The sequence below is a fragment of the Salvelinus fontinalis genome, chromosome 26 (assembly GCF_029448725.1).
Source record: "Salvelinus fontinalis isolate EN_2023a chromosome 26, ASM2944872v1, whole genome shotgun sequence".
NCBI classification, from domain to species: Eukaryota; Metazoa; Chordata; class Actinopteri; order Salmoniformes; family Salmonidae; genus Salvelinus; species Salvelinus fontinalis.
This window is the reverse complement of record NC_074690.1, coordinates 5,861,178-5,931,751: the sequence shown is the minus strand read 5'-3', so window position 1 is coordinate 5,931,751 and position 70,574 is coordinate 5,861,178.

Below are 70,574 nucleotides of genomic sequence, written 5' to 3'. Positions count from 1 at the left end.
TAATCTGATAGTGGTAGTGGGGTGGTAGATGTCTAGTCTCCCTTAAGGCTCTAATTTGATAGTGGTAGTGGGGTGGTAGATGTCTAGTCTCCCTTATGGCTCTAATCTGATAGTGGTAGTGGGGTGGTAGATGTCTAGTCTCCCTCATGGCTCTAATCTGATAGTGGGGTGGTAGATGTCTAGTCTCCCTTATGGCTCTAATCTGGTAGTCGTAGATGTCTAGTCTCCCTTATGGCTCTAATCTGGTAGTGGTTGTGAGGTGGTAGATGTCTAGTCTCCCTTATGGCTCTAATCTGATAGTGGTAGTGGGGTGGTAGATGTCTAGTCTCACTTATGGCTCTAATCTGATAGTTGGGTGGTAGATGTTTAGACTCCCTTATGGCTCTAATCTGATAGTGGTAGTGGGGTGGTAGATGTCTAGTCTCCCTTATGGCTCTAATCTGATGGTGGTAGATATCTAGTCTCCCTTATGACTCTAATTTGATAGTGGTAGTGGGGTGGTAGATGTCTAGTCTCCCTTATGGCTCTAATCTGGTAGTGGTTGTGGGGTGGTAGATGTCTAGTCTCCCTTATGGCTCTAATCTGATAGTGGTAGTGGGGTGGTAGATGTCTAGTCTCCCTTATGGCTATAATCTGGTAGTGGTAGTGGGGTGGTAGATGTCTAGTCTCCCTTATGACTCAAATCTGATAGTGGTAGTGGGGTGGTAGATGTCTAGTCTCCCTTATGGCTCTAATATGATAGTGGTAGTGGGGTGGTAGATGTCTAGCCTCCCTTATGGCTCTAATCTGATAGTGGTTGTGGGGTGGTAGATGTCTAGTCTCCCTTATGGCTCTAATCTGATAGTGGTAGTGGGGTGGTAGATGTCTAGACTCCCTTATGGCTCTAATCTGATGGTGGTAGATATCTAGTCTCCCTTATGGCTCTAATTTGATAGTGGTAGTGGGGTGGTAGATGTCTAGTCTCACTTATGGCTCTAATCTGGTAGTGGTAGTGGGGTGGTTGATGTCTAGTCTCCCTTATGGCTCTAATCTGGTAGTGGTAGTGGGGTGGTAGATGTCTAGTCTCCCTTATGGCTCTAATCTGATAGTGGTAGTGGGGTGGTAGATGTCTAGTCTCCCTTATGGCTATAATCTGGTAGTGGTAGTGGGGTGGTAGATGTCTAGTCTCCCATATGACTCTAATCTGATAGTGGTAGTGGGGTGGTAGATGTCTAGGCTCCCTTATGGCTCCAATCTGATAGTGGTAGTGGGGTGGTAGAAGTCAAGACTCCCTTATGGCTCTAATTTGGTAGTGGGGTGGTAGATGTCTAGTCTCCCTTATGGCTCTAATCTGATAGTGATAGTGGTGTGGTAGATGTCTAGTCTCCCTTATGGCTCTAATTTGATAGTGGTAGTGGGGTGGTAGATGTCTAGTCTCCCTCATGGCTCTAATCTGATAGTGGGGTGGTAGATGTCTAGTCTCCCTTATTGCTCTAATCTGATAGAGGTAGTGGGGTGGTACATGTCTAGTCTCCCTTATGGCTCTAATCTGATAGTGGTAGTGGGGTGGTAGATGTCTAGTCTCCCTTATGGCTCTAATCTGATAGTGGTAGTGGGGTGGTAGATGTCTAGACTCCCTTATGGCTATAATTTGGTAGTGGGGTGGTAGATGTCTAGTCTCACTTATGGCTCTAATCTGATAGTGGGGTGGTAGCTGTCTAGTCTCCCTTATGGCTCTAATCTGATAGTGGTAGTGGGGTGGTAGATGTCTAGTCTCCCTTATGGCTCTAATCTGATGGTGGTAGATATCTAGTCTCACTTATGGCTCTAATCTGATAGTTGGGTGGTAGATGTTTAGACTCCCTTATGGCTCTAATCTGATAGTGGTAGTGGGGTGGTAGATGTCTAGTCTCCCTTATGGCTCTAATCTGATGGTGGTAGATATCTAGTCTCCCTTATGACTCTAATTTGATAGTGGTAGTGGGGTGGTAGATGTCTAGTCTCCCTTATGGCTCTAATCTGGTAGTGGTTGTGGGGTGGTAGATGTCTAGTCTCCCTTATGGCTCTAATCTGATAGTGGTAGTGGGGTGGTAGATGTCTAGTCTCCCTTATGGCTATAATCTGGTAGTGGTAGTGGGGTGGTAGATGTCTAGTCTCCCTTATGACTCAAATCTGATAGTGGTAGTGGGGTGGTAGATGTCTAGTCTCCCTTATGGCTCTAATATGATAGTGGTAGTGGGGTGGTAGATGTCTAGCCTCCCTTATGGCTCTAATCTGATAGTGGTTGTGGGGTGGTAGATGTCTAGTCTCCCTTATGGCTCTAATCTGATAGTGGTAGTGGGGTGGTAGATGTCTAGACTCCCTTATGGCTCTAATCTGATGGTGGTAGATATCTAGTCTCCCTTATGGCTCTAATTTGATAGTGGTAGTGGGGTGGTAGATGTCTAGTCTCACTTATGGCTCTAATCTGGTAGTGGTAGTGGGGTGGTTGATGTCTAGTCTCCCTTATGGCTCTAATCTGGTAGTGGTAGTGGGGTGGTAGATGTCTAGTCTCCCTTATGGCTCTAATCTGATAGTGGTAGTGGGGTGGTAGATGTCTAGTCTCCCTTATGGCTATAATCTGGTAGTGGTAGTGGGGTGGTAGATGTCTAGTCTCCCATATGACTCTAATCTGATAGTGGTAGTGGGGTGGTAGATGTCTAGGCTCCCTTATGGCTCCAATCTGATAGTGGTAGTGGGGTGGTAGAAGTCAAGACTCCCTTATGGCTCTAATTTGGTAGTGGGGTGGTAGATGTCTAGTCTCCCTTATGGCTCTAATCTGATAGTGATAGTGGTGTGGTAGATGTCTAGTCTCCCTTATGGCTCTAATTTGATAGTGGTAGTGGGGTGGTAGATGTCTAGTCTCCCTCATGGCTCTAATCTGATAGTGGGGTGGTAGATGTCTAGTCTCCCTTATTGCTCTAATCTGATAGAGGTAGTGGGGTGGTACATGTCTAGTCTCCCTTATGGCTCTAATCTGATAGTGGTAGTGGGGTGGTAGATGTCTAGTCTCCCTTATGGCTCTAATCTGATAGTGGTAGTGGGGTGGTAGATGTCTAGACTCCCTTATGGCTATAATTTGGTAGTGGGGTGGTAGATGTCTAGTCTCACTTATGGCTCTAATCTGATAGTGGGGTGGTAGCTGTCTAGTCTCCCTTATGGCTCTAATCTGATAGTGGTAGTGGGGTGGTAGATGTCTAGTCTCCCTTATGGCTCTAATCTGATGGTGGTAGATATCTAGTCTCCCTTATGACTCTAATTTGATATTGGTAGTGGGGTGGTAGATGTCTAGTCTCCCTTATGGCTCTAATCTGGTAGTGGTAGTGGGGTGGTAGATGTCTAGTCTCCCTTAAGGCTCTAATCTGATAGTGGTAGTGGGATGGTAGATGTCTAGTCTCCCTTAATGCTCTAATCTGATAGTGGTAGTGGGGTGGTAGATGTCTAGTCTCCCTTATGGCTCTAATCTGATAGTGGTAGTGGGGTGGTAGCTGTCTAGTCTCCCTTATGGCTCTAATCTGATAGTGGTAGTGGGGTGGTAGATGTCTAGGCTCCCTTATGGCTCTAATCTGATGGTGGTAGATATCTAGTCTCCCTTATGGCTCTAATTTGATAGTGGTAGTGGGGTGGTAGATGTCTAGTCTCCCTTATGGCTCTAATCTTGTAGTGTTAGTGGGGTGGTAGATGTCTAGTCTCCCTTATGGCTCTAATCTGGTAGTGGTAGTGGGGTGGTAGATGTCTAGTCTCCCTTATGGCTATAATCTGATAGTGGTAGTGGGGTGGTAGATGTCTAGTCTCCCTTATGGCTATAATCTGGTAGTGGTAGTGGGGTGGTAGATGTCTAGGCTCCCTTATGGCTCTAATCTGATAGTGGGGTGGTAGATGTCTAGTCTTACTTATGGCTCTAATCTGATAGTGGGGTGGTAGATGTCTAGTCTCCCTTATGGCTCTAATCTGATAGTGGTAGTGGGGTGGTAGATGTCTAGTCTCCCTTAAGGATCTAATTTGATAGTGGTAGTGGGGTGGTAGATGTCTAGTCTCCCTCATGGCTCTAATCTGATAGTGGGGTGGTAGATGTCTAGTCTCCCTTATGGCTCTAATCTGGTAGTGGTAGATGTCTAGTCTCCCTTATGGCTCTAATCTGTTAGTGGTAGTTGGGTGGTATATGTCTAGTCTCCCTTATGGCTCTAATTTAATAGTGGTAGTGGGGTGATGGATGTCTAGTCTCCCTCATGGCTCTAATCTGATAGTGGTAGTGGGGTGGTAGATGTCTAGTATCTCTTATGGCTCTAATCTGATAGTGGTAGTGGGGTGGTAGATGTCTAGTCTCCCTTATGGCTCTAATCTGATAGTGGTAGTGGGGTGGTAGATGTCTAGTCTCCCTTATGGCTATAATCTGATAGTGGTAGTGGGGTGGTAGATGTCTAGTCTCCCTTATGGCTCTAATCTGATAGTGGTAGTGGGGTGGTAGATGTCTAGCCTCCCTTAGTGCTCTAATGTGATAGTGGTAGTGTGGTGGTAGATGTCTAGTCTCCCTTATGGCTCTAATCTGATAGTGGTAGTGGGGTGGTAGATGTCTAGTCTCCCTTATGGCTCTAATCTGATAGTGGTAGTGGGGTGGTAGATGTCTAGTCTCCCTTATTGCTCTAATCTGATAGTGGTAGTGGGGTGGTAGATGTCTAGTCTCCCTTATGGCTCTAATCTGATAGTGGGGTGGTAGCTGTCTAGTCTCCCTTATGGCTCTAATCTGATAGTGGTAGTGGGGTGGTAGATGTCTAGTCTCCCTTATGGCTCTAATCTGATGGTGGTAGATATCTAGTCTCCCTTATGACTCTAATTTGATATTGGTAGTGGGGTGGTAGATGTCTAGTCTCCCTTATGGCTCTAATCTGGTAGTGGTAGTGGGGTGGTAGATGTCTAGTCTCCCTTAAGGCTCTAATCTGATAGTGGTAGTGGGATGGTAGATGTCTAGTCTCCCTTAATGCTCTAATCTGATAGTGGTAGTGGGGTGGTAGATGTCTAGTCTCCCTTATGGCTCTAATCTGATAGTGGTAGTGGGGTGGTAGCTGTCTAGTCTCCCTTATGGCTCTAATCTGATAGTGGTAGTGGGGTGGTAGATGTCTAGGCTCCCTTATGGCTCTAATCTGATGGTGGTAGATATCTAGTCTCCCTTATGGCTCTAATTTGATAGTGGTAGTGGGGTGGTAGATGTCTAGTCTCCCTTATGGCTCTAATCTTGTAGTGTTAGTGGGGTGGTAGATGTCTAGTCTCCCTTATGGCTCTAATCTGGTAGTGGTAGTGGGGTGGTAGATGTCTAGTCTCCCTTATGGCTATAATCTGATAGTGGTAGTGGGGTGGTAGATGTCTAGTCTCCCTTATGGCTATAATCTGGTAGTGGTAGTGGGGTGGTAGATGTCTAGGCTCCCTTATGGCTCTAATCTGATAGTGGGGTGGTAGATGTCTAGTCTTACTTATGGCTCTAATCTGATAGTGGGGTGGTAGATGTCTAGTCTCCCTTATGGCTCTAATCTGATAGTGGTAGTGGGGTGGTAGATGTCTAGTCTCCCTTAAGGATCTAATTTGATAGTGGTAGTGGGGTGGTAGATGTCTAGTCTCCCTCATGGCTCTAATCTGATAGTGGGGTGGTAGATGTCTAGTCTCCCTTATGGCTCTAATCTGGTAGTGGTAGATGTCTAGTCTCCCTTATGGCTCTAATCTGTTAGTGGTAGTTGGGTGGTATATGTCTAGTCTCCCTTATGGCTCTAATTTAATAGTGGTAGTGGGGTGATGGATGTCTAGTCTCCCTCATGGCTCTAATCTGATAGTGGTAGTGGGGTGGTAGATGTCTAGTATCTCTTATGGCTCTAATCTGATAGTGGTAGTGGGGTGGTAGATGTCTAGTCTCCCTTATGGCTCTAATCTGATAGTGGTAGTGGGGTGGTAGATGTCTAGTCTCCCTTATGGCTATAATCTGATAGTGGTAGTGGGGTGGTAGATGTCTAGTCTCCCTTATGGCTCTAATCTGATAGTGGTAGTGGGGTGGTAGATGTCTAGCCTCCCTTAGTGCTCTAATGTGATAGTGGTAGTGTGGTGGTAGATGTCTAGTCTCCCTTATGGCTCTAATCTGATAGTGGTAGTGGGGTGGTAGATGTCTAGTCTCCCTTATGGCTCTAATCTGATAGTGGTAGTGGGGTGGTAGATGTCTAGTCTCCCTTATTGCTCTAATCTGATAGTGGTAGTGGGGTGGTAGATGTCTAGTCTCCCTTATGGCTCTAATCTGATAGTGGTAGTGGGGTGGTAGATGTCTAGTCTCCCTTATGTCTATAATCTGGTAGTGGTAGTGGGGTGGTAGATGTCTAGTCTCCCTTATGGCTCTAATCTGATAGTGGTAGTGGGGTGGTAGATGTCTAGGCTCCCGTATGGCTCTAATCTGATAGTGGTAGTGGGGTGGTAGATGTCTAGACTCCCTTATGGCTCTAATTTGGTAGTGGGGTGGTAGATGTCTAGTCTCACTTATGGCTCTAATCTGAGAGTGGGGTGGTAGATGTCTAGTCTCCCTTATGGCTCTAATCTGATAGTGGTAGTGGGGTGGTAGATGTCTAGTCTCCCTTATGGCTCTAATTTGATAGTGGTAGTGGGGTGGTAGATGTCTAGTCTCCCTTATGGCTCTAATCTGATAGTGGTAGTGGGGTGGTAGATGTCCAGTCTCCCTTATGGCTCTAATTTGATAGTGGTAGTGGGGTGGTAGATGTCTAGTCTGCCTTATGGCTCTAATCTGATAGTGGTAGTAAGCTGGTAGATGTCTAGTCTCCCTTATGGCTCTAATCTGGTAGTGGTAGATGTCTAGTCTCCCTTATGGCTCTAATCTGATAGTGGTAGTGGGGTGGTAGATGTCTATTCTCCCTTATGGCTCTAATGTGATAGTGGTAGTGTGGTGGTAGATGTCTAGTCTCCCTTATGGCTCTAATCTGATAGTGGTAGTGGGGTGGTAGATGTCTAGTCTCCCTTATGGCTCTAATCTGATAGTGGTAGTGGGGTGGTAGATGTCTAGTCTCCCTTATGGCTCTAATTTGATAGTGGTAGTGCGGTGGTAGATGTCTAGTCTCCCTCATGGCTCTAATCTGATAGTGGGGTGGTAGATGTCTAGTCTCCCTTATGGCTCTAATCTGATAGTGGTAGTGGGTGGTAGATGTCTAGGCTCCCTTATGGCTCTAATCTGATAGTGGTAGTGGGGTGGTAGATGTCTAGTCTCCCTTATGGCTCTAATCTGATAGTGGTAGTGGGGTGGTAGATGTCTAGTTTGCCTTATGGCTCTAATCTGATAGTGGTAGTGGGGTGGTAGATGTCTAGTCTCCCTTATGGCTCTAATCTGATAGTGGTAGTGGGGTGGTAGATGTCTAGTCTCCCTTGTGGCTATAATCTGGTAGTGGTAGTGGGGTGGTAGATGTCTAGTCTCCCTTATGGCTCTAATCTGATAGTGGTAGTGGGGTGGTAGATGTCTAGGCTCCCTTATGGCTCTAATCTGATAGTGGTAGTGGGGTGGTAGATGTCTAGACTCCTTTATGGCTCTAATTTGGTAGTGGGGTGGTTGATGTCTAGTCTCACTTATGGCTCTAATCTGTTAGTGGGGTGGTAGATGTCTAGTCTCCCTTATGGCTCTAATCTGATAGTGGTAGTGGGGTGGTAGATGTCTAGTCTCCCTTATGGCTCTAATTTGATAGTGGTAGTGCGGTGGTAGATGTCTAGTCTCCCTCATGGCTCTAATCTGATAGTGGGGTGGTAGATGTCTAGTCTCCCTTATGGCTCTAATCTGATAGTGGTAGTGGGTGGTAGATGTCTAGGCTCCCTTATGGCTCTAATCTGATAGTGGTAGTGGGGTGGTAGATGTCTAGTCTCCCTTATGGCTCTAATCTGATAGTGGTAGTGGGGTGGTAGATGTCTAGTTTGCCTGATGGCACTAATCTGATAGTGGTAGTAAGGTGGTAGATGTCTAGTCTCCCTTATGGCTCTAATCTGGTAGTGGTAGATGTCTAGTCTCCCTTATGGCTCTAATCTGATAGTGGTAGTGGGGTGGTAGATGTCTAGTCTCCATTATGGCTCTAATCTAAAAGTGGTAGTGGGGTGGTAGATGTCTAGTCTCCCTTATGGCTCTAATCTGATAGTGGTTGTGGGGTGGTAGATGTCTAGTCTCCCTTATGGCTCTAATCTGATAGTGGTAGTGGGGTGGTAGATGTCTAGTCTCCCTTATGGCTCTAATCTGATGGTGGTAGATATCTAGTCTCCCTTATGGCTCTAATTTGATAGTGGTGGTGGGGTGGTAGATGTCTAGTCTCCCTTATGGCTATAATCTGGTAGTGGTAGTGGGGTGGTAGATGTCTAGGCTCCCTTATGGCTCTAATCTGATAGTGGTAGTGGGGTGGTAGATGTCTAGGCTTCCTTATGGCTCTAATCTGATAGTGGTAGTGGGGTGGTAGATGTCTAGACTCCCTTATGGCTCTAATTTGGTAGTGGGGTGGTAGATGTCTAGTCTCACTTATGGCTCTAATCTGATAGTGGGGTGGTAGATGTCTAGTCTCCCTTATGGCTCTAATCTGATAGTGGTAGTGGGGTGGTAGATGTCTAGTCTCCCTTATGTCTATAATCTGGTAGTGGTAGTGGGGTGGTAGATGTCTAGTCTCCCTTATGGCTCTAATCTGATAGTGGTAGTGGGGTGGTAGATGTCTAGGCTCCCTTATGGCTCTAATCTGATAGTGGTAGTGGGGTGGTAGATGTCTAGACTCCCTTATGGCTCTAATTTGGTAGTGGGGTGGTAGATGTCTAGTCTCACTTATGGCTCTAATCTGATAGTGGGGTGGTAGATGTCTAGTCTCCCTTATGGCTCTAATCTGATAGTGGTAGTGGGGTGGTAGATGTCCAGTCTCCCTTATGGCTCTAATTTGATAGTGGTAGTGGGGTGGTAGATGTCTAGTCTCCCTTATGGCTCTAATCTGATAGTGGTAGTGGGGTGGTAGATGTCCAGTCTCCCTTATGGCTCTAATTTGATAGTGGTAGTGGGGTGGTAGATGTCTAGTCTGCCTTATGGCTCTAATCTGATAGTGGTAGTAAGCTGGTAGATGTCTAGTCTCCCTTATGGCTCTAATCTGGTAGTGGTAGATGTCTAGTCTCCCTTATGGCTCTAATCTGATAGTGGTAGTGGGGTGGTAGATGTCTATTCTCCCTTATGGCTCTAATGTGATAGTGGTAGTGTGGTGGTAGATGTCTAGTCTCCCTTATGGCTCTAATCTGATAGTGGTAGTGGGGTGGTAGATGTCTAGTCTCCCTTATGGCTCTAATCTGATAGTGGTAGTGGGGTGGTAGATGTCTAGTCTCCCTTATGGCTCTAATCTGATAGTGGGGTGGTAGATGTCTAGTCTCCCTTATGGCTCTAATCTGATAGTGGTAGTGGGTGGTAGATGTCTAGGCTCCCTTATGGCTCTAATCTGATAGTGGTAGTGGGGTGGTAGATGTCTAGTCTCCCTTAAGGCTCTAATTTGATAGTGGTAGTGGGGTGGTAGATGTCTAGTCTCCCTCATGGCTCTAATCTGATAGTCGGGTGGTAGATGTCTAGTCTCCCTTATGGCTCTAATCTGGTAGTGGTAGATGTCTAGTCTCCCTTATGGCTCTAATCTGTTAGTGGTAGTGGGGTGGTATATGTCTAGTCTCCCTCATGGCTCTAATCTGATAGTGGGGTGGTAGATGTCTAGTCTCCCTTATGGCTCTAATCTGATAGTGGTAGTGGGTGGTAGATGTCTAGGCTCCCTTATGGCTCTAATCTGATAGTGGTAGTGGGGTGGTAGATGTCTAGTCTCCCTTAAGGCTCTAATTTGATAGTGGTAGTGGGGTGGTAGATGTCTAGTCTTCCTCATGGCTCTAATCTGATAGTCGGGTGGTAGATGTCTAGTCTCCCTTATGGCTCTAATCTGGTAGTGGTAGATGTCTAGTCTCCCTTATGGCTCTAATCTGTTAGTGGTAGTGGGGTGGTATATGTCTAGTCTCCCTTATGGCTCTAATTTAATAATGGTAGTGGGGTGATGGATGTCTAGTCTCCCTCATGGCTCTAATCTGATAGTGGTAGTGGGGTGGTAGATGTCTAGTATCTCTTATGGCTCTAATCTGATAGTGGTAGTGGGGTGGTAGATGTCTAGTCTCCCTTATGGCTCTAATCTGATAGTGGTAGTGGGGTGGTAGATGTCTAGTCTCCCTTATGGCTCTAATCTGATAGTGGTAGTGGGGTGGTAGATGTCTAGTCTCCCTTATGGCTCTAATCTGAAAGTGGTAGTGGGGTGGTAGATGTCTAGCCTCCCTTATGGCTCTAATGTGATAGTGGTAGTGTGGTGGTAGATGTCTAGTCTCCCTTATGGCTCTAATCTGATAGTGGTAGTGGGGTGGTAGATGTCTAGTCTCCCTTATGGCTCTAATCTGATAGTGGTAGTGGGTTGGTAGATGTCTAGTCTCCCTTATGGCTCTAATCTGATAGTGGTAGTGGGGTGGTAGATGTCTAGTCTCCCTTATGGCTATAATCTGGTAGTGGTAGTGGGGTGGTAGATGTCTAGTCTCCCTTATGGCTCTAATCTGATAGTGGTAGTGGGGTGGTAGATGTCTAGGCTCCCTTATGGCTCTAATCTGATAGTGGTAGTGGGGTGGTAGATGTCTAGACTCCTTTATGGCTCTAATTTGGTAGTGGGGTGGTTGATGTCTAGTCTCACTTATGGCTCTAATCTGTTAGTGGGGTGGTAGATGTTTAGTCTCCCTTATGGCTCTAATCTGATAGTGGTAGTGGGGTGGTAGATGTCTAGTCTCCCTTATGGCTCTAATTTGATAGTGGTAGTGCGGTGGTAGATGTCTAGTCTCCCTCATGGCTCTAATCTGATAGTGGGGTGGTAGATGTCTAGTCTCCCTTATGGCTCTAATCTGATAGTGGTAGTGGGTGGTAGATGTCTAGGCTCCCTTATGGCTCTAATCTGATAGTGGTAGTGGGGTGGTAGATGTCTAGTCTCCCTTATGGCTCTAATCTGATAGTGGTAGTGGGGTGGTAGATGTCTAGTTTGCCTGATGGCACTAATCTGATAGTGGTAGTAAGGTGGTAGATGTCTAGTCTCCCTTATGGCTCTAATCTGGTAGTGGTAGATGTCTAGTCTCCCTTATGGCTCTAATCTGATAGTGGTAGTGGGGTGGTAGATGTCTAGTCTCCATTATGGCTCTAATCTAAAAGTGGTAGTGGGGTGGTAGATGTCTAGTCTCCCTTATGGCTCTAATCTGATATTGGTTGTGGGGTGGTAGATGTCTAGTCCCCCTTATGGCTCTAATCTGATAGTGGTAGTCGGGTGGTAGATGTCTAGTCTCCCTTATGGCTCTAATCTGATGGTGGTAGATATCTAGTCTCCCTTATGGCTCTAATTTGATAGTGGTAGTGGGGTGGTAGATGTCTAGTCTCCCTTATGGCTCTAATCTTGTAGTGGTAGTGGGTTGGTAGATGTCTAGGCTCCCTTATGGCTCTAATCTGATAGTGGTAGTGGGGTGGTAGATGTCTAGGCTCCCTTATGGCTCTAATCTGATAGTGGTAGTGGGGTGGTAGATGTCTAGACTCCCTTATGGCTCTAATTTGGTAGTGGGGTGGTAGATGTCTAGTCTCACTTATGGCTCTAATCTGATAGTGGGGTGGTAGATGTCTAGTCTCCCTTATGGCTCTAATCTGATAGTGGTAGTGGGGTGGTAGATGTCTAGTCTCCCTTAAGGCTCTAATTTGATAGTGGTAGTGGGGTGGTAGATGTCTAGTCTCCCTCATGGCTCTTATCTGAAATTGGGGTGGTAGATGTCTAGTCTCCCTTATGGCTCTAATCTGGTAGTGGTAGATGTCTAGTCTCCCTTATGGCTCTAATCTGTTAGTGGTAGTGGGGAGGTAGATGTCTAGTCTCCCTTATGGCTCTAATTTAATAGTGGTAGTGGGGTGATGGATGTCTAGTCTCCCTCGTGGAACTAATTTGATAGTGGTAGTGGGGTGGTAGATGTCTAGTCTCCCTTATGGCTCTAATCTGATAGTGGTAGTGGGGTGGTAGATGTCTAGTCTCCCTTGTGGCTCTAATTTGATATTGGTAGTGTGGTGGTAGATGTCTAGTCTCCCTTATGGCTCTAATCTGATAGTGGTAGTGGGGTGGTAGATGTCTAGTCTCCCTTATGGCTCTAATCTTATAGTGGTAGTGGGGTGGTAGATGTCTAGTCTCCCTTGTGGCTCTAATTTGATAGTGGTAGTGGGGTGGTAGATGTCTAGTCTCCCTTATTGCTCTAATCTGATAGTGGTATTGGGGTGGTAGATGTCTAGTCTCCCTTATGGCTATAATCTTGTAGTGGTAGTGGGTTGGTAGATGTCTAGGCTCCCTTATGGCTCTAATCTGATAGTGGTAGTGGGGTGGTAGATGTCTAGGCTCCCTTATGGCTCTAATCTGATAGTGGTAGTGGGGTGGTAGATGTCTAGACTCCCTTATGGCTCTAATTTGGTAGTGGGGTGGTAGATGTCTAGTCTCACTTATGGCTCTAATCTGATAGTGGGGTGGTAGATGTCTAGTCTCCCTTATGGCTCTAATCTGATAGTGGTAGTGGGGTGGTAGATGTCTAGTCTCCCTTAAGGCTCTAATTTGATAGTGGTAGTGGGGTGGTAGATGTCTAGTCTCCCTCATGGCTCTTATCTGAAATTGGGGTGGTAGATGTCTAGTCTCCCTTATGGCTCTAATCTGGTAGTGGTAGATGTCTAGTCTCCCTTATGGCTCTAATCTGTTAGTGGTAGTGGGGAGGTAGATGTCTAGTCTCCCTTATGGCTCTAATTTAATAGTGGTAGTGGGGTGATGGATGTCTAGTCTCCCTCGTGGCTCTAATTTGATAGTGGTAGTGGGGTGGTAGATGTCTAGTCTCCCTTATGGCTCTAATCTGATAGTGGTAGTGGGGTGGTAGATGTCTAGTCTCCCTTGTGGCTCTAATTTGATATTGGTAGTGTGGTGGTAGATGTCTAGTCTCCCTTATGGCTCTAATCTGATAGTGGTAGTGGGGTGGTAGATGTCTAGTCTCCCTTATGGCTCTAATCTTATAGTGGTAGTGGGGTGGTAGATGTCTAGTCTCCCTTGTGGCTCTAATTTGATAGTGGTAGTGGGGTGGTAGATGTCTAGTCTCCCTTATTGCTCTAATCTGATAGTGGTATTGGGGTGGTAGATGTCTAGTCTCCCTTATGGCTATAATCTGGTAGTGGTAGTGGGGTGGTAGATGTCTAGGCTCCCTTATGGCTCTAATCTGATAGTGGTAGTGGGGTGGTAGATGTCTAGGCTCCCTTATGGCTCTAATCTGATAGTGGTAGTGGGGTGGTAGATGTCTAGACTCCCTTATGGCTCTAATCTGATAGTGGTAGTGGGGTGGTAGATGTCTAGTCTCCCTTATGGCTCTAATCTGATAGTGGTAGTGGGGTGGTAGATGTCTAGTCTCCCTTATGGCTATAATCTGGTAGTGGTAGTGGGGTGGTAGATGTCTAGTCTCCCTTATGGCTATAATCTGGTAGTGGTAGTGGGGTGGTAGATGTCTAGTCTCCCTTATGGCTCGAATCTGATAGTGGTAGTGGGGTGGTAGATGTCTAGGCTCCCTTATGGCTCTAATCTGATAGTGGTAGTGGGGTGGTAGATGTCTAGTCTCCCTTATGGCTCTAATCTGATAGTGGTAGTGGGGTGGTAGATGTCTAGTCTCCCTTATGGCTATAATCTGGTAGTGGTAGTGGGGTGGTAGATGTCTAGTCTCCCTTATGGCTATAATCTGGTAGTGGTAGTGGGGTGGTAGATGTCTAGTCTCCCTTATGGCTCGAATCTGATAGTGGCAGTGTGGTGGTAGATGTCTAGTCTCCCTTATGGCTCTAATCTGGTAGTGGTAGATGTCTAGTCTACCTTATGGCTCCAATCTGATAGTGGTAGTGGGGTGGTAGATGTCTAGTCTCCCTTATGGCTCTAATCTGATAGTGGTAGTGTGGTGGTAGATGTCTAGTCTCCCTTCTGGCTCTAATCTGTTAGTGGTAGTGGGGTGGTAGATGTCTAGTCTCCCTTATGGTTCTAATCTGATAGTGGTTGTGGGGTGGTAGATGTCTAGTCTCCCTTATGGCTCTAATCTGATAGTGGTAGTGGGGTGGTAGATGTCTAGTCTCCCTTATGGCTCTAATCTGATGGTGGTAGATATCTAGTCTCCCTTATGGCTCTAATTTGATAGTGGTAGTGGGGTGGTAGATGTCTAGTCTCCCTTATGGCTCTAATCTGATAGTGGTAGTGGGGTGGTAGATGTCTAGTCTCCCTTATGGCTCTAATCTGATGGTGGTAGATATCTAGTCTCCCTTATGGCTCTAATTTGATAGTGGTAGTGGGGTGGTAGATGTCTAGTCTCCCTTATGGCTCTAATCTTGTAGTGGTAGTGGGGTGGTAGATGTCTAGTCTCCCTTATGGCTATAATCTGGTAGTGGTAGTGGGGTGGTAGATGTCTAGGCTCCCTTATGGCTCTAATCTGATAGTGGTAGTGGGGTGGTAGATGTCTAGGCTCCCTTATGGCTCTAATCTGATAGTGGTAGTGGGGTGGTAGATGTCTAGACTCCCTTATGGCTCTAATTTGGTAGTGGGGTGGTAGATGTCTAGTCTCACTTATGGCTCTAATCTGATAGTGGGGTGGTAGATGTCTAGTCTCCCTTATGGCTCTAATCTGATAGTGGTAGTGGGGTGGTAGATGTCTAGTCTCCCTTAAGGCTCTAATTTGATAGTGGTAGTGGGGTGGTAGATGTCTAGTCTCCCTCATGGCTCTAATCTGATAGTGGGGTGGTAGATGTCTAGTCTCCCTTATGGCTCTAATCTGGTAGTGGTAGATGTCTAGTCTCCCTTATGGCTCTAATCTGATAGTGGTAGTGGGGTGGTAGATGTCTAGTCTCCCTTATGGCTCTAATCTGATAGTGGTAGTGGGGTGGTAGATGTCTAGTCTCCCTTGTGGCTCTAATTTGATAGTGGTAGTGGGGTGGTAGATGTCTAGTCTCCCTTATTGCTCTAATCTGATATTGGTAGTGGGGTGGTAGATGTCTAGTCTCCCTTATGGCTATAATCTGGTAGTGGTAGTGGGGTGGTAGATGTCTAGGCTCCCTTATGGCTCTAATCTGATAGTGGTAGTGGGGTGGTAGATGTCTAGGCTCCCTTATGGCTCTAATCTGATAGTGGTAGTGGGGTGGTAGATGTCTAGTCTCCCTCGTGGCTCTAATTTGATAGTGGTAGTGGGGTGGTAGATGTCTAGTCTCCCTTATTGCTCTAATCTGATATTGGTAGTGGGGTGGTAGATGTCTAGTCTCCCTTATGGCTATAATCTGGTAGTGGTAGTGGGGTGGTAGATGTCTAGGCTCCCTTATGGCTCTAATCTGATAGTGGTAGTGGGGTGGTAGATGTCTAGGCTCCCTTATGGCTCTAATCTGATAGTGGTAGTGGGGTGGTAGATGTCTAGTCTCCCTCGTGGCTCTAATTTGATAGTGGTAGTGGGGTGGTAGATGTCTAGTCTCCCTTATGGCTCTAATCTGATAGTGGTAGTGGGGTGGTAGATGTCTAGTCTCCCTTGTGGCTCTAATTTGATATTGGTAGTGTGGTGGTAGATGTCTAGTCTCCCTTATGGCTCTAATCTGATAGTGGTAGTGGGGTGGTAGATGACTAGTCTCCCTTATGGCTCTAATCTTATAGTGGTAGTGGGGTGGTAGATGTCTAGTCTCCCTTGTGGCTCTAATTTGATAGTGGTAGTGGGGTGGTAGATGTCTAGTCTCCCTTATTGCTCTAATCTGATAGTGGTATTGGGGTGGTAGATGTCTAGTCTCCCTTATGGCTATAATCTGGTAGTGGTAGTGGGGTGGTAGATGTCTAGGCTCCCTTATGGCTCTAATCTGATAGTGGTAGTGGGGTGGTAGATGTCTAGGCTCCCTTATGGCTCTAATCTGATAGTGGTAGTGGGGTGGTAGATGTCTAGACTCCCTTATGGCTCTAATCTGATAGTGGTAGTGGGGTGGTAGATGTCTAGTCTCCCTTATGGCTCTAATCTGATAGTGGTAGTGGGGTGGTAGATGTCTAGTCTCCCTTATGGCTATAATCTGGTAGTGGTAGTGGGGTGGTAGATGTCTAGTCTCCCTTATGGCTATAATCTGGTAGTGGTAGTGGGGTGGTAGATGTCTAGTCTCCCTTATGGCTCGAATCTGATAGTGGTAGTGGGGTGGTAGATGTCTAGGCTCCCTTATGGCTCTAATCTGATAGTGGTAGTGGGGTGGTAGATGTCTAGTCTCCCTTATGGCTCTAATCTGATAGTGGTAGTGGGGTGGTAGATGTCTAGTCTCCCTTATGGCTATAATCTGGTAGTGGTAGTGGGGTGGTAGATGTCTAGTCTCCCTTATGGCTATAATCTGCTAGTGGTAGTGGGGTGGTAGATGTCTAGTCTACTTATGGCTCGAATCTGATAGTGGCAGTGTGGTGGTAGATGTCTAGTCTCCCTTATGGCTCTAATCTGGTAGTGGTAGATGTCTAGTCTACCTTATGGCTCCAATCTGATAGTGGTAGTGGGGTGGTAGATGTCTAGTCTCCCTTATGGCTCTAATCTGATAGTGGTAGTGTGGTGGTAGATGTCTAGTCTCCCTTCTGGCTCTAATCTGTTAGTGGTAGTGGGGTGGTAGATGTCTAGTCTCCCTTATGGTTCTAATCTGATAGTGGTTGTGGGGTGGTAGATGTCTAGTCTCCCTTATGGCTCTAATCTGATAGTGGTAGTGGGGTGGTAGATGTCTAGTCTCCCTTATGGCTCTAATCTGATGGTGGTAGATATCTAGTCTCCCTTATGGCTCTAATTTGATAGTGGTAGTGGGGTGGTAGATGTCTAGTCTCCCTTATGGCTCTAATCTTGTAGTGGTAGTGGGGTGGTAGATGTCTAGTCTCCCTTATGGCTATAATCTGGTAGTGGTAGTGGGGTGGTAGATGTCTAGGCTCCCTTATGGCTCTAATCTGATAGTGGTAGTGGGGTGGTAGATGTCTAGGCTCCCTTATGGCTCTAATCTGATAGTGGTAGTGGGGTGGTAGATGTCTAGACTCCCTTATGGCTCTAATTTGGTAGTGGGGTGGTAGATGTCTAGTCTCACTTATGGCTCTAAGCTGATAGTGGGGTGGTTGATGTCTAGTCTCCCTTATGGCTCTAATCTGATAGTGGTAGTGGGGTGGTAGATGTCTAGTCTCCCTTAAGGCTCTAATTTGATAGTGGTAGTGGGGTGGTAGATGTCTAGTCTCCCTCATGGCTCTAATCTGATAGTGGGGTGGTAGATGTCTAGTCTCCCTTATGGCTCTAATCTGGTAGTGGTAGATGTCTAGTCTCCCTTATGGCTCTAATCTGATAGTGGTAGTGGGGTGGTAGATGTCTAGTCTCCCTTATGGCTCTAATCTGATAGTGGTAGTGGGGTGGTAGATGTCTAGTCTCCCTTGTGGCTCTAATTTGATAGTGGTAGTGGGGTGGTAGATGTCTAGTCTCCCTTATTGCTCTAATCTGATATTGGTAGTGGGGTGGTAGATGTCTAGTCTCCCTTATGGCTATAATCTGGTAGTGGTAGTGGGGTGGTAGATGTCTAGGCTCCCTTATGGCTCTAATCTGATAGTGGTAGTGGGGTGGTAGATGTCTAGGCTCCCTTATGGCTCTAATCTGATAGTGGTAGTGGGGTGGTAGATGTCTAGACTCCCTTATGGCTCTAATCTGATAGTGGTAGTGGGGTGGTAGATGTCTAGTCTCCCTTATGGCTCTAATCTGATAGTGGTAGTGGGGTGGTAGATGTCTAGTCTCCCTTATGGCTATAATCTGGTAGTGGTAGTGGGGTGGTAGATGTCTAGTCTCCCTTATGGCTATAATCTGGTAGTGGTAGTGGGGTGGTAGATGTCTAGTCTCCCTTATGGCTCGAATCTGATAGTGGTAGTGGGGTGGTAGATGTCTAGTCTCCCTTATGGCTATAATCTGGTAGTGGTAGTGGGGTGGTAGATGTCTAGTCTCCCTTATGGCTATAATCTGGTAGTGGTAGTGGGGTGGTAGATGTCTAGTCTCCCTTATGGCTCGAATCTGATAGTGGTAGTGGGGTGGTAGATGTCTAGGCTCCCTTATGGCTCTAATCTGATAGTGGCAGTGTGGTGGTAGATGTCTAGTCTCCCTTATGTCTCTAATCTGGTAGTGGTAGATGTCTAGTCTACCTTATGGCTGCAATCTGATAGTGGTAGTGGGGTGGTAGATGTCTAGTCTCCCTTATGGCTCTAATCTGATAGTGGTAGTGTGGTGGTAGATGTCTAGTCTCCCTTCTGGCTCTAATCTGTTAGTGGTAGTGGGGTGGTAGATGTCTAGTCTCCCTTATGGCTCTAATTTGATAGTGGTAGTGGGGTGATGGATGTCTAGTCTCCCTCGTGGCTCTAATCTGATAGTGGGGTGGTAGATGTCTAGTCTCCCTTATGGCTCTAATCTGATATTGGTAGTGGGGTGGTAGATGTTTAGACTCCCTTATGGCTATAATTTGGTAGTGGGGTGGTAGATGTCTAGTCTCACTTATGGCTCTAATCTGATAGTGGGGTGGTAGATGTCTAGATTCCCTTATGGCTCTAATCTGATAGTGGTAGTGGGGTGGTAGATGTCTAGTCTCCCTTATGGCTCTAATCTGATGGTGGTAGATATCTAGGCTCCCTTGTGGCTCTAATTTGATAGTGGTAGTGGGGTGGTAGATGTCTAGGCTCCCTTATGGCTCTAATCTGATAGTGGTAGTGGGGTGGTAGATGTCTAGTCTCCCTTATGGCTCTAATCTGATAGTGGTAGTGGGGTGGTAGATGTCTAGTCTGCCTTATGGCTCTAATCTGATAGTGGTAGTAAGGTGGTAGATGTCTAGTCTCCCTTATGGCTCTAATCTGGTAGTGGTAGATGTCTATTCTCCCTTATGGCTCTAATCTGATAGTGGTAGTGGGGTGGTAGATGTCTAGTCTCCCTTATGGCTATAATCTGGTAGTGGTAGTGGGGTGGTAGATGTCTAGTCTCCCTTATGGCTCTAATCTGATAGTGGTAGTGGGGTGGTAGATGTCTAGGCTCCCCTATGGCTCCAATCTGATAGTGGTAGTGGGGTGGTAGATGTCTAGTCTCCCTTATGGCTCTAATCTGATAGTGGTAGTGTGGTGGTAGATGTCTAGTCTCCCTTATGGCTCTAATTTGTTAGTGGTAGTGGGGTGGTAGATGTCTAGTCTCCCTTATGGCTCTAATTTGATAGTGGTAGTGGGGTGATGGATGTCTAGTCTCCCTCGTGGCTATAATCTGATTGTGGGGTGGTAGATGTCTAGTCTCCCTTATGGCTCTAATCTGATAGTGGTAGTGGGGTGGTAGATGTCTAGTCTCCCTTATGGCTCTAATCTGATAGTGGTAGTGGGGTGGTAGATGTCTAGACTCCCTTATGGCTATAATTTGGTAGTGGGGTGGTAGATGTCTAGTCTCACTTATGGCTCTAATCTGATAGTGGGGTGGTAGATGTCTAGTCTCCCTTATGGCTCTAATCTGATAGTGGTTGTGGGGTGGTAGATGTCTAGTCTCCCTTATGGCTCTAATCTGATGGTGGTAGATATCTAGTCTCCCTTATGGCTCTAATTTGATAGTGGTAGTGGGGTGGTAGATGTCTAGGCTCCCTTATGGCTCTAATCTGATAGTGGTAGTGGGGTGGTAGATGTCTAGTCTCCCTTATGGCTCTAATCTGATAGTGGTAATGGGGTGGTAGATGTCTAGTCTGCCTTATGGCTCTAATCTGATAGTGGTAGTAAGGTGGTAGATGTCTAGTCTCCCTTATGGCTCTAATCTGGTAGTGGTAGATGTCTAGTCTCCCTTATGGCTCTAATCTGATAGTGTTAGTGGGGTGGTAGATGTCTAGCCTCCCTTATGGCTCTAATCTGATAGTGGTAGTGGGGTGGTAGATGTCTAATCTCCCTTATGGCTCTAATCTGATAGTGGTAGTGGGGTGGTAGATGTCTAGTCTCCCTTATGGCTCTAATCTGATAGTGGTAGTGTGGTGGTAGATGTCTAGTCTCCCTTATGGCTCTAATCTGTTAGTGGTAGTGGGGTGGTAGATGTCTAGTCTCCAATATGGCTCTAATTTGATAGTGGTAGTGGGGTGATGGATGTCTAGTCTCCCTCGTGGCTCTAATCTGATAGTGGGGTGGTAGATGTCTAGTCTCCCTTATGGCTCTAATCTGATAGTGGTAGTGGGGTGGTAGATGTCTAGTCTCCCTTATGGCTCTAATCTGATAGTGGTAGTGGGGTGGTAGATGTCTAGTCTCCCTTATGGCTCTAATCTGATAGTGGTAGTGGGGTGGTAGATGTCTAGACTCCCTTATGGCTATAATTTGGTAGTGGGGTGGTAGATGTCTAGTCTCACTTATGGCTCTAATCTGATAGTGGGGTGGTAGATGTCTAGTCTCCCTTATGGCTCTAATCTGATAGTGGTTGTGGGGTGGTAGATGTCTAGTCTCCCTTATGGCTCTAATCTGATGGTGGTAGATATCTAGTCTCCCTTATGGCTCTAATTTGATAGTGGTAGTGGGGTGGTAGATGTCTAGGCTCCCTTATGGCTCTAATCTGATAGTGGTAGTGGGGTGGTAGATGTCTAGTCTCCCTTATGGCTCTAATCTGATAGTGGTAATGGGGTGGTAGATGTCTAGTCTGCCTTATGGCTCTAATCTGATAGTGGTAGTAAGGTGGTAGATGTCTAGTCTCCCTTATGGCTCTAATCTGGTAGTGGTAGATGTCTAGTCTCCCTTATGGCTCTAATCTGATAGTGTTAGTGGGGTGGTAGATGTCTAGCCTCCCTTATGGCTCTAATCTTATAGTGGTAGTGGGGTGGTAGATGTCTATCTCCCTTATGGCTCTAATCTGATAGTAGTAGTGGGGTGGTAGATGTCTAGTCTCCCTTATGGCTCTAATCTGATAGTGGTAGTGTGGTGGTAGATGTCTAGTCTCCCTTATGGCTCTAATCTGTTAGTGGTAGTGGGGTGGTAGATGTCTAGTCTCCAATATGGCTCTAATTTGATAGTGGTAGTGGGGTGATGGATGTCTAGTCTCCCTCGTGGCTCTAATCTGATAGTGGGGTGGTAGATGTCTAGTCTCCCTAATGGCTCTAATCTGATAGTGGTAGTGGGGTGGTAGATGTCTAGTCTCCCTTATGGCTCTAATCTGATAGTGGTAGTGGGGTGGTAGATGTCTAGACTCCCTTATGGCTATAATTTGGTAGTGGGGTGGTAGATGTCTAGTCTCACTTATGGCTCTAATCTGATAGTGGGGTGGTAGATGTCTAGTCTCCCTTATGGCTCTAATCTGATAGTGGTAGTGGGGTGGTAGATGTCTAGACTCCTTTATGGCTCTAATCTGATGGTGGTAGATATCTAGTCTCCCTTATGGCTCTTATTTGATAGTGGTAGTGGGGTGGTAGATGTCTAGGCTCCCTTATGGCTCTAATCTGATAGTGGTAGTGGGGTGGTAGATGTCTTGTCTCCCTTATGGCTCTAATCTGATAGTGGTAGCGGGGTGGTAGATGTCTAGTCTGCCTTATGGCTCTAATCTGATAGTGGTAGTAAGGTGGTAGATGTCTAGTCTCCCTTATGGCTCTAATCTGGTAGTGGTAGATGTCTAGTTTCCCTTATGGCTCTAATCTGATAGTGGTAGTGGGGTGGTAGATGTCTAGCCTCCCTTATGGCTATAATTTGGTAGTGGGGTGGTAGATGTCTAGTCTCACTTATGGCTCTAATCTGATAGTGGGGTGGTAGATGTCTAGTCTCCCTTATGGCTCTAATCTGATAGTGGTAGTGGGGTGGTAGATGTCTAGTCTCCCTTATGGCTCTAATCTGATGGTGGTAGATATCTAGTCTCCCTTATGGCTCTAATCTGATGGTGGTAGATATCTAGTCTCCCTTATGGCTCTTATTTGATAGTGGTAGTGGGGTGGTAGATGTCTAGGCTCCCTTATGGCTCTAATCTGATAGTGGTAGTGGGGTGGTAGATGTCTTGTCTCCCTTATGGCTCTAATCTGATAGTGGTAGCGGGGTGGTAGATGTCTAGTCTGCCTTATGGCTCTAATCTGATAGTGGTAGTAAGGTGGTAGATGTCTAGTCTCCCTTATGGCTCTAATCTGGTAGTGGTAGATGTCTAGTTTCCCTTATGGCTCTAATCTGATAGTGGTAGTGGGGTGGTAGATGTCTAGCCTCCCTTATGGCTCTAATCTGATAGTGGTAGTGGGGTGGTAGATGTCTAGTCTCCCTTATGGCTCTAATCTGATAGTGGTAGTGGGGTGGTAGATGTCTAGTCTCCCTTATGGATCTAATCTAATAGTGGTAGTGGGGTGGTAGAGGTCTAGTCTCCCTTATGGCTCTAATCTGATAGTGGTAGTGGGGTGGTAGATGTCTAGTCTCCCTTATGGCTATAATCTGGTATTGGTAGTGGGGTGGTAGATGTCTAGTCTCCCTTATGGCTCTAATCTGATAGTGGTAGTGGGTTGGTAGATGTCTAGGCTCCCTTATGGCTCTAATCTGATAGTGGTAGTGGGGTGGTAGATGTCTAGACTCCTTTATGGCTCTAATTTGGTAGTGGGGTGGTTGATGTCTAGTCTCACTTATGGCTCTAATCTGTTAGTGGGGTGGTAGATGTCTAGTCTCCCTTATGGCTCTAATCTGATAGTGGTAGTGGGGTGGTAGATGTCTAGTCTCCCTTATGGCTCTAATTTGATAGTGGTAGTGCGGTGGTAGATGTCTAGTCTCCCTCATGGCTCTAATCTGATAGTGGGGTGGTAGATGTCTAGTCTCCCTTATGGCTCTAATCTGGTAGTGGTAGATGTCTAGGCTCCCTTATGGCTCTAATCTGATAGTGGTAGTGGGGTGGTAGATGTCTAGTCTCCCTTATGGCTCTAATCTGATAGTGGTAGTGGGGTGGTAGATGTCTAGTTTGCCTGATGGCACTAATCTGATAGTGGTAGTAAGGTGGTAGATGTCTAGTCTCCCTTATGGCTCTAATCTGGTAGTGGTAGATGTCTAGTCTCCCTTATGGCTCTAATCTGATAGTGGTAGTGGGGTGGTAGATGTCTAGTCTCCATTATGGCTCTAATCTAAAAGTTGTAGTGGGGTGGTAGATGTCTAGTCTCCCTTATGGCTCTAATCTGATAGTGGTTGTGGGGTGGTAGATGTCTAGTCTCCCTTATGGCTCTAATCTGATAGTGGTAGTGGGGTGGTAGATGTCTAGTCTCCCTTATGGCTCTAATCTGATGGTGGTAGATATCTAGTCTCCCTTATGGCTCTAATTTGATAGTGGTAGTGGGGTGGTAGATGTCTAGTCTCCCTTATGGCTCTAATCTGATGGTGGTAGATATCTAGTCTCCCTTATGGCTCTTATTTGATAGTGGTAGTGGGGTGGTAGATGTCTAGGCTCCCTTATGGCTCTAATCTGATAGTGGTAGTGGGGTGGTAGATGTCTTGTCTCCCTTATGGCTCTAATCTGATAGTGGTAGCGGGGTGGTAGATGTCTAGTCTGCTTTATGGCTCTAATCTGATAGTGGTAGTAAGGTGGTAGATGTCTAGTCTCCCTTATGGCTCTAATCTGGTAGTGGTAGATGTCTAGTTTCCCTTATGGCTCTAATCTGATAGTGGTAGTGGGGTGGTAGATGTCTAGCCTCCCTTATGGCTCTAATCTGATAGTGGTAGTGGGGTGGTAGATGTCTAGTCTCCCTTATGGCTCTAATCTGATAGTGGTAGTGGGGTGGTAGATGTCTAGTCTCCCTTATGGCTCTAATCTAATAGTGGTAGTGGGGTGGTAGAGGTCTAGTCTCCCTTATGGCTCTAATCTGATAGTGGTAGTGGGGTGGTAGATGTCTAGTCTCCCTTATGGCTATAATCTGGTATTGGTAGTGGGGTGGTAGATGTCTAGTCTCCCTTATGGCTCTAATCTGATAGTGGTAGTGGGTTGGTAGATGTCTAGGCTCCCTTATGGCTCTAATCTGATAGTGGTAGTGGGGTGGTAGATGTCTAGACTCCTTTATGGCTCTAATTTGGTAGTGGGGTGGTTGATGTCTAGTCTCACTTATGGCTCTAATCTGTTAGTGGGGTGGTAGATGTCTAGTCTCCCTTATGGCTCTAATCTGATAGTGGTAGTGGGGTGGTAGATGTCTAGTCTCCCTTATGGCTCTAATTTGATAGTGGTAGTGCGGTGGTAGATGTCTAGTCTCCCTCATGGCTCTAATCTGATAGTGGGGTGGTAGATGTCTAGGCTCCCTTATGGCTCTAATCTGATAGTGGTAGTGGGTGGTAGATGTCTAGGCTCCCTTATGGCTCTAATCTGATAGTGGTAGTGGGGTGGTAGATGTCTAGTCTCCCTTATGGCTCTAATCTGATAGTGGTAGTGGGGTGGTAGATGTCTAGTTTGCCTGATGGCACTAATCTGATAGTGGTAGTAAGGTGGTAGATGTCTAGTCTCCCTTATGGCTCTAATCTGGTAGTGGTAGATGTCTAGTCTCCCTTATGGCTCTAATCTGATAGTGGTAGTGGGGTGGTAGATGTCTAGTCTCCATTATGGCTCTAATCTAAAAGTTGTAGTGGGGTGGTAGATGTCTAGTCTCCCTTATGGCTCTAATCTGATAGTGGTTGTGGGGTGGTAGATGTCTAGTCTCCCTTATGGCTCTAATCTGATAGTGGTAGTGGGGTGGTAGATGTCTAGTCTCCCTTATGGCTCTAATCTGATGGTGGTAGATATCTAGTCTCCCTTATGGCTCTAATTTGATAGTGGTAGTGGGGTGGTAGATGTCTAGTCTCCCTTATGGCTCTAATCTGATGGTGGTAGATATCTAGTCTCCCTTATGGCTCTTATTTGATAGTGGTAGTGGGGTGGTAGATGTCTAGGCTCCCTTATGGCTATAATCTGATAGTGGTAGTGGGGTGGTAGATGTCTTGTCTCCCTTATGGCTCTAATCTGATAGTGGTAGCGGGGTGGTAGATGTCTAGTCTGCCTTATGGCTCTAATCTGATAGTGGTAGTAAGGTGGTAGATGTCTAGTCTCCCTTATGGCTCTAATCTGGTGGTGGTAGATGTCTAGTTTCCCTTATGGCTCTAATCTGATAGTGGTAGTGGGGTGGTAGATGTCTAGCCTCCCTTATGGCTATAATTTGGTAGTGGGGTGGTAGATGTCTAGTCTCACTTATGGCTCTAATCTGATAGTGGGGTGGTAGATGTCTAGTCTCCCTTATGGCTCTAATCTGATAGTGGTAGTGGGGTGGTAGATGTCTAGTCTCCCTTATGGCTCTAATCTGATGGTGGTAGATATCTAGTCTCCCTTATGGCTCTAATTTGATAGTGGTAGTGGGGTGGTAGATGTCTAGTCTCCCTTATGGCTCTAATCTGATGGTGGTAGATATCTAGTCTCCCTTATGGCTCTAATCTGATGGTGGTAGATATCTAGTCTCCCTTATGGCTCTTATTTGATAGTGGTAGTGGGGTGGTAGATGTCTAGGCTCCCTTATGGCTCTAATCTGATAGTGGTAGTGGGGTGGTAGATGTCTTGTCTCCCTTATGGCTCTAATCTGATAGTGGTAGCGGGGTGGTAGATGTCTAGTCTGCTTTATGGCTCTAATCTGATAGTGGTAGTAAGGTGGTAGATGTCTAGTCTCCCTTATGGCTCTAATCTGGTAGTGGTAGATGTCTAGTTTCCCTTATGGCTCTAATCTGATAGTGGTAGTGGGGTGGTAGATGTCTAGTCTCCATTATGGCTCTAATCTAAAAGTGGTAGTGGGGTTGTAGATGTCTAGTCTCCCTTATGGCTCTAATCTGATAGTGGTTGTGGGGTGGTAGATGTCTAGTCTCCCTTATGGCTCTAATCTGATAGTGGTAGTGGGGTGGTAGATGTCTAGTCTCCCTTATGGCTCTAATCTGATGGTGGTAGATATCTAGTCTCCCTTATGGCTCTAATTTGATAGTGGTAGTGGGGTGGTAGATGTCTAGTCTCCCTTATGGCTCTAATCTGATGGTGGTAGATATCTAGTCTCCCTTATGGCTCTTATTTGATAGTGGTAGTGGGGTGGTAGATGTCTAGGCTCCCTTATGGCTCTAATCTGATAGTGGTAGTGGGGTGGTAGATGTCTTGTCTCCCTTATGGCTCTAATCTGATAGTGGTAGCGGGGTGGTAGATGTCTAGTCTGCTTTATGGCTCTAATCTGATAGTGGTAGTAAGGTGGTAGATGTCTAGTCTCCCTTATGGCTCTAATCTGGTAGTGGTAGATGTCTAGTTTCCCTTATGGCTCTAATCTGATAGTGGTAGTGGGGTGGTAGATGTCTAGCCTCCCTTATGGCTCTAATCTGATAGTGGTAGTGGGGTGGTAGATGTCTAGTCTCCCTTATGGCTCTAATCTGATAGTGGTAGTGGGGTGGTAGATGTCTAGTCTCCCTTATGGCTCTAATCTAATAGTGGTAGTGGGGTGGTAGAGGTCTAGTCTCCCTTATGGCTCTAATCTGATAGTGGTAGTGGGGTGGTAGATGTCTAGTCTCCCTTATGGCTATAATCTGGTATTGGTAGTGGGGTGGTAGATGTCTAGTCTCCCTTATGGCTCTAATCTGATAGTGGTAGTGGGTTGGTAGATGTCTAGGCTCCCTTATGGCTCTAATCTGATAGTGGTAGTGGGGTGGTAGATGTCTAGACTCCTTTATGGCTCTAATTTGGTAGTGGGGTGGTTGATGTCTAGTCTCACTTATGGCTCTAATCTGTTAGTGGGGTGGTAGATGTCTAGTCTCCCTTATGGCTCTAATCTGATAGTGGTAGTGGGGTGGTAGATGTCTAGTCTCCCTTATGGCTCTAATTTGATAGTGGTAGTGCGGTGGTAGATGTCTAGTCTCCCTCATGGCTCTAATCTGATAGTGGGGTGGTAGATGTCTAGTCTCCCTTATGGCTCTAATCTGATAGTGGTAGTGGGTGGTAGATGTCTAGGCTCCCTTATGGCTCTAATCTGATAGTGGTAGTGGGGTGGTAGATGTCTAGTCTCCCTTATGGCTCTAATCTGATAGTGGTAGTGGGGTGGTAGATGTCTAGTTTGCCTGATGGCACTAATCTGATAGTGGTAGTAAGGTGGTAGATGTCTAGTCTCCCTTATGGCTCTAATCTGGTAGTGGTAGATGTCTAGTCTCCCTTATGGCTCTAATCTGATAGTGGTAGTGGGGTGGTAGATGTCTAGTCTCCATTATGGCTCTAATCTAAAAGTTGTAGTGGGGTGGTAGATGTCTAGTCTCCCTTATGGCTCTAATCTGATAGTGGTTGTGGGGTGGTAGATGTCTAGTCTCCCTTATGGCTCTAATCTGATAGTGGTAGTGGGGTGGTAGATGTCTAGTCTCCCTTATGGCTCTAATCTGATGGTGGTAGATATCTAGTCTCCCTTATGGCTCTAATTTGATAGTGGTAGTGGGGTGGTAGATGTCTAGTCTCCCTTATGGCTCTAATCTGATGGTGGTAGATATCTAGTCTCCCTTATGGCTCTTATTTGATAGTGGTAGTGGGGTGGTAGATGTCTAGGCTCCCTTATGGCTATAATCTGATAGTGGTAGTGGGGTGGTAGATGTCTTGTCTCCCTTATGGCTCTAATCTGATAGTGGTAGCGGGGTGGTAGATGTCTAGTCTGCCTTATGGCTCTAATCTGATAGTGGTAGTAAGGTGGTAGATGTCTAGTCTCCCTTATGGCTCTAATCTGGTGGTGGTAGATGTCTAGTTTCCCTTATGGCTCTAATCTGATAGTGGTAGTGGGGTGGTAGATGTCTAGCCTCCCTTATGGCTATAATTTGGTAGTGGGGTGGTAGATGTCTAGTCTCACTTATGGCTCTAATCTGATAGTGGGGTGGTAGATGTCTAGTCTCCCTTATGGCTCTAATCTGATAGTGGTAGTGGGGTGGTAGATGTCTAGTCTCCCTTATGGCTCTAATCTGATGGTGGTAGATATCTAGTCTCCCTTATGGCTCTAATTTGATAGTGGTAGTGGGGTGGTAGATGTCTAGTCTCCCTTATGGCTCTAATCTGATGGTGGTAGATATCTAGTCTCCCTTATGGCTCTAATCTGATGGTGGTAGATATCTAGTCTCCCTTATGGCTCTTATTTGATAGTGGTAGTGGGGTGGTAGATGTCTAGGCTCCCTTATGGCTCTAATCTGATAGTGGTAGTGGGGTGGTAGATGTCTTGTCTCCCTTATGGCTCTAATCTGATAGTGGTAGCGGGGTGGTAGATGTCTAGTCTGCTTTATGGCTCTAATCTGATAGTGGTAGTAAGGTGGTAGATGTCTAGTCTCCCTTATGGCTCTAATCTGGTAGTGGTAGATGTCTAGTTTCCCTTATGGCTCTAATCTGATAGTGGTAGTGGGGTGGTAGATGTCTAGTCTCCATTATGGCTCTAATCTAAAAGTGGTAGTGGGGTTGTAGATGTCTAGTCTCCCTTATGGCTCTAATCTGATAGTGGTTGTGGGGTGGTAGATGTCTAGTCTCCCTTATGGCTCTAATCTGATAGTGGTAGTGGGGTGGTAGATGTCTAGTCTCCCTTATGGCTCTAATCTGATGGTGGTAGATATCTAGTCTCCCTTATGGCTCTAATTTGATAGTGGTAGTGGGGTGGTAGATGTCTAGTCTCCCTTATGGCTCTAATCTGATGGTGGTAGATATCTAGTCTCCCTTATGGCTCTTATTTGATAGTGGTAGTGGGGTGGTAGATGTCTAGGCTCCCTTATGGCTCTAATCTGATAGTGGTAGTTGGGTGGTAGATGTCTTGTCTCCCTTATGGCTCTCTGATAGTGGTAGCGGGGTGGTAGATGTCTAGTCTGCCTTATGGCTCTAATCTGATAGTGGTAGTAAGGTGGTAGATGTCTAGTCTCCCTTATGGCTCTAATCTGGTAGTGGTAGATGTCTAGTTTCCCTTATGGCTCTAATCTGATAGTGGTAGTGGGGTGGTAGATGTCTAGCCTCCCTTATGGCTCTAATCTGATAGTGGTAGTGGGGTGGTAGATGTCTAGTCTCCCTTATGGCTCTAATCTGATAGTGGTAGTGGGGTGGTAGATGTCTAGTCTCCCTTATGGCTCTAATCTAATAGTGGTAGTGGGGTGGTAGAGGTCTAGTCTCCCTTATGGCTCTAATCTGATAGTGGTAGTGGGGTGGTAGATGTCTAGTCTCCCTTATGGCTATAATCTGGTATTGGTAGTGGGGTGGTAGATGTCTAGTCTCCCTTATGGCTCTAATCTGATAGTGGTAGTGGGTTGGTAGATGTCTAGGCTCTCTTATGGCTCTAATCTGATAGTGGTAGTGGGGTGGTAGATGTCTAGACTCCTTTATGGCTCTAATTTGGTAGTGGGGTGGTTGATGTCTAGTCTCACTTATGGCTCTAATCTGTTAGTGGGGTGGTAGATGTCTAGTCTCCCTTATGGCTCTAATCTGATAGTGGTAGTGGGGTGGTAGATGTCTAGTCTCCCTTATGGCTCTAATTTGATAGTGGTAGTGCGGTGGTAGATGTCTAGTCTCCATCATGGCTCTAATCTGATAGTGGGGTGGTAGATGTCTAGTCTCCCTTATGGCTCTAATCTGATAGTGGTAGTGGGTGGTAGATGTCTAGGCTCCCTTATGGCTCTAATCTGATAGTGGTAGTGGGGTGGTAGATGTCTAGTCTCCCTTATGGCTCTAATCTGATAGTGGTAGTGGGGTGGTAGATGTCTAGTTTGCCTGATGGCACTAATCTGATAGTGGTAGTAAGGTGGTAGAAGTCTAGTCTCCCTTATGGCTCTAATCTGGTAGTGGTAGATGTCTAGTCTCCCTTATGGCTCTAATCTGATAGTGGTAGTGGGGTGGTAGATGTCTAGTCTCACTTATGGCTCTAATCTGATATTGGGGTGGTAGATGTCTAGTCTCCCTTATGGCTCTAATCTGATAGTGGTTGTGGGGTGGTAGATGTCTAGTCTCCCTTATGGCTCTAATCTGATAGTGGTAGTGGGGTGGTAGATGTCTAGTCTCCCTTATGGCTCTAATCTGATGGTGGTAGATATCTAGTCTCCCTTATGGCTCTAATTTGATAGTGGTAGTGGGGTGGTAGATGTCTAGTCTCCCTTATGGCTCTAATCTGATGGTGGTAGATATCTAGTCTCCCTTATGGCTCTTATTTGATAGTGGTAGTGGGGTGGTAGATGTCTAGGCTCCCTTATGGCTATAATCTGATAGTGGTAGTGGGGTGGTAGATGTCTTGTCTCCCTTATGGCTCTAATCTGATAGTGGTAGCGGGGTGGTAGATGTCTAGTCTGCCTTATGGCTCTAATCTGATAGTGGTAGTAAGGTGGTAGATGTCTAGTCTCCCTTATGGCTCTAATCTGGTAGTGGTAGATGTCTAGTTTCCCTTATGGCTCTAATCTGATAGTGGTAGTGGGGTGGTAGATGTCTAGCCTCCCTTATGGCTATAATTTGGTAGTGGGGTGGTAGATGTCTAGTCTCACTTATGGCTCTAATCTGATAGTGGGGTGGTAGATGTCTAGTCTCCCTTATGGCTCTAATCTGATAGTGGTAGTGGGGTGGTAGATGTCTAGTCTCCCTTATGGCTCTAATCTGATGGTGGTAGATATCTAGTCTCCCTTATGGCTCTAATTTGATAGTGGTAGTGGGGTGGTAGATGTCTAGTCTCCCTTATGGCTCTAATCTGATGGTGGTAGATATCTAGTCTCCCTTATGGCTCTAATCTGATGGTGGTAGATATCTAGTCTCCCTTATGGCTCTTATTTGATAGTGGTAGTGGGGTGGTAGATGTCTAGTCTGCCTTATGGCTCTAATCTGATAGTGGTAGTAAGGTGGTAGATGTCTAGTCTCCCTTATGGCTCTAATCTGGTGGTGGTAGATGTCTAGTTTCCCTTATGGCTCTAATCTGATAGTGGTAGTGGGGTGGTAGATGTCTAGCCTCCCTTATGGCTATAATTTGGTAGTGGGGTGGTAGATGTCTAGTCTCACTTATGGCTCTAATCTGATAGTGGGGTGGTAGATGTCTAGTCTCCCTTATGGCTCTAATCTGATAGTGGTAGTGGGGTGGTAGATGTCTAGTCTCCCTTATGGCTCTAATCTGATGGTGGTAGATATCTAGTCTCCCTTATGGCTCTAATTTGATAGTGGTAGTGGGGTGGTAGATGTCTAGTCTCCCTTATGGCTCTAATCTGATGGTGGTAGATATCTAGTCTCCCTTATGGCTCTAATCTGATGGTGGTAGATATCTAGTCTCCCTTATGGCTCTTATTTGATAGTGGTAGTGGGGTGGTAGATGTCTAGGCTCCCTTATGGCTCTAATCTGATAGTGGTAGTGGGGTGGTAGATGTCTTGTCTCCCTTATGGCTCTAATCTGATAGTGGTAGCGGGGTGGTAGATGTCTAGTCTGCTTTATGGCTCTAATCTGATAGTGGTAGTAAGGTGGTAGATGTCTAGTCTCCCTTATGGCTCTAATCTGGTAGTGGTAGATGTCTAGTTTCCCTTATGGCTCTAATCTGATAGTGGTAGTGGGGTGGTAGATGTCTAGTCTCCATTATGGCTCTAATCTAAAAGTGGTAGTGGGGTTGTAGATGTCTAGTCTCCCTTATGGCTCTAATCTGATAGTGGTTGTGGGGTGGTAGATGTCTAGTCTCCCTTATGGCTCTAATCTGATAGTGGTAGTGGGGTGGTAGATGTCTAGTCTCCCTTATGGCTCTAATCTGATGGTGGTAGATATCTAGTCTCCCTTATGGCTCTAATTTGATAGTGGTAGTGGGGTGGTAGATGTCTAGTCTCCCTTATGGCTCTAATCTGATGGTGGTAGATATCTAGTCTCCCTTATGGCTCTTATTTGATAGTGGTAGTGGGGTGGTAGATGTCTAGGCTCCCTTATGGCTCTAATCTGATAGTGGTAGTGGGGTGGTAGATGTCTTGTCTCCCTTATGGCTCTAATCTGATAGTGGTAGCGGGGTGGTAGATGTCTAGTCTGCTTTATGGCTCTAATCTGATAGTGGTAGTAAGGTGGTAGATGTCTAGTCTCCCTTATGGCTCTAATCTGGTAGTGGTAGATGTCTAGTTTCCCTTATGGCTCTAATCTGATAGTGGTAGTGGGGTGGTAGATGTCTAGCCTCCCTTATGGCTCTAATCTGATAGTGGTAGTGGGGTGGTAGATGTCTAGTCTCCCTTATGGCTCTAATCTGATAGTGGTAGTGGGGTGGTAGATGTCTAGTCTCCCTTATGGCTCTAATCTAATAGTGGTAGTGGGGTGGTAGAGGTCTAGTCTCCCTTATGGCTCTAATCTGATAGTGGTAGTGGGGTGGTAGATGTCTAGTCTCCCTTATGGCTATAATCTGGTATTGGTAGTGGGGTGGTAGATGTCTAGTCTCCCTTATGGCTCTAATCTGATAGTGGTAGTGGGTTGGTAGATGTCTAGGCTCCCTTATGGCTCTAATCTGATAGTGGTAGTGGGGTGGTAGATGTCTAGACTCCTTTATGGCTCTAATTTGGTAGTGGGGTGGTTGATGTCTAGTCTCACTTATGGCTCTAATCTGTTAGTGGGGTGGTAGATGCCTAGTCTCCCTTATGGCTCTAATCTGATAGTGGTAGTGGGGTGGTAGATGTCTAGTCTCCCTTATGGCTCTAATTTGATAGTGGTAGTGCGGTGGTAGATGTCTAGTCTCCCTCATGGCTCTAATCTGATAGTGGGGTGGTAGATGTCTAGTCTCCCTTATGGCTCTAATCTGATAGTGGTAGTGGGTGGTAGATGTCTAGGCTCCCTTATGGCTCTAATCTGATAGTGGTAGTGGGGTGGTAGATGTCTAGTCTCCCTTATGGCTCTAATCTGATAGTGGTAGTGGGGTGGTAGATGTCTAGTTTGCCTGATGGCACTAATCTGATAGTGGTAGTAAGGTGGTAGATGTCTAGTCTCCCTTATGGCTCTAATCTGGTAGTGGTAGATGTCTAGTCTCCCTTATGGCTCTAATCTGATAGTGGTAGTGGGGTGGTAGATGTCTAGTCTCCATTATGGCTCTAATCTAAAAGTTGTAGTGGGGTGGTAGATGTCTAGTCTCCCTTATGGCTCTAATCTGATAGTGGTTGTGGGGTGGTAGATGTCTAGTCTCCCTTATGGCTCTAATCTGATAGTGGTAGTGGGGTGGTAGATGTCTAGTCTCCCTTATGGCTCTAATCTGATGGTGGTAGATATCTAGTCTCCCTTATGGCTCTAATTTGATAGTGGTAGTGGGGTGGTAGATGTCTAGTCTCCCTTATGGCTCTAATCTGATGGTGGTAGATATCTAGTCTCCCTTCTGGCTCTTATTTGATAGTGGTAGTGGGGTGGTAGATGTCTAGGCTCCCTTATGGCTATAATCTGATAGTGGTAGTGGGGTGGTAGATGTCTTGTCTCCCTTATGGCTCTAATCTGATAGTGGTAGCGGGGTGGTAGATGTCTAGTCTGCCTTATGGCTCTAATCTGATAGTGGTAGTAAGGTGGTAGATGTCTAGTCTCCCTTATGGCTCTAATCTGGTGGTGGTAGATGTCTAGTTTCCCTTATGGCTCTAATCTGATAGTGGTAGTGGGGTGGTAGATGTCTAGCCTCCCTTATGGCTATAATTTGGTAGTGGGGTGGTAGATGTCTAGTCTCACTTATGGCTCTAATCTGATAGTGGGGTGGTAGATGTCTAGTCTCCCTTATGGCTCTAATCTGATAGTGGTAGTGGGGTGGTAGATGTCTAGTCTCCCTTATGGCTCTAATCTGATGGTGGTAGATATCTAGTCTCCCTTATGGCTCTAATTTGATAGTGGTAGTGGGGTGGTAGATGTCTAGTCTCCCTTATGGCTCTAATCTGATGGTGGTAGATATCTAGTCTCCCTTATGGCTCTAATCTGATGGTGGTAGATATCTAGTCTCCCTTATGGCTCTTATTTGATAGTGGTAGTGGGGTGGTAGATGTCTAGGCTCCCTTATGGCTCTAATCTGATAGTGGTAGTGGGGTGGTAGATGTCTTGTCTCCCTTATGGCTCTAATCTGATAGTGGTAGCGGGGTGGTAGATGTCTAGTCTGCTTTATGGCTCTAATCTGATAGTGGTAGTAAGGTGGTAGATGTCTAGTCTCCCTTATGGCTCTAATCTGGTAGTGGTAGATGTCTAGTTTCCCTTATGGCTCTAATCTGATAGTGGTAGTGGGGTGGTAGATGTCTAGTCTCCATTATGGCTCTAATCTAAAAGTGGTAGTGGGGTTGTAGATGTCTAGTCTCCCTTATGGCTCTAATCTGATAGTGGTTGTGGGGTGGTAGATGTCTAGTCTCCCTTATGGCTCTAATCTGATAGTGGTAGTGGGGTGGTAGATGTCTAGTCTCCCTTATGGCTCTAATCTGATGGTGGTAGATATCTAGTCTCCCTTATGGCTCTAATTTGATAGTGGTAGTGGGGTGGTAGATGTCTAGTCTCCCTTATGGCTCTAATCTGATGGTGGTAGATATCTAGTCTCCCTTATGGCTCTTATTTGATAGTGGTAGTGGGGTGGTAGATGTCTAGGCTCCCTTATGGCTCTAATCTGATAGTGGTAGTTGGGTGGTAGATGTCTTGTCTCCCTTATGGCTCTCTGATAGTGGTAGCGGGGTGGTAGATGTCTAGTCTGCCTTATGGCTCTAATCTGATAGTGGTAGTAAGGTGGTAGATGTCTAGTCTCCCTTATGGCTCTAATCTGGTAGTGGTAGATGTCTAGTTTCCCTTATGGCTCTAATCTGATAGTGGTAGTGGGGTGGTAGATGTCTAGCCTCCCTTATGGCTCTAATCTGATAGTGGTAGTGGGGTGGTAGATGTCTAGTCTCCCTTATGGCTCTAATCTGATAGTGGTAGTGGGGTGGTAGATGTCTAGTCTCCCTTATGGCTCTAATCTAATAGTGGTAGTGGGGTGGTAGAGGTCTAGTCTCCCTTATGGCTCTAATCTGATAGTGGTAGTGGGGTGGTAGATGTCTAGTCTCCCTTATGGCTATAATCTGGTATTGGTAGTGGGGTGGTAGATGTCTAGTCTCCCTTATGGCTCTAATCTGATAGTGGTAGTGGGTTGGTAGATGTCTAGGCTCTCTTATGGCTCTAATCTGATAGTGGTAGTGGGGTGGTAGATGTCTAGACTCCTTTATGGCTCTAATTTGGTAGTGGGGTGGTTGATGTCTAGTCTCACTTATGGCTCTAATCTGTTAGTGGGGTGGTAGATGTCTAGTCTCCCTTATGGCTCTAATCTGATAGTGGTAGTGGGGTGGTAGATGTCTAGTCTCCCTTATGGCTCTAATTTGATAGTGGTAGTGCGGTGGTAGATGTCTAGTCTCCCTCATGGCTCTAATCTGATAGTGGGGTGGTAGATGTCTAGTCTCCCTTATGGCTCTAATCTGATAGTGGTAGTGGGTGGTAGATGTCTAGGCTCCCTTATGGCTCTAATCTGATAGTGGTAGTGGGGTGGTAGATGTCTAGTCTCCCTTATGGCTCTAATCTGATAGTGGTAGTGGGGTGGTAGATGTCTAGTTTGCCTGATGGCACTAATCTGATAGTGGTAGTAAGGTGGTAGAAGTCTAGTCTCCCTTATGGCTCTAATCTGGTAGTGGTAGATGTCTAGTCTCCCTTATGGCTCTAATCTGATAGTGGTAGTGGGGTGGTAGATGTCTAGTCTCACTTATGGCTCTAATCTGATATTGGGGTGGTAGATGTCTAGTCTCCCTTATGGCTCTAATCTGATAGTGGTAGTGGGGTGGTAGATGTCTAGTCTCCCTTATGGCTCTAATCTGATGGTGGTAGATATCTAGTCTCCCTTATGGCTCTAATTTGATAGTGGTAGTGGGGTGGTAGATGTCTAGTCTCCCTTATGGCTCTAATCTGATGGTGGTAGATATCTAGTCTCCCTTATGGCTCTTATTTGATAGTGGTAGTGGGGTGGTAGATGTCTAGGCTCCCTTATGGCTATAATCTGATAGTGGTAGTGGGGTGGTAGATGTCTTGTCTCCCTTATGGCTCTAATCTGATAGTGGTAGCGGGGTGGTAGATGTCTAGTCTGCCTTATGGCTCTAATCTGATAGTGGTAGTAAGGTGGTAGATGTCTAGTCTCCCTTATGGCTCTAATCTGGTAGTGGTAGATGTCTAGTTTCCCTTATGGCTCTAATCTGATAGTGGTAGTGGGGTGGTAGATGTCTAGCCTCCCTTATGGCTATAATTTGGTAGTGGGGTGGTAGATGTCTAGTCTCACTTATGGCTCTAATCTGATAGTGGGGTGGTATATGTCTAGTCTCCCTTATGGCTCTAATCTGATAGTGGTAGTGGGGTGGTAGATGTCTAGTCTCCCTTATGGCTCTAATCTGATGGTGGTAGATATCTAGTCTCCCTTATGGCTCTAATTTGATAGTGGTAGTGGGGTGGTAGATGTCTAGTCTCCCTTATGGCTCTAATCTGATGGTGGTAGATATCTAGTCTCCCTTATGGCTCTAATCTGATGGTGGTAGATATCTAGTCTCCCTTATGGCTCTTATTTGATAGTGGTAGTGGGGTGGTAGATGTCTAGGCTCCCTTATGGCTCTAATCTGATAGTGGTAGTGGGGTGGTAGATGTCTTGTCTCCCTTATGGCTCTAATCTGATAGTGGTAGCGGGGTGGTAGATGTCTAGTCTGCTTTATGGCTCTAATCTGATAGTGGTAGTAAGGTGGTAGATGTCTAGTCTCCCTTATGGCTCTAATCTGGTAGTGGTAGATGTCTAGTTTCCCTTATGGCTCTAATCTGATAGTGGTAGTGGGGTGGTAGATGTCTAGTCTCCATTATGGCTCTAATCTAAAAGTGGTAGTGGGGTGGTAGATGTCTAGTCTCCCTTATGGCTCTAATCTGATAGTGGTTGTGGGGTGGTAGATGTCTAGTCTCCCTTATGGCTCTAATCTGATAGTGGTAGTGGGGTGGTAGATGTCTAGTCTCCCTTATGGCTCTAATCTGATGGTGGTAGATATCTAGTCTCCCTTATGGCTCTAATTTGATAGTGGTAGTGGGGTGGTAGATGTCTAGTCTCCCTTATGGCTCTAATCTGATGGTGGTAGATATCTAGTCTCCCTTATGGCTCTTATTTGATAGTGGTAGTGGGGTGGTAGATGTCTAGTCTCCCTTATGGCTCTAATCTGATAGTGGTAGTGGGGTGGTAGATGTCTAGTCTCCCTTATGGCTCTAATCTAATAGTGGTAGTGGGGTGGTAGAGGTCTAGTCTCCCTTATGGCTCTAATCTGATAGTGGTAGTGGGGTGGTAGATGTCTAGTCTCCCTTATGGCTATAATCTGGTATTGGTAGTGGGGTGGTAGATGTCTAGTCTCCCTTATGGCTCTAATCTGATAGTGGTAGTGGGTTGGTAGATGTCTAGGCTCCCTTATGGCTCTAATCTGATAGTGGTAGTGGGGTGGTAGATGTCTAGACTCCTTTATGGCTCTAATTTGGTAGTGGGGTGGTTGATGTCTAGTCTCACTTATGGCTCTAATCTGTTAGTGGGGTGGTAGATGTCTAGTCTCCCTTATGGCTCTAATCTGATAGTGGTAGTGGGGTGGTAGATGTCTAGTCTCCCTTATGGCTCTAATCTGATAGTGGGGTGGTAGATGTCTAGTCTCCCTTATGGCTCTAATCTGATAGTGGTAGTGGGTGGTAGATGTCTAGGCTCCCTTATGGCTCTAATCTGATAGTGGTAGTGGGGTGGTAGATGTCTAGTCTCCCTTATGGCTCTAATCTGATAGTGGTAGTGGGGTGGTAGATGTCTAGTTTGCCTGATGGCACTAATCTGATAGTGGTAGTAAGGTGGTAGATGTCTAGTCTCCCTTATGGCTCTAATCTGGTAGTGGTAGATGTCTAGTCTCCCTTATGGCTCTAATCTGATAGTGGTAGTGGGGTGGTAGATGTCTAGTCTCCATTATGGCTCTAATCTAAAAGTTGTAGTGGGGTGGTAGATGTCTAGTCTCCCTTATGGCTCTAATCTGATAGTGGTTGTGGGGTGGTAGATGTCTAGTCTCCCTTATGGCTCTAATCTGATAGTGGTAGTGGGGTGGTAGATGTCTAGTCTCCCTTATGGCTCTAATCTGATGGTGGTAGATATCTAGTCTCCCTTATGGCTCTAATTTGATAGTGGTAGTGGGGTGGTAGATGTCTAGTCTCCCTTATGGCTCTAATCTGATGGTGGTAGATATCTAGTCTCCCTTATGGCTCTTATTTGATAGTGGTAGTGGGGTGGTAGATGTCTAGGCTCCCTTATGGCTATAATCTGATAGTGGTAGTGGGGTGGTAGATGTCTTGTCTCCCTTATGGCTCTAATCTGATAGTGGTAGCGGGGTGGTAGATGTCTAGTCTGCCTTATGGCTCTAATCTGATAGTGGTAGTAAGGTGGTAGATGTCTAGTCTCCCTTATGGCTCTAATCTGGTGGTGGTAGATGTCTAGTTTCCCTTATGGCTCTAATCTGATAGTGGTAGTGGGGTGGTAGATGTCTAGCCTCCCTTATGGCTATAATTTGGTAGTGGGGTGGTAGATGTCTAGTCTCACTTATGGCTCTAATCTGATAGTGGGGTGGTAGATGTCTAGTCTCCCTTATGGCTCTAATCTGATAGTGGTAGTGGGGTGGTAGATGTCTAGTCTCCCTTATGGCTCTAATCTGATGGTGGTAGATATCTAGTCTCCCTTATGGCTCTAATTTGATAGTGGTAGTGGGGTGGTAGATGTCTAGTCTCCCTTATGGCTCTAATCTGATGGTGGTAGATATCTAGTCTCCCTTATGGCTCTAATCTGATGGTGGTAGATATCTAGTCTCCCTTATGGCTCTTATTTGATAGTGGTAGTGGGGTGGTAGATGTCTAGGCTCCCTTATGGCTCTAATCTGATAGTGGTAGTGGGGTGGTAGATGTCTTGTCTCCCTTATGGCTCTAATCTGATAGTGGTAGCGGGGTGGTAGATGTCTAGTCTGCTTTATGGCTCTAATCTGATAGTGGTAGTAAGGTGGTAGATGTCTAGTCTCCCTTATGGCTCTAATCTGGTAGTGGTAGATGTCTAGTTTCCCTTATGGCTCTAATCTGATAGTGGTAGTGGGGTGGTAGATGTCTAGTCTCCATTATGGCTCTAATCTAAAAGTGGTAGTGGGGTTGTAGATGTCTAGTCTCCCTTATGGCTCTAATCTGATAGTGGTTGTGGGGTGGTAGATGTCTAGTCTCCCTTATGGCTCTAATCTGATAGTGGTAGTGGGGTGGTAGATGTCTAGTCTCCCTTATGGCTCTAATCTGATGGTGGTAGATATCTAGTCTCCCTTATGGCTCTAATTTGATAGTGGTAGTGGGGTGGTAGATGTCTAGTCTCCCTTATGGCTCTAATCTGATGGTGGTAGATATCTAGTCTCCCTTATGGCTCTTATTTGATAGTGGTAGTGGGGTGGTAGATGTCTAGGCTCCCTTATGGCTCTAATCTGATAGTGGTAGTTGGGTGGTAGATGTCTTGTCTCCCTTATGGCTCTCTGATAGTGGTAGCGGGGTGGTAGATGTCTAGTCTGCCTTATGGCTCTAATCTGATAGTGGTAGTAAGGTGGTAGATGTCTAGTCTCCCTTATGGCTCTAATCTGGTAGTGGTAGATGTCTAGTTTCCCTTATGGCTCTAATCTGATAGTGGTAGTGGGGTGGTAGATGTCTAGCCTCCCTTATGGCTCTAATCTGATAGTGGTAGTGGGGTGGTAGATGTCTAGTCTCCCTTATGGCTCTAATCTGATAGTGGTAGTGGGGTGGTAGATGTCTAGTCTCCCTTATGGCTCTAATCTAATAGTGGTAGTGGGGTGGTAGAGGTCTAGTCTCCCTTATGGCTCTAATCTGATAGTGGTAGTGGGGTGGTAGATGTCTAGTCTCCCTTATGGCTATAATCTGGTATTGGTAGTGGGGTGGTAGATGTCTAGTCTCCCTTATGGCTCTAATCTGATAGTGGTAGTGGGTTGGTAGATGTCTAGGCTCTCTTATGGCTCTAATCTGATAGTGGTAGTGGGGTGGTAGATGTCTAGACTCCTTTATGGCTCTAATTTGGTAGTGGGGTGGTTGATGTCTAGTCTCACTTATGGCTCTAATCTGTTAGTGGGGTGGTAGATGTCTAGTCTCCCTTATGGCTCTAATCTGATAGTGGTAGTGGGGTGGTAGATGTCTAGTCTCCCTTATGGCTCTAATTTGATAGTGGTAGTGCGGTGGTAGATGTCTAGTCTCCCTCATGGCTCTAATCTGATAGTGGGGTGGTAGATGTCTAGTCTCCCTTATGGCTCTAATCTGATAGTGGTAGTGGGTGGTAGATGTCTAGGCTCCCTTATGGCTCTAATCTGATAGTGGTAGTGGGGTGGTAGATGTCTAGTCTCCCTTATGGCTCTAATCTGATAGTGGTAGTGGGGTGGTAGATGTCTAGTTTGCCTGATGGCACTAATCTGATAGTGGTAGTAAGGTGGTAGAAGTCTAGTCTCCCTTATGGCTCTAATCTGGTAGTGGTAGATGTCTAGTCTCCCTTATGGCTCTAATCTGATAGTGGTAGTGGGGTGGTAGATGTCTAGTCTCACTTATGGCTCTAATCTGATATTGGGGTGGTAGATGTCTAGTCTCCCTTATGGCTCTAATCTGATAGTGGTTGTGGGGTGGTAGATGTCTAGTCTCCCTTATGGCTCTAATCTGATAGTGGTAGTGGGGTGGTAGATGTCTAGTCTCCCTTATGGCTCTAATCTGATGGTGGTAGATATCTAGTCTCCCTTATGGCTCTAATTTGATAGTGGTAGTGGGGTGGTAGATGTCTAGTCTCCCTTATGGCTCTAATCTGATGGTGGTAGATATCTAGTCTCCCTTATGGCTCTTATTTGATAGTGGTAGTGGGGTGGTAGATGTCTAGGCTCCCTTATGGCTATAATCTGATAGTGGTAGTGGGGTGGTAGATGTCTTGTCTCCCTTATGGCTCTAATCTGATAGTGGTAGCGGGGTGGTAGATGTCTAGTCTGCCTTATGGCTCTAATCTGATAGTGGTAGTAAGGTGGTAGATGTCTAGTCTCCCTTATGGCTCTAATCTGGTAGTGGTAGATGTCTAGTTTCCCTTATGGCTCTAATCTGATAGTGGTAGTGGGGTGGTAGATGTCTAGCCTCCCTTATGGCTATAATTTGGTAGTGGGGTGGTAGATGTCTAGTCTCACTTATGGCTCTAATCTGATAGTGGGGTGGTAGATGTCTAGTCTCCCTTATGGCTCTAATCTGATAGTGGTAGTGGGGTGGTAGATGTCTAGTCTCCCTTATGGCTCTAATCTGATGGTGGTAGATATCTAGTCTCCCTTATGGCTCTAATTTGATAGTGGTAGTGGGGTGGTAGATGTCTAGTCTCCCTTATGGCTCTAATCTGATGGTGGTAGATATCTAGTCTCCCTTATGGCTCTAATCTGATGGTGGTAGATATCTAGTCTCCCTTATGGCTCTTATTTGATAGTGGTAGTGGGGTGGTAGATGTCTAGGCTCCCTTATGGCTCTAATCTGATAGTGGTAGTGGGGTGGTAGATGTCTTGTCTCCCTTATGGCTCTAATCTGATAGTGGTAGCGGGGTGGTAGATGTCTAGTCTGCTTTATGGCTCTAATCTGATAGTGGTAGTAAGGTGGTAGATGTCTAGTCTCCCTTATGGCTCTAATCTGGTAGTGGTAGATGTCTAGTTTCCCTTATGGCTCTAATCTGATAGTGGTAGTGGGGTGGTAGATGTCTAGTCTCCATTATGGCTCTAATCTAAAAGTGGTAGTGGGGTGGTAGATGTCTAGTCTCCCTTATGGCTCTAATCTGATAGTGGTTGTGGGGTGGTAGATGTCTAGTCTCCCTTATGGCTCTAATCTGATAGTGGTAGTGGGGTGGTAGATGTCTAGTCTCCCTTATGGCTCTAATCTGATGGTGGTAGATATCTAGTCTCCCTTATGGCTCTAATTTGATAGTGGTAGTGGGGTGGTAGATGTCTAGTCTCCCTTATGGCTCTAATCTGATGGTGGTAGATATCTAGTCTCCCTTATGGCTCTTATTTGATAGTGGTAGTGGGGTGGTAGATGTCTAGGCTCCCTTATGGCTCTAATCTGATAGTGGTAGTGGGGTGGTAGATGTCTTGTCTCCCTTATGGCTCTCTGATAGTGGTAGCGGGGTGGTAGATGTCTAGTCTGCCTTATGGCTCTAATCTGATAGTGGTAGTAAGGTGGTAGATGTCTAGTCTCCCTTATGGCTCTAATCTGGTAGTGGTAGATGTCTAGTTTCCCTTATGGCTCTAATCTGATAGTGGTAGTGGGGTGGTAGATGTCTAGCCTCCCTTATGGCTCTAATCTGATAGTGGTAGTGGGGTGGTAGATGTCTAGTCTCCCTTATGGCTCTAATCTGATAGTGGTAGTGGGGTGGTAGATGTCTAGTCTCCCTTATGGCTCTAATCTAATAGTGGTAGTGGGGTGGTAGAGGTCTAGTCTCCCTTATGGCTCTAATCTGATAGTGGTAGTGGGGTGGTAGATGTCTAGTCTCCCTTATGGCTATAATCTGGTATTGGTAGTGGGGTGGTAGATGTCTAGTCTCCCTTATGGCTCTAATCTGATAGTGGTAGTGGGTTGGTAGATGTCTAGGCTCTCTTATGGCTCTAATCTGATAGTGGTAGTGGGGTGGTAGATGTCTAGACTCCTTTATGGCTCTAATTTGGTAGTGGGGTGGTTGATGTCTAGTCTCACTTATGGCTCTAATCTGTTAGTGGGGTGGTAGATGTCTAGTCTCCCTTATGGCTCTAATCTGATAGTGGTAGTGGGGTGGTAGATGTCTAGTCTCCCTTATGGCTCTAATTTGATAGTGGTAGTGCGGTGGTAGATGTCTAGTCTCCCTCATGGCTCTAATCTGATAGTGGGGTGGTAGATGTCTAGTCTCCCTTATGGCTCTAATCTGATAGTGGTAGTGGGTGGTAGATGTCTAGGCTCCCTTATGGCTCTGATCTGATAGTGGTAGTGGGGTGGTAGATGTCTAGTCTCCCTTATGGCTCTAATCTGATAGTGGTAGTGGGGTGGTAGATGTCTAGTTTGCCTGATGGCACTAATCTGATAGTGGTAGTAAGGTGGTAGATGTCTAGTCTCCCTTATGGCTCTAATCTGGTAGTGGTAGATTTCTAGTCTCCCTTATGGCTCTAATCTGATAGTGGTAGTGGGGTGGTAGATGTCTAGTCTCCATTATGGCTCTAATCTAAAAGTGGTAGTGGGGTGGTAGATGTCTAGTCTCCCTTATGGCTCTAATCTGATAGTGGTTGTGGGGTGGTAGATGTCTAGTCTCCCTTATGGCTCTAATCTGATAGTGGTAGTGGGGTGGTAGATGTCTAGTCTCCCTTATGGCTCTAATCTGATGGTGGTAGATATCTAGTCTCCCTTATGGCTCTAATTTGATAGTGGTAGTGGGGTGGTAGATGTCTAGTCTCCCTTATGGCTCTAATCTGATAGTGGTAGTGGGATGGTAGATGTCTAGGCTCCCTTATGGCTCTAATCTGATAGTGGTAGTGGGGTGGAAGATGTCTAGACTCCCTTATGGCTCTAATCTTATAGTGGTAGTGGGGTGGTAGATGTCTAGTCTCCCTTATGGCTCTAATCTGATAGTGGTAGTGGGGTGGTAGATGTCTAGTCTCCCTTATGGCTATAATCTGGTAGTGGTAGTGGGGTGGTAGATGTCTAGTCTCCCTTATGGCTCGAATCTGATAGTGGTAGTGGGGTGGTAGATGTCTAGGCTCCCTTATGGCTCTAATCTGATAGTGGCAGTGTGGTGGTAGATGTCTAGTCTCCCTTATGGCTCTAATCTGGTAGTGGTAGATGTCTAGTCTACCTTATGGTCCAATCTGATAGTGGTAGTGGGGTGGTAGATGTCTAGTCTCCCTTATGGCTCTAATCTGATAGTGGTAGTGTGGTGGTAGATGTCTAGTCTCCCTTCTGGCTCTAATCTGTTAGTGGTAGTGGGGTGGTAGATGTCTAGTCTCCCTTATGGCTCTAATTTGATATTGGTAGTGTGGTGGTAGATGTCTAGTCTCACTTATGGCTCTAATCTGATAGTGGGGTGGTAGATGTCTAGTCTCCCTTATGGCTCTAATCTGATAGTGGTAGTGGGGTGGTAGATGTCTAGTCTCCCTTATGGCTCTAATCTGATGGTGGTAGATATCTAGTCTCCCTTATGGCTCTAATTTGATAGTGGTAGTGGGGTGGTAGATGTCTAGTCTCCCTTATGGCTCTAATCTGATGGTGGTAGATATCTAGTCTCCCTTATGGCTCTTATTTGATAGTGGTAGTGGGGTGGTAGATGTCTAGGCTCCCTTATGGCTCTAATCTGATAGTGGTAGTGGGGTGGTAGATGTCTTGTCTCCCTTATGGCTCTAATCTGATAGTGGTAGCGGGGTGGTAGATGTCTAGTCTGCCTTATGGCTCTAATCTGATAGTGGTAGTAAGGTGGTAGATGTCTAGTCTCCCTTATGGCTCTAATCTGGTAGTGGTAGATGTCTAGTTTTCCTTATGGCTCTAATCTGATAGTGGTAGTGGGGTGGTAGATGTCTAGCCTCCCTTATGGCTCTAATCTGATAGTGGTAGTGGGGTGGTAGATGTCTAGTCTCCCTTATGGCTCTAATCTGATAGTGGTAGTGGGGTGGTAGATGTCTAGTCTCCCTTATGGCTCTAATCTAATAGTGGTAGTGGGGTGGTAGAGGTCTAGTCTCCCTTATGGCTCTAATCTGATAGTGGTAGTGGGGTGGTAGATGTCTAGTCTCCCTTATGGCTATAATCTGGTATTGGTAGTGGGGTGGTAGATGTCTAGTCTCCCTTATGGCTCTAATCTGATAGTGGTAGTGGGTTGGTAGATGTCTAGGCTCCCTTATGGCTCTAATCTGATAGTGGTAGTGGGGTGGTAGATGTCTAGTCTCCCTTATGGCTCTAATTTGATAGTGGTAGTGCGGTGGTAGATGTCTAGTCTCCCTTCTGGCTCTAATCTGTTAGTGGTAGTGGGGTGGTAGATGTCTAGTCTCCCTTATGGCTCTAATTTGATATTGGTAGTGTGGTGGTAGATGTCTAGTCTCACTTATGGCTCTAATCTGATAGTGGGGTGGTAGATGTCTAGTCTCCCTTATGGCTCTAATCTGATAGTGGTAGTGGGGTGGTAGATGTCTAGTCTCCCTTATGGCTCTAATCTGATGGTGGTAGATATCTAGTCTCCCTTATGGCTCTAATTTGATAGTGGTAGTGGGGTGGTAGATGTCTAGTCTCCCTTATGGCTCTAATCTGATGGTGGTAGATATCTAGTCTCCCTTATGGCTCTTATTTGATAGTGGTAGTGGGGTGGTAGATGTCTAGGCTCCCTTATGGCTCTAATCTGATAGTGGTAGTGGGGTGGTAGATGTCTTGTCTCCCTTATGGCTCTAATCTGATAGTGGTAGCGGGGTGGTAGATGTCTAGTCTGCCTTATGGCTCTAATCTGATAGTGGTAGTAAGGTGGTAGATGTCTAGTCTCCCTTATGGCTCTAATCTGGTAGTGGTAGATGTCTAGTTTTCCTTATGGCTCTAATCTGATAGTGGTAGTGGGGTGGTAGATGTCTAGCCTCCCTTATGGCTCTAATCTGATAGTGGTAGTGGGGTGGTAGATGTCTAGTCTCCCTTATGGCTCTAATCTGATAGTGGTAGTGGGGTGGTAGATGTCTAGTCTCCCTTATGGCTCTAATCTGATGGTGGTAGATATCTAGTCTCCCTTATGGCTCTAATTTGATAGTGGTAGTGGGGTGGTAGATGTCTAGTCTCCCTTATGGCTCTAATCTGATGGTGGTAGATATCTAGTCTCCCTTATGGCTCTTATTTGATAGTGGTAGTGGGGTGGTAGATGTCTAGGCTCCCTTATGGCTCTAATCTGATAGTGGTAGTGGGGTGGTAGATGTCTTGTCTCCCTTATGGCTCTAATCTGATAGTGGTAGCGGGGTGGTAGATGTCTAGTCTGCCTTATGGCTCTAATCTGATAGTGGTAGTAAGGTGGTAGATGTCTAGTCTCCCTTATGGCTCTAATCTGGTAGTGGTAGATGTCTAGTTTTCCTTATGGCTCTAATCTGATAGTGGTAGTGGGGTGGTAGATGTCTATCCTCCCTTATGGCTCTAATCTGATAGTGGTAGTGGGGTGGTAGATGTCTAGTCTCCCTTATGGCTCTAATCTGATAGTGGTAGTGGGGTGGTAGATGTCTAGTCTCCCTTATGGCTCTAATCTAATAGTGGTAGTGGGGTGGTAGAGGTCTAGTCTCCCTTATGGCTCTAATCTGATAGTGGTAGTGGGGTGGTAGATGTCTAGTCTCCCTTATGGCTATAATCTGGTATTGGTAGTGGGGTGGTAGATGTCTAGTCTCCCTTATGGCTCTAATCTGATAGTGGTAGTGGGTTGGTAGATGTCTAGGCTCCCTTATGGCTCTAATCTGATAGTGGTAGTGGGGTGGTAGATGTCTAGACTCCTTTATGGCTCTAATTTGGTAGTGGGGTGGTTGATGTCTAGTCTCACTTATGGCTCTAATCTGTTAGTGGGGTGGTAGATGTCTAGTCTCCCTTATGGCTCTAATCTGATAGTGGTAGTGGGGTGGTAGATGTCTAGTCTCCCTTATGGCTCTAATTTGATAGTGGTAGTGCGGTGGTAGATGTCTAGTCTCCCTCATGGCTCTAATCTGATAGTGGGGTGGTAGATGTCTAGTCTCCCTTATGGCTCTAATCTGATAGTGGTAGTGGGTGGTAGATGTCTAGGCTCCCTTATGGCTCTAATCTGATAGTGGTAGTGGGGTGGTAGATGTCTAGTCTCCCTTATGGCTCTAATCTGATAGTGGTAGTGGGGTGGTAGATGTCTAGTTTGCCTGATGGCACTAATCTGATAGTGGTAGTAAGGTGGTAGATGTCTAGTCTCCCTTATGGCTCTAATCTGGTAGTGGTATTTGTCTAGTCTCCCTTATGGCTCTAATCTGATAGTGGTAGTGGGGTGGTAGATGTCTAGTCTCCATTATGGCTCTAATCTAAAAGTGGTAGTGGGGTGGTAGATGTCTAGTCTCCCTTATGGCTCTAATCTGATAGTGGTTGTGGGGTGGTAGATGTCTAGTCTCCCTTATGGCTCTAATCTGATAGTGGTAGTGGGGTGGTAGATGTCTAGTCTCCCTTATGGCTCTAATCTGATGGTGGTAGATATCTAGTCTCCCTTATGGCTCTAATTTGATAGTGGTAGTGGGGTGGTAGATGTCTAGTCTCCCTTATGGCTCTAATCTGATGGTGGTAGATATCTAGTCTCCCTTATGGCTCTAATCTGATGGTGGTAGATATCTAGTCTCCCTTATGGCTCTTATTTGATAGTGGTAGTGGGGTGGTAGATGTCTAGGCTCCCTTATGGCTCTAATCTGATAGTGGTAGTGGGGTGGTAGATGTCTTGTCTCCCTTATGGCTCTAATCTGATAGTGGTAGCGGGGTGGTAGATGTCTAGTCTGCTTTATGGCTCTAATCTGATAGTGGTAGTAAGGTGGTAGATGTCTAGTCTCCCTTATGGCTCTAATCTGGTAGTGGTAGATGTCTAGTTTCCCTTATGGCTCTAATCTGATAGTGGTAGTGGGGTGGTAGATGTCTAGTCTCCATTATGGCTCTAATCTAAAAGTGGTAGTGGGGTGGTAGATGTCTAGTCTCCCTTATGGCTCTAATCTGATAGTGGTTGTGGGGTGGTAGATGTCTAGTCTCCCTTATGGCTCTAATCTGATAGTGGTAGTGGGGTGGTAGATGTCTAGTCTCCCTTATGGCTCTAATCTGATGGTGGTAGATATCTAGTCTCCCTTATGGCTCTAATTTGATAGTGGTAGTGGGGTGGTAGATGTCTAGTCTCCCTTATGGCTCTAATCTGATGGTGGTAGATATCTAGTCTCCCTTATGGCTCTTATTTGATAGTGGTAGTGGGGTGGTAGATGTCTAGGCTCCCTTATGGCTCTAATCTGATAGTGGTAGTGGGGTGGTAGATGTCTTGTCTCCCTTATGGCTCTCTGATAGTGGTAGCGGGGTGGTAGATGTCTAGTCTGCCTTATGGCTCTAATCTGATAGTGGTAGTAAGGTGGTAGATGTCTAGTCTCCCTTATGGCTCTAATCTGGTAGTGGTAGATGTCTAGTTTCCCTTATGGCTCTAATCTGATAGTGGTAGTGGGGTGGTAGATGTCTAGCCTCCCTTATGGCTCTAATCTGATAGTGGTAGTGGGGTGGTAGATGTCTAGTCTCCCTTATGGCTCTAATCTGATAGTGGTAGTGGGGTGGTAGATGTCTAGTCTCCCTTATGGCTCTAATCTAATAGTGGTAGTGGGGTGGTAGAGGTCTAGTCTCCCTTATGGCTCTAATCTGATAGTGGTAGTGGGGTGGTAGATGTCTAGTCTCCCTTATGGCTATAATCTGGTATTGGTAGTGGGGTGGTAGATGTCTAGTCTCCCTTATGGCTCTAATCTGATAGTGGTAGTGGGTTGGTAGATGTCTAGGCTCTCTTATGGCTCTAATCTGATAGTGGTAGTGGGGTGGTAGATGTCTAGACTCCTTTATGGCTCTAATTTGGTAGTGGGGTGGTTGATGTCTAGTCTCACTTATGGCTCTAATCTGTTAGTGGGGTGGTAGATGTCTAGTCTCCCTTATGGCTCTAATCTGATAGTGGTAGTGGGGTGGTAGATGTCTAGTCTCCCTTATGGCTCTAATTTGATAGTGGTAGTGCGGTGGTAGATGTCTAGTCTCCCTCATGGCTCTAATCTGATAGTGGGGTGGTAGATGTCTAGTCTCCCTTATGGCTCTAATCTGATAGTGGTAGTGGGTGGTAGATGTCTAGGCTCCCTTATGGCTCTGATCTGATAGTGGTAGTGGGGTGGTAGATGTCTAGTCTCCCTTATGGCTCTAATCTGATAGTGGTAGTGGGGTGGTAGATGTCTAGTTTGCCTGATGGCACTAATCTGATAGTGGTAGTAAGGTGGTAGATGTCTAGTCTCCCTTATGGCTCTAATCTGGTAGTGGTAGATTTCTAGTCTCCCTTATGGCTCTAATCTGATAGTGGTAGTGGGGTGGTAGATGTCTAGTCTCCATTATGGCTCTAATCTAAAAGTGGTAGTGGGGTGGTAGATGTCTAGTCTCCCTTATGGCTCTAATCTGATAGTGGTTGTGGGGTGGTAGATGTCTAGTCTCCCTTATGGCTCTAATCTGATAGTGGTAGTGGGGTGGTAGATGTCTAGTCTCCCTTATGGCTCTAATCTGATGGTGGTAGATATCTAGTCTCCCTTATGGCTCTAATTTGATAGTGGTAGTGGGGTGGTAGATGTCTAGTCTCCCTTATGGCTCTAATCTGATAGTGGTAGTGGGATGGTAGATGTCTAGGCTCCCTTATGGCTCTAATCTGATAGTGGTAGTGGGGTGGAAGATGTCTAGACTCCCTTATGGCTCTAATCTTATAGTGGTAGTGGGGTGGTAGATGTCTAGTCTCCCTTATGGCTCTAATCTGATAGTGGTAGTGGGGTGGTAGATGTCTAGTCTCCCTTATGGCTATAATCTGGTAGTGGTAGTGGGGTGGTAGATGTCTAGTCTCCCTTATGGCTCGAATCTGATAGTGGTAGTGGGGTGGTAGATGTCTAGGCTCCCTTATGGCTCTAATCTGATAGTGGCAGTGTGGTGGTAGATGTCTAGTCTCCCTTATGGCTCTAATCTGGTAGTGGTAGATGTCTAGTCTACCTTATGGTTCAATCTGATAGTGGTAGTGGGGTGGTAGATGTCTAGTCTCCCTTATGGCTCTAATCTGATAGTGGTAGTGTGGTGGTAGATGTCTAGTCTCCCTTCTGGCTCTAATCTGTTAGTGGTAGTGGGGTGGTAGATGTCTAGTCTCCCTTATGGCTCTAATTTGATATTGGTAGTGTGGTGGTAGATGTCTAGTCTCACTTATGGCTCTAATCTGATAGTGGGGTGGTAGATGTCTAGTCTCCCTTATGGCTCTAATCTGATAGTGGTAGTGGGGTGGTAGATGTCTAGTCTCCCTTATGGCTCTAATCTGATGGTGGTAGATATCTAGTCTCCCTTATGGCTCTAATTTGATAGTGGTAGTGGGGTGGTAGATGTCTAGTCTCCCTTATGGCTCTAATCTGATGGTGGTAGATATCTAGTCTCCCTTATGGCTCTTATTTGATAGTGGTAGTGGGGTGGTAGATGTCTAGGCTCCCTTATGGCTCTAATCTGATAGTGGTAGTGGGGTGGTAGATGTCTTGTCTCCCTTATGGCTCTAATCTGATAGTGGTAGCGGGGTGGTAGATGTCTAGTCTGCCTTATGGCTCTAATCTGATAGTGGTAGTAAGGTGGTAGATGTCTAGTCTCCCTTATGGCTCTAATCTGGTAGTGGTAGATGTCTAGTTTTCCTTATGGCTCTAATCTGATAGTGGTAGTGGGGTGGTAGATGTCTAGCCTCCCTTATGGCTCTAATCTGATAGTGGTAGTGGGGTGGTAGATGTCTAGTCTCCCTTATGGCTCTAATCTGATAGTGGTAGTGGGGTGGTAGATGTCTAGTCTCCCTTATGGCTCTAATCTAATAGTGGTAGTGGGGTGGTAGAGGTCTAGTCTCCCTTATGGCTCTAATCTGATAGTGGTAGTGGGGTGGTAGATGTCTAGTCTCCCTTATGGCTATAATCTGGTATTGGTAGTGGGGTGGTAGATGTCTAGTCTCCCTTATGGCTCTAATCTGATAGTGGTAGTGGGTTGGTAGATGTCTAGGCTCCCTTATGGCTCTAATCTGATAGTGGTAGTGGGGTGGTAGATGTCTAGTCTCCCTTATGGCTCTAATTTGATAGTGGTAGTGCGGTGGTAGATGTCTAGTCTCCCTTCTGGCTCTAATCTGTTAGTGGTAGTGGGGTGGTAGATGTCTAGTCTCCCTTATGGCTCTAATTTGATATTGGTAGTGTGGTGGTAGATGTCTAGTCTCACTTATGGCTCTAATCTGATAGTGGGGTGGTAGATGTCTAGTCTCCCTTATGGCTCTAATCTGATAGTGGTAGTGGGGTGGTAGATGTCTAGTCTCCCTTATGGCTCTAATCTGATGGTGGTAGATATCTAGTCTCCCTTATGGCTCTAATTTGATAGTGGTAGTGGGGTGGTAGATGTCTAGTCTCCCTTATGGCTCTAATCTGATGGTGGTAGATATCTAGTCTCCCTTATGGCTCTTATTTGATAGTGGTAGTGGGGTGGTAGATGTCTAGGCTCCCTTATGGCTCTAATCTGATAGTGGTAGTGGGGTGGTAGATGTCTTGTCTCCCTTATGGCTCTAATCTGATAGTGGTAGCGGGGTGGTAGATGTCTAGTCTGCCTTATGGCTCTAATCTGATAGTGGTAGTAAGGTGGTAGATGTCTAGTCTCCCTTATGGCTCTAATCTGGTAGTGGTAGATGTCTAGTTTTCCTTATGGCTCTAATCTGATAGTGGTAGTGGGGTGGTAGATGTCTAGCCTCCCTTATGGCTCTAATCTGATAGTGGTAGTGGGGTGGTAGATGTCTAGTCTCCCTTATGGCTCTAATCTGATAGTGGTAGTGGGGTGGTAGATGTCTAGTCTCCCTTATGGCTCTAATCTGATGGTGGTAGATATCTAGTCTCCCTTATGGCTCTAATTTGATAGTGGTAGTGGGGTGGTAGATGTCTAGTCTCCCTTATGGCTCTAATCTGATGGTGGTAGATATCTAGTCTCCCTTATGGCTCTTATTTGATAGTGGTAGTGGGGTGGTAGATGTCTAGGCTCCCTTATGGCTCTAATCTGATAGTGGTAGTGGGGTGGTAGATGTCTTGTCTCCCTTATGGCTCTAATCTGATAGTGGTAGCGGGGTGGTAGATGTCTAGTCTGCCTTATGGCTCTAATCTGATAGTGGTAGTAAGGTGGTAGATGTCTAGTCTCCCTTATGGCTCTAATCTGGTAGTGGTAGATGTCTAGTTTTCCTTATGGCTCTAATCTGATAGTGGTAGTGGGGTGGTAGATGTCTATCCTCCCTTATGGCTCTAATCTGATAGTGGTAGTGGGGTGGTAGATGTCTAGTCTCCCTTATGGCTCTAATCTGATAGTGGTAGTGGGGTGGTAGATGTCTAGTCTCCCTTATGGCTCTAATCTAATAGTGGTAGTGGGGTGGTAGAGGTCTAGTCTCCCTTATGGCTCTAATCTGATAGTGGTAGTGGGGTGGTAGATGTCTAGTCTCCCTTATGGCTATAATCTGGTATTGGTAGTGGGGTGGTAGATGTCTAGTCTCCCTTATGGCTCTAATCTGATAGTGGTAGTGGGTTGGTAGATGTCTAGGCTCCCTTATGGCTCTAATCTGATAGTGGTAGTGGGGTGGTAGATGTCTAGACTCCTTTATGGCTCTAATTTGGTAGTGGGGTGGTTGATGTCTAGTCTCACTTATGGCTCTAATCTGTTAGTGGGGTGGTAGATGTCTAGTCTCCCTTATGGCTCTAATCTGATAGTGGTAGTGGGGTGGTAGATGTCTAGTCTCCCTTATGGCTCTAATTTGATAGTGGTAGTGCGGTGGTAGATGTCTAGTCTCCCTCATGGCTCTAATCTGATAGTGGGGTGGTAGATGTCTAGTCTCCCTTATGGCTCTAATCTGATAGTGGTAGTGGGTGGTAGATGTCTAGGCTCCCTTATGGCTCTAATCTGATAGTGGTAGTGGGGTGGTAGATGTCTAGTCTCCCTTATGGCTCTAATCTGATAGTGGTAGTGGGGTGGTAGATGTCTAGTTTGCCTGATGGCACTAATCTGATAGTGGTAGTAAGGTGGTAGATGTCTAGTCTCCCTTATGGCTCTAATCTGGTAGTGGTATTTGTCTAGTCTCCCTTATGGCTCTAATCTGATAGTGGTAGTGGGGTGGTAGATGTCTAGTCTCCATTATGGCTCTAATCTAAAAGTGGTAGTGGGGTGGTAGATGTCTAGTCTCCCTTATGGCTCTAATCTGATAGTGGTTGTGGGGTGGTAGATGTCTAGTCTCCCTTATGGCTCTAATCTGATAGTGGTAGTGGGGTGGTAGATGTCTAGTCTCCCTTATGGCTCTAATCTGATGGTGGTAGATATCTAGTCTCCCTTATGGCTCTAATTTGATAGTGGTAGTGGGGTGGTAGATGTCTAGTCTCCCTTATGGCTCTAATCTTGTAGTGGTAGTGGGGTGGTAGATGTCTAGGCTCCCTTATGGCTCTAATCTGATAGTGGTAGAGGGGTGATAGATGTCTAGGCTCCCTTATGGCTCTAATCTGATAGTGGTAGTGGGGTGGTAGATGTCTAGACTCCTTTATGGCTCTAATTTGGTAGTGGGGTGGTTGATGTCTAGTCTCACTTATGGCTCTAATCTGTTAGTGGGGTGGTAGATGTCTAGTCTCCCTTATGGCTCTAATCTGATAGTGGTAGTGGGGTGGTAGATGTCTAGTCTCCCTTATGGCTCTAATTTGATAGTGGTAGTGCGGTGGTAGATGTCTAGTCTCCCTCATGGCTCTAATCTGATAGTGGGGTGGTAGATGTCTAGTCTCCCTTATGGCTCTAATCTGATAGTGGTAGTGGGTGGTAGATGTCTAGGCTCCCTTATGGCTCTAATCTGATAGTGGTAGTGGGGTGGTAGATGTCTAGTCTCCCTTATGGCTCTAATCTGATAGTGGTAGTGGGGTGGTAGATGTCTAGTTTGCCTGATGGCACTAATCTGATAGTGGTAGTAAGGTGGTAGATGTCTAGTCTCCCTTATGGCTCTAATCTGGTAGTGGTAGATGTCTAGTCTCCCTTATGGCTCTAATCTGATAGTGGTAGTGGGGTGGTAGATGTCTAGTCTCCATTATGGCTCTAATCTAAAAGTGGTAGTGGGGTGGTAGATGTCTAGTCTCCCTTATGGCTCTAATCTGATAGTGGTTGTGGGGTGGTAGATGTCTAGTCTCCCTTATGGCTCTAATCTGATAGTGGTAGTGGGGTGGTAGATGTCTAGTCTCCCTTATGGCTCTAATCTGATGGTGGTAGATATCTAGTCTCCCTTATGGCTCTAATTTGATAGTGGTAGTGGGGTGGTAGATGTCTAGTCTCCCTTATGGCTCTAATCTTGTAGTGGTAGTGGGGTGGTAGATGTCTAGGCTCCCTTATGGCTCTAATCTGATAGTGGTAGAGGGGTGATAGATGTCTAGGCTCCCTTATGGCTCTAATCTGATAGTGGTAGTGGGGTGGTAGATGTCTAGTCTCCCTTATGGCTCTAATTTGGTAGTGGGGTGGTAGATGTCTAGTCTCACTTATGGCTCTAATCTGATAGTGGGGTGGTAGATGTCTAGTCTCCCTTATGGCTCTAATCTGATAGTGGTAGTGGGGTGGTAGATGTCTAGTCTCCCTTAAGGCTTTAATTTGATAGTGGTAGTGGGGTGGTAGATGTCTAGTCTCCCTCATGGCTCTAATCTGAAATTGGGGTGGTAGATGTCTAGTCTCCCTTATGGCTCTAATCTGGTATTGGTAGATGTCTAGTCTCCCTTATGGCTCTAATCTGTTAGTGGTAGTTGGGTGGTAGATGTCTAGTCTCCCTTATGGCTCTAATTTAATAGTGGTAGTGGGGTGATGGATGTCTAGTCTCCCTCGTGGCTCTAATTTGATAGTGGTAGTGGGGTGGTAGATGTCTAGTCTCCCTTGTGGCTCTAATTTGATATTGGTAGTGTGGTGGTAGATGTCTAGTCTCCCTTATGGCTCTAATCTGATAGTGGTAGTGGGGTGGTAGATGTCTAGTCTCCCTTATGGCTCTAATCTTATAGTGGTAGTGGGGTGGTAGATGTCTAGTCTCCCTTGTGGCTCTAATTTGATAGTGGTAGTGGGGTGGTAGATGTCTAGTCTCCCTTATTGCTCTAATCTGATAGTGGTATTGGGGTGGTAGATGTCTAGTCTCCCTTATGGCTATAATCTGGTAGTGGTAGTGGGGTGGTAGATGTCTAGGCTCCCTTATGGCTCTAATCTGATAGTGGTAGTGGGGTGGTAGATGTCTAGGCTCCCTTATGGCTCTAATCTGATAGTGGTAGTGGGGTGGTAGATGTCTAGACTCCCTTATGGCTCTAATCTTATAGTGGTAGTGGGGTGGTAGATGTCTAGTCTCCCTTATGGCTCTAATCTGATAGTGGTAGTGGGGTGGTAGATGTCTAGTCTCCCTTATGGCTATAATCTGGTAGTGGTAGTGGGGTGGTAGATGTCTAGTCTCCCTTATGGCTCTAATCTGGTAGTGGTAGATGTCTAGTCTACCTTATGGCTATAATCTGGTAGTGGTAGTGGGGTGGTAGATGTCTAGTCTCCCTTATGGCTATAATCTGGTAGTGGTAGTGGGGTGGTAGATGTCTAGTCTCCCTTATGGCTCGAATCTGATAGTGGTAGTGGGGTGGTAGATGTCTAGTCTCCCTTATGGCTCTAATCTGATAGTGGTAGTGTGGTGGTAGATGTCTAGTCTCCCTTCTGGCTCTAATCTGTTAGTGGTAGTGGGGTGGTAGATGTCTAGTCTCCCTTATGGCTCTAATCTGATAGTGGTTGTGGGGTGGTAGATGTCTAGTCTCCCTTATGGCTCTAATCTGATAGTGGTAGTGGGGTGGTAGATGTCTAGTCTCCCTTATGGCTCTAATCTGATGGTGGCAGATATCTAGTCTCCCTTATGGCTCTAATTTGATAGTGGTAGTGGGGTGGTAGATGTCTAGTCTCCCTTATGGCTCTAATCTTGTAGTGGTAGTGGGGTGGTAGATCAATCAATCAATCAATCAATTTTATTTTATATAGCCCTTCGTACATCAGATAATATCTCGAAGTGCTGTACAGAAACCCAGCCTAAAACCCCAAACAGCTAGAATGCAGGTGTAGAAGCACGGTGGCTAGGAAAAACTCCCTAGAAAGGCCAAAACCTAGGAAGAAACCTAGAGAGGAACCAGGCTATGAGGGGTGGCCAGTCCTCTTCTGGCTGTGCCGGGTGGAGATTATAACAGAACTATGCCAAGATGTTCAAAAATGTTCATAAGTGACAAGCATGGTCAAATAATAATCATGAATAATTTTCAGTTGGCTTTTCATAGCTGATCATTAAGAGTTGAAAAACAACAGGTCTGGGACAGGTGGCGGTTCCATAACCGCAGGCAGAACAGCTGAAACTGGAATAGCAGCAAGGCCAGGCGGACTGGGGGCAGCAAGGAGTCACCACGGCCGGTAGTCCCGACGTATGGTCCTAGGGCTCAGGTCCTCCGAGAGAAAGAGAGAAGGAGAAAATTAGAGAGAGCCAAGATTTTCAAAATGTTCATAAATGACAAGCATGGTCAAATAATAATCAGGAATAAATCTCAGTTGGCTTTTCATCGCCGATCATTAAGAGTTGAAAACAGCAGGTCTGGGACAGGTAGGGGTTTCGTAACCGCAGGCAGAAACAGTTGAAACTGGAATAGCAGCAAGGCCGGGCGGACTGGGGACAGCAAGGTGTCAGCATGCCCGGTAGTCCTGACGTATGGTCCTAGGGCTCAGGTTCTCAGAGAGAAAGAGAGAACGAGAGAATTAGAGAGAGCATACTTAAATTCACACAGGACACTGGATAAGACAGGAGAAGTATTCCAGGTATAACCAACTGACCCTAGCCCCCCGACACATAAACTACTGCAGCATAAATACTGGAGGCTGAGACAGGAGCGGTCAGGAGACACTGTGGCCCCATCCGAAGAAACCCCCGGACAGGGCCAAACAGGAAGGATATAACCCCACCCACTCTGCCAAAGCACAGCCCCCACACCACTAGGGGATATCCTCAACCACCAACTTACAATCCTGAGACAAGGCCGAGTATAGCCCACAAAGGTCTCCACCACAGCACAACCAGGGGGGGGCGCCAACCCAGACAGGAAGTTCACGTCAGTAACTCAACCCACTCAAGTGACGCACCCCTCCTAGGGACGGCATGAAAGAGCACCAGCAAGCCAGTGACTCAGCCCCAGTAACAGGGTTAGAGGCAGAGAATCCCAGTGGAGAGAGGGGAACCGGCCCTGGAGAGACAGCAAGGGCGGTTCGTTGCTCCAGAGCCTTTCCGTTCACCTTCACACTCCTGGGCCAGACTACACTCAATCATATGACCTACTGAAGAGATAAGTCTTCAGTAAAGACTTAAAGGTTGAGACTGAGTCTGCGTCTCTCACATGGGTAGGCAGACTGTTCCATAAAAATGGAGATCTATAGGAGAAAGCCCTGCCTCCAGCTGTTTGCTTAGAAATTTTAGGGACAATTAGGAGGCCTGCGTCTTGTGACCGTAGCGTACGTGTAGGTATGTACGGCAGGACCAACTCGGAAAGATAGGTAGGAGCAAGCCCATGTAACGCTTTAAAGGTTAACAGTAAAACCTTGAAATCAGCCCTTGCCTTAACGGGAAGCCAGTGTAGGGAAGCTAGCACTGGAGTAATATGATCAAATTTCTTGGTTCTAGTCAGGATTCTAGCAGCCGTATTTAGCACTAACTGAAGTTTATTTAGTGCTTTATCCGGGTAGCCGGAAAGTAGAGCATTGCAGTAGTCTAACCTAGAAGTAACAAATGCATGGATTAATTTTTCTGCATCATTTTTGGACAGAAAATTTCTGATTTTTGCAATGTTACGTAGATGGAAAAAAGCTGTCCTTGAAACAGTCTTGATATGTTCGTCAAAAGAGAGATCAGGGTCAAGAGTAACGCCGAGGTCCTTCACAGTTTTATTTGAGACGACTTTACAAACATCAAGATGAATTGTCAGATTTAACAGAAGATCTCTTTGTTTCTTGGGACCTAGAACAAGCATCTCTGTTTTGTCCGAGTTTAAAAGTAGAAAGTTTTCAGCCATCCACTTCCTTATGTCTGAAACACAGGCTTCTAGCGAGGGCAATTTTGGGGCTTCACCATGTTTCATTGAAATGTACAGCTGTGTGTCATCCGCATAGCAGTGAAAGTTAACATTATGTTTTCGAATAACATCCCCAAGAGGTAAAATATATAGTGAAAACAATAGTGGTCCTAAAACGGAACCTTGAGGAACACCGAAATGTACAGTTGATTTGTCAGAGGACAGACCATTCACAGAGACAAACTGATATCTTTCCGACAGGTAAGATCTAAACCAGGCCAGAACTTGTCCGTGTAGACCAATTTGGGTTTCCAGTCTCTCCAAAAGAATGTGGTGATCGATGGTGTCAAAGGCAGCACTAAGGTCTAGTAGCACGAGGACAGATGCAGAGCCTCGGTCTGACGCCATTAAAAGGTCATTTACCACCTTCACAAGTGCAGTCTCAGTGCTATGATGGGGTCTAAAACCAGACTGAAGCATTTCGTATACATTGTTTGTCTTCAGAAAGGCAGTGAGTTGCTGCGCAACAGCTTTTTCTAAAATTTTTGAGAGGAATGGAAGATTCGATATAGGCCGATAGTTTTTTATATTTTCCGGGTCAAGGTTTGGCTTTTTCAAGAGAGGCTTTATCACTGCCACTTTTAGTGAGTTTGGTACACATCCGGTGGATAGAGAGCTGTTTATTATGTTCAACATAGGAGGGCCAAGCACAGGAAGCAGCTCCTTCAGCAGTTTAGTAGGAATAGGATCCAGTATGCAGCTTGAAGGTTTAGAGGCCATGATTATTTTCATCATTGTGTCAAGAGATATAATACTAAAACACTTAAGTGTCTCTCCCGATCCCAGGCCCTCGCAGAGCTGTGCAGATCCAGGACAGCTAAGCCCTGGAGGAATACGCAGATTCAAAGAGGAGTCCGTAATTTGCTTTCTAATGGTCATGATCTTTTCCTCAAAGAAGTTCATGAATTTATTACTGCTGAAGTGAAAGCCATCCTCTCTTGGGGAATGCTGCTTTTTAGTTAGCTTTGCAACAGTATCAAAAAGAAATTTTGGATTGTTCTTATTTTCCTCGATTAAGTTGGAAAAGTAGGATGATCGAGCAGCAGTGAGGGCTCTTCGGTAATGCACGGTACTGTCTTTCCAAGCTAGTCGGAAGACTTCCAGTTTTGTGTGGCGCCATTTCCGTTCCAATTTCCTGGAAGCTTGCTTCAAAGCTCGGGTATTTTCTGTATACCAGGGAGCTAGTTTCTTATGACAAATGTTTTTCGTTTTTAGGGGTGCAACTGCATCTAGGGTATTGCGCAAGGTTAAATTGAGTTCCTCAGTTAAGTGGTTAACTGATTTTTGTCCTCTGACGTCCTTGGGTAGGCAGAAGGAGTCTGGAAGGGCATCAAGGAATTTTTGTGTTGTCTGAGAATTTATAGCACGACTTTTGATGCTCCTTGGTTGGGGTCTGAGCAGATTATTTGTTGCGATTGCAAACGTAATAAAATGGTGGTCCGATAGTCCAGGATTATGTGGAAAAACATTAAGATCTACAACATTTATTCCATGGGACAAAACTAGGTCCAGAGTATGACTGTGGCAGTGAGTAGGTCCAGAGACATGTTGGACAAAACCCACTGAGTCGATGATGGCTCCGAAAGACTTTTGGAGTGGGTCTGTGGACTTCTCCATGTGAATATTAAAATCACCAAAAATTAGAATATGATCTGCTATGACTACAAGGTCTGATAGGAATTCAGGAAACTCAGAGAGGAACGCTGTATATGGCCCAGGAGGCCTGTAAACAGTAGCTATAAAAAGTGATTGAGTAGGCTGCATAGATTTCATGACTAGAAGCTCAAAAGACGAAAACGCCATTTTTTTTTTTGTAAATTGAAATTTGCTATCGTAGATGTTAGCAACACCTCCGCCTTTGCGGGATGCACGGGGGATATGGTCACTAGTGTAACCAGGAGGTGAGGCCTCATTTAACACAGTAAATTCATCAGGCTTAAGCCATGTTTCAGTCAGGCCAATCACATCAAGATTATGATCAGTGATTAGTTCATTGACTATGACTGCCTTTGAAGTGAGGGATCTAACATTAAGTAACCCTATTTTGAGATGTGAGGTATCACGATCTCTTTCAATAATGGCAGGAATGGAGGAGGTCTTTATCCTAATAAGATTGCTAAGGCGAACACCGCCATGTTTAGTTTTGCCCAACCTAGGTCGAGGCACAGACACAGTCTCAATGGGTATGGCTGAGCTGACTACACTGACTGTGCTATTGGCAGACTCCACTAAGCTGGCAGGTTGGCTAACAGCCTGCTGCCTGGCCTGCACCCTATTTCATTGTGGGGCTAAAGGAGTTAGAGCCCTATCTATGTTGGTAGATAAGATGAGAGCACCCCTCCAGGTAGGATGGAGTCCGTCACTCCTTAGCAGGTCAGGCTTGGTCCTGTTTGTGGGTGAGTCCCAGAAAGAGGGCCAATTATCTACAAATTCTATCTTTTGGGATGGGCAGAAAACAGTTTTCAACCAGCGATTGAGTGCTGAGACTCTGCTGTAGAGCTCGTCACTCCCCCTAACTGGGAGGGGGCCAGAGACAATTACTCGATGCCGACACATCTTTCTAGCTGATTTACACGCTGAAGCTATGTTGCACTTGGTGACCTCTGACTGTTTCATCCTAACATCGTTGGTGCCGACGTGGATAACAATATCTCTATACTCTCTACACTCGCCAGATTTAGCTTTAGCCAGCACCATCTTAAGATTAGCCTTAACGTCGGTAGCCCTGCCCCCTGGTAAACAGTGTATGATCGCTGGGTGATTCGTTTTAAGTCTAATACTGCGGGTAATGGAGTCGCCAATGACTAGGGTTTTCAATTTGTCAGAGCTAACGGTGGGAGCCTTCGGCGTCTCAGACCCCGTAACGGGAGGAGTAGAGACAAGAGAAGACTCAGACTCAGACTCCGACTCGCTACATAATGGGGAAAACCGGTTGAAAGTTTCTGTCGGCTGAATGAGCGACACCGGTTGAGCATTCCAACAGCATTTCCCTCCAGAAGCCATGAGAAAGTTGTCCGGCTGCGGGGACTGTGCGGGGGGATTTATACTAACGTTACTATCTGTACTTACTGGTGGCACAGACGCTGTTTCTTCCTTTCCTACACTGAAAATACCCTTGCCTAACGATTGCGTCTGAAGCTGGGCTTGCAGCACAGCTATTTTCGCCGTAAGGCGATCGTTCTCCTGTATACTATGAGTACAGCGACTGCAATTAGAAGACATCATGTTAATGTTACTACTTAGCTTCGGCTGTTGAAGGTGTTGACGAACCATGTCCAGATAAAGCGTCCGGAGTGAAAAGGTTGAATGAGGGAAAAAAGTTGCGATGGAAAAACTAAAAATATAAACGGTAATTAAAAACAGAAACAAAACAAAAAACGTAAAGTTGTCAGCTAGCAAAGTAAAGTAAAGTTCGCAGCAAATCGCACAGCAACAAAACGCACAGCAACACGTCTGCAGATTCAACAGGAAGTCGTAGATGTCTAGTCTCCCTTATGGCTATAATCTGGTAGTGGTAGTGGGGTGGTAGATGTCTAGGCTCCCTTATGGCTCTAATCTGATAGTGGTAGTGGGGTGGTAGATGTCTAGGCTCCCTTATGGCTCTAATCTGATAGTGGTAGTGGGGTGGTAGATGTCTAGACTCCCTTATGGCTCTAATTTGGTAGTGGGGTGGTAGATGTCTAGTCTCACTTATGGCTCTAATCTGATAGTGGGGTGGTAGATGTCTAGTCTCCCTTATGGCTCTAATCTGATAGTGGTAGTGGGGTGGTAGATGTCTAGTCTCCCTTAAGGCTCTAATTTGATAGTGGTAGTGGGGTGGTAGATGTCTAGTCTCCCTCATGGCTCTAATCTGATAGTGGGGTGGTAGATGTCTAGTCTCCCTTATGGCTCTAATCTGGTAGTGGTAGATGTCTAGTCTCCCTTATGGCTCTAATCTGATAGTGGTAGTGGGGTGGTAGATGTCTAGTCTCCCTTATGGCTCTAATCTGATAGTGGTAGTGGGGTGGTAGATGTCTAGTCTCCCTTGTGGCTCTAATTTGATAGTGGTAGTGGGGTGGTAGATGTCTAGTCTCCCTTATTGCTCTAATCTGATAGTGGTAGTGGGGTGGTAGATGTCTAGTCTCCCTTATGGCTATAATCTGGTAGTGGTAGTGGGGTGGTAGATGTCTAGGCTCCCTTATGGCTCTAATCTGATAGTGGTAGTGGGGTGGTAGATGTCTAGGCTCCCTTATGGCTCTAATCTGATAGTGGTAGTGGGGTGGTAGATGTCTAGACTCCCTTATGGCTCTAATTTGGTAGTGGGGTGGTAGATGTCTAGTCTCACTTATGGCTCTAATCTGATAGTGGGGTGGTAGATGTCTAGTCTCCCTTATGGCTCTAATCTGATAGTGGTAGTGGGGTGGTAGATGTCTAGTCTCCCTTAAGGCTCTAATTTGATAGTGGTAGTGGGGTGGTAGATGTCTAGTCTCCCTCATGGCTCTAATCTGATAGTGGGGTGGTAGATGTCTAGTCTCCCTTATGGCTCTAATCTGGTAGTGGTAGATGTCTAGTCTCCCTTATGGCTCTAATCTGATAGTGGTAGTGGGGTGGTAGATGTCTAGGCTCCCTTATGGCTCTAATCTGATAGTGGTAGTGGGGTGGTAGATGTCTAGTCTCCCTTGTGGCTCTAATTTGATAGTGGTAGTGGGGTGGTAGATGTCTAGTCTCCCTTATTGCTCTAATCTGATAGTGGTAGTGGGGTGGTAGATGTCTAGTCTCCCTTATGGCTATAATCTGGTAGTGGTAGTGGGGTGGTAGATGTCTAGGCTCCCTTATGGCTCTAATCTGATAGTGGTAGTGGGGTGGTAGATGTCTAGGCTCCCTTATGGCTCTAATCTGATAGTGGTAGTGGGGTGGTAGATGTCTAGACTCCCTTATGGCTCTAATCTGATAGTGGTAGTGGGGTGGTAGATGTCTAGTCTCCCTTATGGCTCTAATCTGATAGTGGTAGTGGGGTGGTAGATGTCTAGTCTCCCTTATGGCTATAATCTGGTAGTGGTAGTGGGGTGGTAGATGTCTAGTCTCCCTTATGGCTATAATCTGGTAGTGGTAGTGGGGTGGTAGATGTCTAGTCTCCCTTATGGCTCGAATCTGATAGTGGTAGTGGGGTGGTAGATGTCTAGGCTCCCTTATGGCTCTAATCTGATAGTTGCAGTGTGGTGGTAGATGTCTAGTCTCCCTTATGGCTCTAATCTGGTAGTGGTAGATGTCTAGTCTACCTTATGGCTCCAATCTGATAGTGGTAGTGGGGTGGTAGATGTCTAGTCTGCCTTATGGCTCTAATCTGATAGTGGTAGTAAGGTGGTAGATGTCTAGTCTCCCTTATGGCTCTAAACTGGTAGTGGTAGATGTCTATTCTCCCTTATGGCTCTAATCTGATAGTGGTAGTGGGGTGGTAGATGTCTAGTCTCCCTTATGGCTATAATCTGATAGTGGGGTGGTAGATGTCTAGTCTCCCTTATGGCTCTAATCTGATAGTGGTAGTGGGGTGGTAGATGTCTATGCTCCCCTATGGCTCCAATCTGATAGTGGTAGTGGGGTGGTAGATGTCTAGTCTCCCTTATGGCTCTAATCTGATAGTGGTAGTGTGGTGGTAGATGTCTAGTCTCCCTTATGGCTCTAATCTGTTAGTGGTAGTGGGGTGGTAGATGTCTAGTCTCCCTTATGGCTCTAATTTGATAGTGGTAGTGGGGTGATGGATGTCTAGTCTCCCTCGTGGCTATAATCTGATTGTGGGGTGGTAGATGTCTAGTCTCCCTTAAGGCTCTAATCTGATAGTGGTAGTGGGGTGGTAGATGTCTAGTCTGCCTTATGGCTCTAATCTGATAGTGGTAGTAAGGTGGTAGATGTCTAGTCTCCTTTATTGCTCTAATCTGGTAGTGGTAGATGTCTAGTCTCCCTTATGGCTCTAATCTGATAGTGGTAGTGGGGTGGTAGATGTCTAGTCTCCCTTATGGCTCTAATCTGATAGTGGTAGTGGGGTGGTAGATGTCTAGTCTCCCTTATGGCTCTAATCTGATAGTGGTAGTGTGGTGGTAGATGTCTAGTCTCCCTTATGGCTCTAATCTGTTAGTGGTAGTGGGGTGGTAGATGTCTAGTCTCCCTTATGGCTCTAATTTGATAGTGGTAGTGGGGTGATGGATGTCTAGTCTCCCTCGTGGCTCTAATCTGATAGTGGGGTGGTAGATGTCTAGTCTCCCTTATGGCTCTAATCTGATAGTGGTAGTGGGGTGGTAGATGTCTAGTCTCCCTTATGGCTCTAATCTGATAGTGGTAGTGGGGTGGTAGATGTCTAGACTCCCTTATGGCTATAATTTGGTAGTGGGGTGGTAGATGTCTAGTCTCACTTATGGTTCTAATCTGATAGTGGGGTGGTAGATGTCTAGTCTCCCTTATGGCTCTAATCTGATAGTGGTAGTGGGGTGGTAGATGTCTAGTCTCCCTTATGGCTCTAATCTGATGGTGGTAGTGTGGTGGTAGATGTCTAGTCTCCCTTATGGCTCTAATCTGTTAGTGGTAGTGGGGTGGTAGATGTCTAGTCTCCCTTATGGCTCTAATTTGATAGTGGGGTGGTAGATGTCTAGTCTCCCTTATGGCTCTAATCTGATAGTGGTAGTGGGGTGGTAGATGTCTAGGCTCCCCTATGGCTCCAATCTGATAGTGGTAGTGGGGTGGTAGATGTCTAGTCTCCCTTATGGCTCTAATCTGATAGTGGTAGTGTGGTGGTAGATGTCTAGTCTCCCTTATGGCTCTAATCTGTTAGTGGTAGTGGGGTGGTAGATGTCTAGTCTCCCTTATGGCTCTAATTTGATAGTGGTAGTGGGGTGATGGATGTCTAGTCTCCCTCGTGGCTATAATCTGATTGTGGGGTGGTAGATGTCTAGTCTCCCTTAAGGCTCTAATCTGATAGTGGTAGTGGGGTGGTAGATGTCTAGTCTGCCTTATGGCTCTAATCTGATAGTGGTAGTAAGGTGGTAGATGTCTAGTCTCCTTTATTGCTCTAATCTGGTAGTGGTAGATGTCTAGTCTCCCTTATGGCTCTAATCTGATAGTGGTAGTGGGGTGGTAGATGTCTAGTCTCCCTTATGGCTCTAATCTGATAGTGGTAGTGGGGTGGTAGATGTCTAGTCTCCCTTATGGCTCTAATCTGATAGTGGTAGTGTGGTGGTAGATGTCTAGTCTCCCTTATGGCTCTAATCTGTTAGTGGTAGTGGGGTGGTAGATGTCTAGTCTCCCTTATGGCTCTAATTTGATAGTGGTAGTGGGGTGATGGATGTCTAGTCTCCCTCGTGGCTCTAATCTGATAGTGGGGTGGTAGATGTCTAGTCTCCCTTATGGCTCTAATCTGATAGTGGTAGTGGGGTGGTAGATGTCTAGTCTCCCTTATGGCTCTAATCTGATAGTGGTAGTGGGGTGGTAGATGTCTAGACTCCCTTATGGCTATAATTTGGTAGTGGGGTGGTAGATGTCTAGTCTCACTTATGGTTCTAATCTGATAGTGGGGTGGTAGATGTCTAGTCTCCCTTATGGCTCTAATCTGATAGTGGTAGTGGGGTGGTAGATGTCTAGTTTCCCTTATGGCTCTAATCTGATGGTGGTAGATATCTAGTATCCCTTATGGCTCTTATTTGATAGTGGTAGTGGGGTGGTAGATGTCTAGGCTCCCTTATGGCTCTAATCAGATAGTGGTAGTGGGGTGGTAGATGTCTTGTCTCCCTTATGGCTCTAATCTGATAGTGGTAGCGGGGTGGTAGATGTCTAGTCTGCCTTATGGCTCTAATCTGATAGTGGTAGTAAGGTGGTAGATGTCTAGTCTCCCTTATGGCTCTAATCTGGTAGTGGTAGATGTCTAGTTTCCCTTATGGCTCTAATCTGATAGTGGTAGTGGGGTGGTAGATGTCTAGCCTCCCTTATGGCTCTAATCTGATAGTGGTAGTGGGGTGGTAGATGTCTAGTCTCCCTTATGGCTCTAATCTGATAGTGGTAGTGGGGTGGTAGAGGTCTAGTCTCCCTTATGGCTCTAATCTGATAGTGGTAGTGGGGTGGTAGATGTCTAGTCTCCCTTATGGCTATAATATGGTATCGGTAGTGGGGTGGTAGATGTCTAGTCTCCCTTATGGCTCTAATCTGATAGTGGTAGTGGGTTGGTAGATGTCTAGGCTCCCTTATGGCTCTAATCTGATAGTGGTAGTGGGGTGGTAGATGTCTAGACTCCCTTATGGCTTTAATTTGGTAGTGGGGTGGTAGATGTCTAGTCTCACTTATGGCTCTAATCTGATAGTGGGGTGGTAGATGTCTAGTCTCTCTTATGGCTCTAATCTGATAGTGGTAGTGGGGTGGTAGATGTCTAGTCTCCCTTATGGCTCTAATCTGATAGTGGTAGTGGGGTGGTAAATGTCTAGACTCCCTTATGGCTATAATTTGGGGTGGTAGATGTCTAGTCTCACTTATGGCTCTAATCTGATAGTGGGGTGGTAGATGTCTAGTCTCCCTTATGGCTCTAATCTGATAGTGGTAGTGGGGTGGTAGATGTCTAGTCTCCCTTATGGCTCTAGTCTGATGGTGGTAGATATCTAGTCTCCCTTATGGCTCTTATTTGATAGTGGTAGTGGGGTGGTAGATGTCTAGGCTCCCTTATGGCTCTAATCTGATAGTGGTAGTGTGGTGGTAGATGTCTAGTCTCCCTTATGGCTCTAATCTGTTAGTGGTAGTGGGTTGGTAGATGTCTAGTCTCCCTTATGGCTCTAATTTGATAGTGGTAGTGGGGTGATGGATGTCTAGTCTCCCTCGTGGCTATAATCTGATAGTGGGGTGGTAGATGTCTAGTCTCCCTTATGGCTCTAATCTGATAGTGGTAGTGGGGTGGTAGATGTCTAGTCTCCCTTATGGCTCTAATCTGATAGTGGTAGTGGGGTGGTAGATGTCTAGACTCCCTTATGGCTATAATTTGGTAGTGGGGTGGTAGATGTCTGGTCTCACTTATGGCTCTAATCTGACAGTGGGGTGGTAGATGTCTAGTCTCCCTTATGGCTCTAATCTGATAGTGGTTGTGGGGTGGTAGATGTCTAGTCTCCCTTATGGCTCTAATCTGATGGTGGTAGATATCTAGTCTCCCTTATGGCTCTAATTTGATAGTGGTAGTGGGGTGGTAGATGTCTAGGCTCCCTTATGGCTCTAATCTGATAGTGGTAGTGGGGTGGTAGATGTCTAGTCTCCCTTATGGCTCTAATCTGATAGTGGTAGTGGGGTGGTAGATGTCTAGTCTGCCTTATGGCTCTAATCTGATAGTGGTAGTAAGGTGGTAGATGTCTAGTCTCCCTTATGGCTCTAATCTGGTAGTGGTAGATGTCTAGTCTCCCTTATGGCTCTAATCTGATAGTGTTAGTGGGGTGGTAGATGTCTAGCCTCCCTTATGGCTCTAATCTGATAGTGGTAGTGGGGTGGTAGATGTCTAGTCTCCCTTATGGCTCTAATCTGATAGTGGTAGTGGGGTGGTAGATGTCTAGTCTCCCTTATGGCTCTAATCTGATAGTGGTAGTGTGGTGGTAGATGTCTAGTCTCCCTTATGGCTCTAATCTGTTAGTGGTAGTGGGGTGGTAGATGTCTTAGCTCCCTTATGGCTCTAATTAGATAGTGGTAGTGGGGTGATGGATGTCTAGTCTCCCTCGTGGCTCTAATCTGATAGTGGGGTGGTAGATGTCTAGTCTCCCTTATGGCTCTAATCTGATAGTGGTAGTGGGGTGGTAGATGTCTAGTCTCCCTTATGGCTCTAATCTGATAGTGGTAGTGGGGTGGTAGATGTCTAGACTCCCTTATGGCTATAATTTGGTAGTGGGGTGGTAGATGTCTAGTCTCCCTTATGGCTCTAATCTGATAGTGGTAGTGGGGTGGTAGATGTCTAGTCTCCCTTATGGCTCTAATCTGATAGTGGTAGTGGGGTGGTAGATGTCTAGACTCCCTTATGGCTATAATTTGGTAGTGGGGTGGTAGATGTCTAGTCTCACTTATGGTTCTAATCTGATAGTGGGGTGGTAGATGTCTAGTCTCCCTTATGGCTCTAATCTGATAGTGGTAGTGGGGTGGTAGATGTCTAGTCTCCCTTATGGCTCTAATCTGATGGTGGTAGTGTGGTGGTAGATGTCTAGTCTCCCTTATGGCTCTAATCTGTTAGTGGTAGTGGGGTGGTAGATGTCTGTTCTCCCTTATGGCTCTAATTTGATAGTGGGGTGGTAGATGTCTAGTCTCCCTTATGGCTCTAATCTGGTAGTGGTAGTGGGGTGGTAGATGTCTAGGCTCCCCTATGGCTCCAATCTGATAGTGGTAGTGGGGTGGTAGATGTCTAGTCTCCCTTATGGCTCTAATCTGATAGTGGTAGTGTGGTGGTAGATGTCTAGTCTCCCTTATGGCTCTAATCTGTTAGTGGTAGTGGGGTGGTAGATGTCTAGTCTCCCTTATGGCTCTAATTTGATAGTGGTAGTGGGGTGATGGATGTCTAGTCTCCCTCGTGGCTATAATCTGATTGTGGGGTGGTAGATGTCTAGTCTCCCTTAAGGCTCTAATCTGATAGTGGTAGTGGGGTGGTAGATGTCTAGTCTGCCTTATGGCTCTAATCTGATAGTGGTAGTAAGGTGGTAGATGTCTAGTCTCCTTTATTGCTCTAATCTGGTAGTGGTAGATGTCTAGTCTCCCTTATGGCTCTAATCTGATAGTGGTAGTGGGGTGGTAGATGTCTAGTCTCCCTTATGGCTCTAATCTGATAGTGGTAGTGGGGTGGTAGATGTCTAGTCTCCCTTATGGCTCTAATCTGATAGTGGTAGTGTGGTGGTAGATGTCTAGTCTCCCTTATGGCTCTAATCTGTTAGTGGTAGTGGGGTGGTAGATGTCTAGTCTCCCTTATGGCTCTAATTTGATAGTGGTAGTGGGGTGATGGATGTCTAGTCTCCCTCGTGGCTCTAATCTGATAGTGGGGTGGTAGATGTCTAGTCTCCCTTATGGCTCTAATCTGATAGTGGTAGTGGGGTGGTAGATGTCTAGACTCCCTTATGGCTATAATTTGGTAGTGGGGTGGTAGATGTCTAGTCTCACTTATGGTTCTAATCTGATAGTGGGGTGGTAGATGTCTAGTCTCCCTTATGGCTCTAATCTGATAGTGGTAGTGGGGTGGTAGATGTCTAGTCTCCCTTATGGCTCTAATCTGATGGTGGTAGATATCTAGTCTCCCTTATGGCTCTTATTTGATAGTGGTAGTGGGGTGGTAGATGTCTAGGCTCCCTTATGGCTCTAATCAGATAGTGGTAGTGGGGTGGTAGATGTCTTGTCTCCCTTATGGCTCTAATCTGATAGTGGTAGCGGGGTGGTAGATGTCTAGTCTGCCTTATGGCTCTAATCTGATAGTGGTAGTAAGGTGGTAGATGTCTAGTCTCCCTTATGGCTCTAATCTGGTAGTGGTAGATGTCTAGTTTCCCTTATGGCTCTAATCTGATAGTGGTAGTGGGGTGGTAGATGTCTAGCCTCCCTTATGGCTCTAATCTGATAGTGATAGTGGGGTGGTAGATGTCTAGTCTCCCTTATGGCTCTAATCTGATAGTGGTAGTGGGGTGGTAGAGGTCTAGTCTCCCTTATGGCTCTAATCTGATAGTGGTAGTGGGGTGGTAGATGTCTAGTCTCCCTTATGGCTATAATCTGGTATCGGTAGTGGGGTGGTAGATGTCTAGTCTCCCTTATGGCTCTAATCTGATAGTGGTAGTGGGTTGGTAGATGTCTAGGCTCCCTTATGGCTCTAATCTGATAGTGGTAGTGGGGTGGTAGATGTCTAGACTCCCTTATGGCTTTAATTTGGTAGTGGGGTGGTAGATGTCTAGTCTCACTTATGGCTCTAATCTGATAGTGGGGTGGTAGATGTCTAGTCTCTCTTATGGCTCTAATCTGATAGTGGTAGTGGGGTGGTAGATGTCTAGTCTCCCTTATGGCTCTAATCTGATAGTGGTAGTGGGGTGGTAAATGTCTAGACTCCCTTATGGCTATAATTTGGTAGTGGGGTGGTAGATGTCTAGTCTCACTTATGGCTCTAATCTGATAGTGGGGTGGTAGATGTCTAGTCTCCCTTATGGCTCTAATCTGATAGTGGTAGTGGGGTGGTAGATGTCTAGTCTCCCTTATGGCTCTAATCTGATGGTGGTAGATATCTAGTCTCCCTTATGGCTCTTATTTGATAGTGGTAGTGGGGTGGTAGATGTCTAGGCTCCCTTATGGCTCTAATCTGATAGTGGTAGTGTGGTGGTAGATGTCTAGTCTCCCTTATGGCTCTAATCTGTTAGTGGTAGTGGGTTGGTAGATGTCTAGTCTCCCTTATGGCTCTAATTTGATAGTGGTAGTGGGGTGATGGATGTCTAGTCTCCCTCGTGGCTATAATCTGATAGTGGGGTGGTAGATGTCTAGTCTCCCTTATGGCTCTAATCTGATAGTGGTAGTGGGGTGGTAGATGTCTAGTCTCCCTTATGGCTCTAATC